Source organism: Panicum virgatum, chromosome 4N (assembly GCF_016808335.1).
Source record: "Panicum virgatum strain AP13 chromosome 4N, P.virgatum_v5, whole genome shotgun sequence".
NCBI classification, from domain to species: Eukaryota; Viridiplantae; Streptophyta; class Magnoliopsida; order Poales; family Poaceae; genus Panicum; species Panicum virgatum.
In genome coordinates, this window is record NC_053148.1 from 15,800,231 (window position 1) to 15,872,319 (window position 72,089).

The 72,089-nt window shown below is 45.1% G+C and overlaps 2 protein-coding genes across 2 annotated transcripts; both read left to right on the plus strand.

The window, feature by feature from the left end:
• Positions 1–23,722: 23,722 nt before the first annotated feature.
• On the plus strand, positions 23,723–24,734 carry LOC120671191. Its single transcript, XM_039951476.1, has one exon. It carries the CDS (start codon positions 24,000–24,002, stop codon positions 24,489–24,491), a length of 492 nt encoding a protein of 163 aa, XP_039807410.1. The 5' UTR covers positions 23,723–23,999; the 3' UTR covers positions 24,492–24,734.
• A 19,352-nt stretch (positions 24,735–44,086) lies between these two features.
• On the plus strand, positions 44,087–48,612 carry LOC120670424 (thioredoxin reductase NTRA-like). Its single transcript, XM_039950521.1, has 2 exons — positions 44,087–45,254; positions 48,222–48,612. Exons 1-2 carry the CDS (start codon positions 44,225–44,227, stop codon positions 48,290–48,292), a joined length of 1,101 nt encoding a protein of 366 aa, XP_039806455.1. The 5' UTR covers positions 44,087–44,224; the 3' UTR covers positions 48,293–48,612.
• The last annotated feature ends 23,477 nt before the right edge of the window (positions 48,613–72,089 follow it).

The following is a 72,089-nucleotide window of genomic DNA, read 5'->3' on the forward strand; positions in this document are numbered from 1 at the left end:
TGCCAAATTCCAAAACTCCTGGAAATGATTGCAAATCTGAGGCAAAAGGGAATAAGTGGAGAGTTTGTGGCTTTTGACTGGATGAAACGTAGAATCCAGCCTCTCCATGCTCGAATTACTTTTGGTTTCGAGTATCAAGGGAGAGGTGATCCCTCGCGTTGTTCGGAAGAAGAGATCACAAACGGAGAAGCTCTTCGTCGAGTACAAAGATTATTCGACAAAGTGGAGCATGTTCCTCAACTCCTTAACACTTTTTCAATGCAGAATCCTCCCAAAGAGGTAATTGCTAAGTAGTCGATTTGCAAAATCGAGTACTTTATTCGGACTTCTCACAATATTTCCTTTTGCAGGATAATGTGAATGTTTATAGGAGTAGTCCTCCTTTGCCAGGCATATTTCACCCATCTCATCTCCTTCTGAGTGCTTATAACCCATTTGTACCTGATTCTGAAGATTCTTTAGAATTTGAAAGCTTTAGTTCTGATAATGAAGCTGCTAGTGCAGAAGCTGCAGAGTTGGCTAGAGATGAAGACAGGGTGGATAGTCCTAGTCGAAGCGAGGGTACTTGCGTGGATCACCCGACGAGTACTCGCTCAGTTGTGAGAAAGCGAAGTAGTTCCTCACAAACTGCTGACAACAGGTATGTTGCTAGTCGACTTTAATCAGGGACTTCCATTGTCGATTCACTGATTTTGTATTTTGATTTCTAAGTCCGGCGGCTAAGATGCCACGGACTTCACCATCTGGGGATGATACTGCGGTGGGACAAACTGTCCCCTCCACCATAGTGGACCCATCAGGTGGGATCGGGGCTACTCATTCATCGAGTAGTTCCGATATAAATAAAACTGTCGATGCGGGTAAGCTGACCATGATCGCAAAGCCTGCCCGCAGATTTGGCATCAAGGAGTTTACCCTAATAAGAGCTCCTGCGTAAGTTCTTTAGAACTTGTATGTGTAGGATCTATTTTTGAATCTAGTAGTTTGTAACTACTTTGTTTTTGCAGAGATGCGGTCCTAGGAGAGGACGTGGGGGCTGAGGGCCACTCGGATTCTCAGCCGGGACTGGAGAAGCTCCTGAGTACTCCTGAGATGAGTACTCGTGATGCGAAGGCGATGGCCAACGCTATGCTTCTGGATTCTCCATTACCAAACTTGGAGAGGGCCAATGAGGAAATCAAAGAGGATGGAGAAAGCGGCAGGCTTCCAGGAGAAAGATAAGGCGAGAAGCTTCCTGAGGGAGGCGATGATAAACAGCCTACGGAGACCCCTGCAGGTAAGCTTGTAGTGCCTTGTAGAAAGGTATCCTTTTGTTTGCTCTTAATGTAATTAAGTAGCATGTTTTTCCTTTAGATTCCCAAAACACGGGAAATACTGTAGGAAGGATTGACGGAGTGCCCAAGGAGGCTGTTGTTGTGGCGAGTACTTCCCAAGTTATATCGGGAAGTGACTTGTCGCGAGAGAAGGTAGAGCATGCTTTTAAGCTGATGGAGGGAAGTAGTCGAATGCTTCGAGTATCTTTTATAGTAGATCGAGTAGTATGCTGATCTTTTTGTTTTGCAGGAGGCACTGGGATGAAAGGGTGTCTAGATGCCAGATGAGACAGAGCTAAATGCTCTCAAAGAGAGGGTTAAGACGCTCTCAACTGAGAAGACTGCTCTTGAGGGGAAGCTGAAAAAGCTTTCCCAATCTAAGAAAGGTTAGTCTTTAGCATTTGATATGCACTCGACTAGTAGATCTGCTTAGTGTTTATAAGATTTTCTTTCTATCGAGTACGCAGCTTGTGCCAAATCTTTAGAGATTCAGGAAATCTTGGTACTGGATTTAAAGATTCCTATGTACTGAAACGCAGATGAAACAGAGAAGCTCAAGAAGATCAAGGAGGACTCTGACAGTGAGGCAGCATCGATGCTGCGACAAGTCAAGACATTGTCAGAGTCTCGAGACTCGATGCAGCGTGAGCTCGTGGAGCTGAAAGAAGTCAGAGATGCCGCCCTGGAGGTAGCCGAGGCCATGGATATCCCAGTTAGAGATGGAGATGAACCACTCACGCTGGCCGGGAGGCTTTGCAGGGTGCCTGGGACCTTCGAGTGGTTTGTTTCCCACATTACCCACCAGTACGTAGGTCACGTACTTAGGCTGGTGAAATCTTATTGGCCAACCACTCGTCTGGATGCTCTTGGTCGAGGAGCCAAGGCTGATTGTACTGATGATCAGTTTCGTCAGTACTTGGCGGAAACTTCCGGGGTGGCTGATCAGATTGTAGAAGCCTTGAGCAGAGCAGAGTCTCCTTAAGCTTTTCTTGTATTGGAGTTGGCGTGTGGGCCAGAAGTACTTTGAACAAATGCTAGATGTTTGTGTAGTGTCAAGTGCTTGTTAGGATTGTGGAATCCCTTAATGTGTCGAGTAGTCGTACTCGTGGGTTCTGAGTGTAGGCAGCATCGGGCCTACTCAGTCATAATAGTAGATACGATGAATTGTATCTGTGGGTGCCTTAGGAGGCAATATATTCTCGAATCAAATCGAGTTTGTATGTTTCTGAATCGTAACCATAGTGCTGACCGGTTAGGATTGAATCCCGCAGGATTAACCAAGTGGGAATAGCACTTAGAGGTGTGAGAAGCCGTAGCTTAGTATCAATTTCCTTTTTGGAGGAAATATTTTCAATTAGCACGCGGCTAATATGAACTTTGTTGTTCAAATGGGGGAAGAACTCTTATTGAGTATTTAGGAGTTTTAAGAAGTTTCTCGATAGATAAGAAGACAGGAAGCTCTTGACAAATACTTAGATTATTAAGGGAAAATAGGATTTCTTTTTGTATCTCAAGCAAGCAAGTAATACCCGACAAGTACTCGAGGCAAAAAGATTCTGTAACAGAGATTCCCATAGCAAACTAAGCAAGCGGGAAACTTGTGTCAACTTATTTTAGAGTATCAAGAACTTATCTATACTCCTTGAGGGGTTTCCGCAGTTGACCATTTAGGATAGACCTTGTCTGGTTACCCAGATAGTATGCAACTATTTGCGAGAATATCCCAAACTACACGATCGTATCGAGTAGTATGTCCTGTTAATTTCTAGAATAGGACTGTTAGGATTGAACTCCGTCGAGTTAACCAAGATGTGAATATTCTAGAAACATCCCAAACTTATTGGAGCAAGGCAAGTAAGGTGTCCTACTTGAGGACTGGAGTAACTCTAAGGCCAGTCTGTTAGGTACCAACCCCGTCGAGTTGTCCAAGATGAAGGTGCCGAAAGAGTATCCAAGACCTACTCGAGTCAGCGAGTAGGGTGTCCTTTTAACCAAGGACTGGAGTAATCCGTAAGACAAAACTATTAGGTACGAACCCCGTCGGGTTGCCCAAGACGTAAATGTTGAAGGGATATCCAAAACAAACTCGAGCGAGGCGAGTAAGGTGTCCTTTTAACCAAGGACTGGAGTAATCCTTAAGACAGAACTGTTAGGTACGAACTCCGTCGGGTTGCCCAAGACGTAAATGTCAAAAAGATATCCAAAACTTACTCGAGCGAGGCGAGTAAGGTGTCCTTTTAACCAAAGACTGGAGTAATCTATAAGACAGAACTGTTAGATATGAACCCCGTCGGGTTGCCCAAGACGTAAATGTCGAAAGGATATCCAAAAACTTACTCGAGTAAAGCGAGTAAGGTGTCCTTTTAACCAAGGACTGGAGTAACTCTTAGGGCAAGTCTGTTAGGTACTAACCCCGTCGGGTTGCCCAAGATGAAGGTGCCGAAAGAGTATCCAAGATCTACTCGAGCGGGGCGAGTAGGGTGTCCTACCGGAGGACAAGAGTGTCTTTTAGGACAGAACTGTTAGATACGAACCCCGTCGGGTTGCCCAAGACGTAAATGTCAAAAAAGCACTCGAATGAGAACCATAAAAACTACTCGATAGATGCTCTAATGCTGAGCAGGACTTTCGAGGTGGGGTATTGGTCGTGTGAGCGAGACCCAAGTAGTCGATATACATGAGAAATCAACTTTATTTGGATTTGTCGAAATTACAATAAGTGTAAAGTGATAGACTCTGACTCTTAAGACCTACCCCTTACTCGTTGGACGTGAGCAATGGTTTACATGACTGAATAAGGCTTTATTTGAAAAAGGAACTTTGTCGATATGATGGTCAACTAGTACCACTAGTCGACACAGAGGTCAACTAGATTTATTGGTGGTGTCTCCTTTAGGAGAGGTTTCCCAAGGGCCTTGCGGAGTGAGTCACACTGGAAGATCGTGTGAGAGCTCTTTGGGTGGATAAAACACTTGCGTAGCAATACTTTGTTGATCCTATTTCCGCTCTGAGATGTTTCAGCTTGATGCTGGGTGCGTGGTTTACCCTGAGGACGGGTACTGGTGGTTGCCGGCTTGTACTTCTTGAAAGATGCGGAAGCCTTTAGCGGGATGCGGTAGTTGGAAGAAGAGTTGTATGCCTCGACTTCCTCCTGTTCCTTTCTTCTTGAGATGATGACGTTGCGCACATCGCGCCCAACGTTGATCACACTGCGGAGATCGCAGTTGGAGTAGTCGTAGTTGTCGCCTTGCTGTTCCTGAAGGCTGTTAGAAAGGCGCTGATGCCTGAACGCCCTCTTTTGGTTGAGCTGGCGACGATGTTCATAGAAATCTTCTGCTGGATGTTGCTCGTCCAGTTGGACGGTGACGGTCACCGCTGGAGGAGGAGGAGCAGGTAGATTATCCTTGGTAGCGACTTGGACTTCTGTGATTGTAGGAGGAGTAGTTTCCATGTTGTCGGAAAGGTACTCGTTGAAATCATCAGAATTGTAGACGTCAAGGTTGAGACGCTCCGTGGGATCGTCCTCAGGTTCGTCGGCAATACAAACCATGAGGATTTCACGGTAGAGGTCTTGAATCTCTTGGTCTTGTTTGCTTGAGGACGGGTATAAAGGAGTGCTCTGTTGGTAGGGCAGATCTGCTAGCTGTGAGGCAGAAGCATTGGGATCTTGTGGCTTCCTGAGGTGCACTGTCCGTCCTTGCGGCGTTACATATATAATCAGGTTAGGGAGGGAGTCCTGATCGGACTTGAGGTTCTTAGCCGAGTTGGACTCGACTTGTTTACTGTACTGGATTAGGTCGTCCAGTTGTTCCTCCAGATCGGAGGAGTACTCGGATTCGGAATCTGTTAGCTCACCGATTTTTGAGTATGTATGCTTTGGGTGAGCGAGAAGCGGTATGCCCATCTCTATATGGAGGGTGTTCTCGTTCATCCAGTGTAGCCATGATTGAGTAGGAGTTAGCCCCTCAGGCTCCTTAATCCAGGGTTTGTCATAGATTGAGTCGCTGGATTGTTCTGGGGCCTTGGCTTTTCCTTTTTTAAAGCTTGTCCAGTTCCCAAAGAGCGTCGGCATGCTCGTTTGGTTTGGCCATGGCGTTCATGAACAGCTCGACATTATCTGACCATTCTTCGAGATCGTCAAATGGTTCAAAGTTCTCAAGACCGTTCATGAAGCGATCAAAGTCCTGATCGAACTTGGACTCGACTGGTTTCAGAGTCTGAGTGTGAGCAAGTTTCGGTGAAGGGCTCTGAGGTATCCTGGAGATAGACGGTCCCATCCGAACAAGCCGGGGGTTTGTCTCACCAGCTCCCTCGCAGATTCCTCCTCCCAATTTCTGCTCTTTGTTTTGCAGAGTGCTTTCAGCCACCTTATAGCGGTTAGCAAGCTTTGAATTTACCCGATCGACCCCTGAGGGCATGTCACCCGACCTCTTCTGCGGTGGGTTTAGTGCTTTCGGGTTCCCCTGTAGCGCAGATGGGCTGAGAGCGATTTATGCAAGTTTGATGCAGCCCTGTATCGATCGTGAAACTTGATCCACTCCGGTGAGTAGTTCTGAGTTCTTGATCTTGGGGCGTTTGATTGTCTTCAGATGAGCCAAGTATTTTCCAAGAGTTTTGGAAATGTAAGGCTTTTCGGAATCAGAATTTGTGTCGAACTCACCAAACCAAGAGTTCGGTTTTGAGTTGTCACGCTTCTTGGGTTGTCCAAGTCGAGTTCGGGTGGAACTTTTTTCTCGTCGAGATCCGCGGGATCGTGGATGTCGGCGGGTTGGGAGCGGGTTTTCGATTTAGGCGAGTTAGGCGTGACAAGGTGGCTGGAAAAGCCTCCCGTTCCATCAGCCGTGCAAGCCCAGGAACCAAAAACGAAAGTCGTGCCTTCTGGCAAGCTGTTGGCGTTGTTTGATCCAGCCATCGAGTTCGTTGGTGAACTCGCCGAATCCCCTACCTGGCGCGCTAGCTGTCGGTGTTTACCGCCAAGCCTGTTCAGGGATACCCTTAGCAGTAGGGTTTGTAGGTAGGGATCGACTGCTCTAGAACTCGATGGTACAAGGAACACAAAGATTTAGACAAGTTCGGGCCGCGAGTTTGCGTAAGATCCTACATCCTGTGTGGTTTGTATTGCCTTAGGCGTTGATATTTGTTTGGATGGGGTCCCTGCCCGCCCTTATATATCCGGGGAGACAGGGTTACATGGAAAGTCCTAGCCGAGTACAGTTGGAGTCCTACTACAACACAATCGGGTAGTTTCCTTTGTACTGCAGCTAGTTCTATGCCTATTCGGTTAGTTACAAGAGAAGTAAGGTACATCCATGAGCTATCCCTTACTCTAGAACATTCTATGTCTTTAAGCAGTCCCGCTGTCCCGGGTCTGACAGGAACAAAAGGAAGAGGAATGGTGCAGCGAATAGTATTGCAGAGGCACCAGATACTACTTTAGGCATCTCTAAGAAACAGAGGCGAATTCCGGCGATGGTTATGTGGTACCTCCCGGTTGCCGACCACCTAAGACATTTCTTCTCCAACCCAAAGGAAGCTGAGCTGATGCGCTGGTGGGATTCAGATAAGCGCAAGAAGGGCGATGGAAAGCTTCGACATCCAGCTGATGCTCGGCAGTGGAAGAAATTCGATGAGCAGTATTATCTGGAATTTGGAAAGGACCCAAGGAACGTTAGGTTTGCGTTGAGTACGGATGGAATGAATCCGTTTAGTGACAGGACTAGCACTCACAGCACTTGGTCGGTGATCTTGACGATGTACAACCTGCCTACATGGTTGTGCCAAAAGAGGAAATATCATCTATTGTCCATTCTAATACAAGGACCCAAGCATCCTGGCATCGATATTGATGTTTTCCTTGAGCCTGTGATGCAAGAGATGGAAACTCTTTGGAAGGAGGGTATCGATATGTTTGACGGCTTCACAGGACAGACCTTTAATCTAAGAGCTATTATCTTCACCACCATCCAAGATTACCAGGCTCTATTTGTCCTTTTGGGATAGGTCAAAGGTAGGACGGGATGCACGGTCTGCGTGGATGAGACCGTATCATCTTTCCTGGAAGGTTCTAGAAAGTTAGTTTACCTTTGCCACGGACACTTCTTGGTGGAAGGACATCGATACCGAAGTAAGAAGTTCTACACCTTTTTTGATGGCAAGGCTGAATTACATTCTGCTCCAACAAAAAGAGACATGCACTATATTTTCAGAATGGTGAGGACCATCCAGGTTAGCTATGGGAAGGTGACAAAAGATGGAAAGAAGAAAAAAAGAGATAAGGCGCCAATCGAAGGCGTACCATTCAAGAAATAGTCCATCTTCTACAAGTACTTGCCTTATTTGGGTGATCTTGAAGTCCGCCATGCAATCGATGGTATGCACCTGAAGAAGAATGTGTTTTGTAACACGATTGGGCTCCTTCTGGACACATCATCAAAGACAAAGGATACCTTAAAGTCACGTCAAGACCTAGTAGCCATGAAGATAAGGGAGGATCTTCACCCTATAGATAAAGGAAATGGAAGATATGAACTTCCCCCGGCTTCCTACAACTTGACGCATGATGAGAAGAAGGCAATGTGCGAGAGCTTACGAGGGGTCAGAGTCCCAAGTCGTTTTTTCATCCAACATAAAGAAACTAGTCTCCATAAAAGATCTATCGCTATGCGTCTATAACTGTCACGATTGTCATGTTTTGCTGACGGTGTTCCTCCCTATTGCAATAAGAGCGATCAAGCCAGTATTCGTGAAAATGGTAATCAATCGGATGTGTTATTTCTTCAACAAAATTTCTCAAAAGGTGATCAACGAAAATGAATTGAATGATCTCCAAGAATTTATTGGGGAGACTATGGCACAACTCGAGATGTGTTTCCCTCCCAGTTTTTTTGATATAACGGAGCACTTAATGATTCACATGGTCGACCAGATACATGCACTTGGCCCACTTTACCTTCACGAAATGTGGACGTATGAGCGTTTCATGTCCATTCTAAACCGGTACGTACTAAATCGTGCTTACCCTGAAGGTTCCATGATCGAGGGATGCAGTACTGAGAAAGTAATCGAGTGTTGCCTTGGTTACCTAAATGATAAAATATCCATTGGTTTGCCCGTTCCACGCTTTTTTGGGAGGTTGGAAGGGGTTGGGATAGTTGGGAGAAAAATATCCATTGATTTTAAAGGAGTGCAACAAGCACATTATAGCATCTTGCAGCATCTCGCGATAATGACACCTTTACTTAATGAACACTTGAGCATAATTCGTGCCGAATCTAATGGCCGCTCGAATGATTGGATCATGAGAGAGCACAAGCGTCGATTGACTGCATGGTTGAAGGACCTGGATCTACCAGATGGGGGAGACCGTGGAAGAACAACGATTAAAAGATTAGCAGCAGGCCCATCAAGCCAGGTCACATCATGACAAGGGTACGATATTAATAGATATTTATTTTATACTACCGCAAAGGATAAGAAGACTGTATCCCAGAACAGTGGTGTCCGCATTGAAGCCTTGGACGAGAGAACAGACCAAAGTATAACTTACTATGGCGTCATAGATGGTATATGGGAAGTGCACTATGGTTTCAATATACAAATTCCGGTTTTTCGGTGTCGTTGGGTCAAACACCCTAGAGGTGTTGAGGTGGATGGCTATGGACTCACGATTGTTGACCTCAATAATGTTGATTACAAAGATGACCCATGGGTACTTGCTTCACAGGTCACACATATTCTATATGTAGCTGACCCCGCAAAGAAAGGAAAGCATGTTGTTGTCCCAGGGAAACAAGATATCATCGGGGTTGATGGTATCAACGATGTGGAAGATTATAATTAGTTCAATGAAATGAACCTCTTCACAGACCTACCCGAAAAGATGAAGATTATAGAAGCAAGTTTAAAAAAAGATGACAAGCCATGGGCACGCAAGGATGGCAAATCGAGAATTGTAACCGGTTAAATCAGTAGTTATTTAAAATCGGATGGCATGTAATCGTATTTTTCTCTTATATTCTGAATACCAGACCTGTTAATGAACTACTTGTTGATGTATTTTTCTCCCTGATTTTTGAAAAAGTTTCGTTATTTTTTTCAAATTTAATACAACCTAGAACAAGGAAAATATCAATCTCAGAAACTCACACTTAGAGATAGTAGACTTAACAAATTCATAGCCTACATTACCTAGCGACAGAATACATGCATGAAAACTCATAGCGAATATATGTTGCAAAAGTTCAATTGGATGCCTACTACATCATCTAAGGAATATTATTCCGAAGCAACAGATACTGAACATAGTTAAGATCACCAATCTTGTACCCTAGGGCATCGTCAATGAAAATCAATGCACGGATAAGACAGATGTCCTTTGCTTTGCTTCTACGAGGAAGTGCTTTGCCGTAGACGGTGAACATTGGTTCCGCGGTAGGATCTGGCGTAGTTCGAAACTCATAAGAACTCTGGTAGAGCCCTTCCCTTGTATATGCTGGTCCGGACTCAGTCGAATAATAACCCAACTGCTCAACGGCTTGACATAAAATTTCTTCTAAGCTCAATGCCGTAAAAGTCTTACCAAATATATCCTGCAATGGAGATGGAATGCAAATATAATTAACTGCTTTGCGCAATCAAAGAAACTATCATAATTTTTGAAAATAACAAAATTCACTTACTATGTCATATAAATTTTCTCGTGAAAGAGTCTCACAGAGAGAAACAATATCTTGGTGATTCTGTTGAAGTGCTTTGATTTTGAACCATGACAAATCTAGAATCAGATAACTATAATTCTGAAGTTCCAAAAGGCAGGCTTGTATGGCTCTTCTTTTATAAGTCATCTGAACTGTTGATTCTTTCCCACTGGCCACTATTTGAATCATGGTACCTACATCTTGTCTTGATGGTATCTCGAATGAGATTGTCATTTTCTTGAATTGTTGGCGTTCTGTGGTTACCACCTGAAGAGGTGAACCACCAAGGTATTGTAGAACCTCAGTACGCCATTTAAACAAATCGATACGCTGCATTAGAGGCAATGTAAATAAATATTAATAATTATTTTTTTACTGAGATAAAAAATTATGGATTATAGACAAAGAAATGATTCTTACTATGCCTGGATTGTTCTGTTGAGAACATAGCCTTGGTCTGGCCCTGTTGACTCTGCTGAAAGTGATGCCAGGATTATGAGCCTGGAGCGGGTTGTAATCCTGACGCGGCATACCATGACCAAAGCCACCACTTGCCATATCGATATGCTGCTCAAACATGTGTATTTATTTACTAAATCACTCACTAAATTATATGTGCATCAATATATTTACATCAAAATATAAATCACTAACTAAATTATATGCATCAATATAACTCGTACCTGGATCAATATATATGCATCAATATATACATATCAATATATAAATTACTAACTAAATTAATAAATCGCTAACTAAGTATACTTTTCATTTATAAAAGGAAAGAATGAAAAAAAACAAAATATAACACGTACCTGCAAGATGGCGGCTAGGGGCGCGCGCGGGGGGAGGTGGTGGCGCGGCGCGCGCGGGGGGAGGTGGCAACGACGGTGGCGGCGACGACGCACGGGGAGGTGGCGGCTTCGAGATCTATCCTGGATGTGGCTAAGTACGCCATTTTCGTGTATATAATATACTGACAATTTTCAGGGGCGGGTGGAGGAGTCACCCGCCCCTAGAAATACATTACTAGGGGCGGGTGACCCCACCACCCGCCCTTGCTAAGGCATTTCTAGGGGCATGTGACACCACCACCCGCCCCCAGTAATAATTCTCAATTTTTTAAAAAAAAATCAATTATTTACATAAAAATAGCAAAATAGATAAAAAAAACTTGAAAATTTAACCCTATCATTGTTATGACCAGAAGAACACGAAAAAAATATGAAAGTGTTATTTCAGTGTATATTTTCCATGAGGATGTGAAAATCTCAAAGATTGGCTTGATGTTATAGTAGTGAGAGGCCTACAATGTGATTTATACACTACAAACTATAATATATTGTCAAAAGACTGTTCACATATTTTTCTTTTGTATTATTTGTGTCAATAATGCTAGGGTTAAATTTTCATATTTTTTGGATGAGATTTGCTACTCATTTGGACATAAAACTATTTTTAGAAAAAACTGAAAAAGATTTCCAGGGCGGGTTTTAAAGAAAACCGCCCCTAGAAATATATTACTAGGAGCGGGTGACCCCACCACCCGCCCTTGATAAGGCGTTTCTAGTGGCGGGTGACACCACCACCCACCCCTAGTAATAATTCTCAATTTTCTTCAAAAAAATTCAATTATTTACTTAAACATAGCAAAACAGATCAAAAAAACTTGAAAAATTTAATCCTATCATTGTTATGACCAGTAGAACACGAAAAAAATATGAAAGTGTTATTTCAGTGTATATTTTCCATGAGGATGTGAAAATCTCAAAGATTGGCTTGATGTTATAGTAGTGAGAGGCCTACAATGTGATTTATACACTATAAACTATAATATATTGTCAAAAGACTATTCACATATTTTTCTTTTGTATTATTTGTGTCAACAATTCTAGGGTTAAATTTTAATATTTTTTGGATGAGATTTGCTACTGATTTGGACATAAAACTATTTTCAGAGAAAATTGAAAGAGATTTCCAGGGGCGGGTGACGCCACCACCCGCCCCTGGAAATGCTCTGTAGGGGCGGGTGATACCACCACCCGCCCCTGGAAATCGAAACCCTATTTAATACCGTGGCGTCCAGGACTGAGCCACTTTCGCGGATGGAGCAAACGGACGCCGCCAGGCTGCCAAAATTTGGACCCGAGCCCGCGTCGCCGCCGTCCTCCTCCTCCGCGCGCCGCCGCCGTGCCCTCGAGCTCTCCGCGCGCCCTCCCCCATCCGCCGCGTCCTCGAGCTCTCCGCGCGCCGGATCTACACCGCCACAGCCGCCCTGTCCGGTCCGCCGCACCGCCGCCCTCTCCCACGACCCCGCCGCCGCCGCTCCGCGCTGTCCTCTCCGCCGCCGAGCCCTCCTCCGCTACCTAGATCTACGCCTTCGCCGTCGAGCCACGCCGTCCTCTCCGCAGCCGAGCCGAGCTGAGCCGTCCTCCTGCGCCGAGACCGCGCCGCCGAGCCCCCCCCCCCCCCCCCCCCCCCCCCGCCGCGCCGACCTCTCCGCCGCCGAGCCGCTCTGCCGAGCCCACGCCGCCGCCTAGGTTTGTTTTTTACATTTTAGCTAATGTATTATTTAGTAGTCTTATAAATAATTTCTATATATATATGTTAGCTAATGTATTTATATAGTTATTTATTACTCTAAGAAATAATTTCTATATATATATATATATGTTTATAAATGTATCCTAGAATTTTAAGAAATAATTCCTAGAGTGTGTCCCATGTGGCCATGTCCATTGTTTCATGATTTTGAGCAATACAATCTTTTTTAACTCAATCCCATGAGAAACATATATATGGGATTTAAAACATTGACATGATATGCTATCGGTGGTCAAAGGTCAACAAAGCTAACTTTGGACTAACATATATTTTTACTTGTTATGTGTGAAGTGGACTTTCTTTATTTCTCTCTCGTGGTTATAAAATTATTTTATGGGTATTACCCAAACAATAAATCCCATGTATTATTTGTTTTAGTTTATTGGCTTATTGTACGGGTGACATACTTTGACCTCTAATGCTATCTAGCTTCCCTCCGTCCTAGTTCATACATCTTCTGTCACTTCATACATTTATCGGGTAGGACGTAGGAGCATCCTTGTACCTTGATGAATGGAAAATATGAATTTTCACTAGTCTTTCTCCTCATATATTTTTTCTGTAGAAAGAAGAAAAAGAATCTCAGACGGATTCTGTTAGATTACTCTTCCTAACAAAAGAAACTCTAATTTTCTTTACTGCACTTAATTAACTAAGCTCTTAAATAAAAAATTGTTATCAGGGTAGAAAAATGGAAAGATCACGAGCACACACACATTTGGAATTGGAAGTGCTTAGCTTTTGAAGTCCATGTTCTTTTGCCTATGTCATATTACCCCGTTTCCATTTAGTTTGTCTGATTATAAGCACAATATCGAAGAATATAGTGCTTCAACCGAAAGGGAGGCATAAAGAGGCAACTCATTGTTTCATCCACTACACTTCGAAACTAAACTGAAATTTGGGAGACTCTTGGCACGCTTGCTATATCAACGGTTTACATTTTGCATCATAATACTAGGTACGATTTTATGTGCACCAGTCAGCTTAATTTTCTCCGAATTCTGTGTACGGGTCAAACTTGTGCTTTCACATGTAAAAGAAGCCGGTCTTCCATGTCCAGCCGGAATGACGCAGATGTTTTTTTACCAAGTTTATTTAACAGCTGGGTTACCATTTTTGTCCCTTTTATTTTGACATGAAGCGAGATAATTTGTCCTTAATATACGTTTAACATACGGTTGCGGCTCCTTCTCATGAATGTGGCCGTGATTGTGGGAGCATACAATCAGCACGCGAACTAAGCCGTGAACTTTCAAGTAAACATTTGGCAGCATACGTGAGAGCAAACCAGTGTCTCAACAAACTCGTTTTCTGTTAGCAGAGTGAATCTCTGCATACTAGTACGACACATGTGCCCATGCCAAAGTGTGTCCAGATACAATGGATCGACCTTACCGAACTCCCTTCCTGGTTCTGACTTCTTGTGAAACAATGGACATGGCCACATGGGACACACTATAGATTTCCCTGATGCAAAGTTTTTCTTAGAAAAAATTCTGCATAGCCTGTGAAGATATCAATTTGTACCTAGTTTTCACGCTGGGTAACATATGTTGACCTTGAGCTTATGTCATATAGTTGGACTTGTTATGGTTGCCATCGAACCGTGAGACACATCCATGCTCAAGCAACAACTCAGTTGTGATGATAAGATGATTGGGCTGGGTGTGTCTCACGGTTTCATGACTGCCATAAGCACCTTTTTGCCACTATCTGTGTTGTTTCTGTACTTCAAGCTCAAGGTCATATGAAATGCAAAATATCTGAGGCAAAATAAATGTTTGTGATTTTATTTCTTTGTAGACGTGTCAAATGATTTTATATCAATGCCTGTGAAGATATTAATTTGTACTCAGTTTTTTGCTGGGTAACATATGATGACCTTGAGCTTCTTTTGTATACATAAATTTGTTATGGTCATCATCAAACCATGTGAGACATCCATGCCCAAACAACAACTCAGTTGTGATCATAAGATGATTGGGCTGGGTGTCTCACATGATTTCATGATTGCTATAAACCATCTTTTCCTTCAAGCTCAAGGTCTAATGAAATGCAACATATCTGAGGCAAAATTCAAATTTATTATATTTGTAGTGATTATTATTAGTCTTACAAATAATTTCTATATATGTTGATCCTAGAATTTCTATAAATAATTTCTATAGCTATTTCTTAGTCTAAGAAATAATTTCTGTATGACACGTCTCCATTGTATGACACGACTAAATTCGTTTGGCCATCCTCGTTTAATGTAGAAGTTGTAAATGTCTGATCCGTCGCCATCTTCCCCGCCAAAGGGCGCCAATGACACAAAAGGAGGAAATGAAACAACTCGCCTCTCAGATGGACTGGGGCGACGACGCTGGAGTTCAGAGTGGGGATGATGAAGTTGACCGGGATGGACAAGGGGCGTTCGTAGATGAAGTGTGGTTGGATGCTATAGATCCACATCCGTGCCCTCCAAGACAAAGGTTTTCATTGGAATATTTTGATCCAGATTATGTTTCGAGTCCAGCTCGGGTAAGGTCTTACAATCGAGCATTTATTGTACATTTTCAAGAAATACACGTAATAAGTTGATGAATTCGGGTACGTTCCATGTAGGATGCTGCGACAGAAAGAAGTAGACGTCGAGGCCAACGTGCAAACGCAACAGAGGAAGAACTTGAAGGCAATGAAAGCTCTGATCCGGAACCTCAAACAACTTCCTCTGGCAGCCGGAATAAAAGGAAACGGGGTCAACGTGGAAGAAATAAATACCCCGAAGGCCAATGGGTGGTCAACGTAATTAGTGTTGTAGGCGAGTCCATAGAGCCTCCAGAGGTCTGCGCAAAGTTTAGGAACGCAATCGGTTCAATAATAAGGACAAAGATGGTTCTGGATCCAACGATCCCAGATTGGCCAACAGTTCCTAAGGGAAGGAAGGAGGCAATGTGGCAGATGTTGAGGCAAACATTTATTTTGGCAAGAGGAACTCAAGATAGGGTGAGGCATTATGCTAGGAAGATGCTGAGTGAGAGTTTCCACCGGTGGAAGAGCAAACTTAACACTAAGTATGTCAAAACTGGCCGAACACCATTTGCGGATTACGAGGAAATCACTCAAGCACAATAGGAAGAGTTTGTTCGGCAAAAGAGCACCGAACAATCTCTAGCGCTAAGCAAGAAAAATACTGAGCAGGCAACGAGAAATGTGCATAAAGTCCATCTTGGCCCGGGTGGATACCAAAGGAAGGCCGATTAATGGCGCCGTGAAAGAGAGGCTGCAATAGCCGTAGGGCAACCAGACCCTTTTGAAGGCCTTACTGAGCATGTAGCATTCTGGCTTCAAGCCAGGAAGCCTAAGATAGTGGAAGGCAAGCCACATTTTGACAAACTCGAGACTGAAGCAGTCGCACAAAAAATATACAAACTTACCGAGCTTCATAAACAAGGAAAGTTCAGCGTCAAGAGGGACAAGGACGTGCTTAGTACAGCCATTGGGACCAAAGAGCATGGAGGCCGCATCAGAGGCGTGTCCTCAAAGTTGACCTTTAGGGATGGAATCGAGGAGGACCGCTCTACCTACAAGAGGTATGACCGCTACAAGGAAGAGATGATACAAGCGGCCGAGAAAGCAGCGGAATCAAAGTTTAAGGAAATATTTGCACAATTAGCAGAGCAGCAATCAGGGCAAATATGGATGAATTCGTTGCAATTGGGGTAGCAGCAATCCGGCCAGATGGTGATGATGCCCCATCCGGTAGTGGCCCCAGTGAATACGGCCTGTGCTCAGAGCAGTGTTGCCTCAACCACAGCACAACCATATCCGGTTGATTGCATCAGAAATACTACTCCATGCATACTGCTCTATCCAATAGGCAGAGCTAGAAAGACGAGGGAAGTTGCCAAGGCGCATGTGGATCCTGTGGCGGGTTTATTTGATGGAAAACCAATCCCGCCCCTATATGCATGCGTGCGAGTCTAGGAGCTACTGAAAACAAGCTACGAGGACAACGAGATGGACATCCCTACTTCGGATGGGTGGACCACGCTTGGAGAGTGCATTGGCATCACCATTCTGTGGCACAAATGTGATATCGTACTGCTTGTTTCACCAGAAGGGCCGGCACATCAGACTCGACCGGCTCTAGATTATGTAGCGGCGGCCCCGTCACCACGAGCTACAGCCTTGACGCCGCTGGCTGCAGCCTCGCCGCCGCCGGCTCCAGCCTCGCCACCGCTGGCTCCAGCTTCACCGCCCCCAGCAGCTCAAGCTTCACCGCCACCAGCAGCTCCACCTTCACCGGCCCCTGCAGCTCAATCATCACCACCACGAGCGCACACGGCACCGGCTCACCAACCACAACAACAACAACAAATACTTGGGTTCCCCGTAAATCGAGTTATACGGTCATACCAGAAGGAGGACTCAGATATTGTAAATAAATGGCACGCCGCAAATACCAAGCAGAGGTTAAAGGAAAAGTCAACGGATAAGGCACGAGAAAAGTCAAAAAATGTTTCAGATTCTAGTGCCACCAGACGACCGGGCATTTCCGAGCCCCGCACTGACCACGACTTCATTAGGAAAATTGGGGTCGATGACATAGCAGATTTACCGGATTGCCCTAAAAAATTCGAGTATGGTAAAGATTTTCTACCCCACTCTTTGTTGCAAGACTGTCCAGGTTTTATGAAAAGGATGCACACTTGGTATAGAAGGGCATGTAGACTTCACCTCACAAGCCTTTGGGCCAGGTACCCTCCGGAAGTTTTCGGATTACGAACTATGGGTATCACTGATATCGTGTTCGATTTTGAAGACATCCAAGAAATGTTCCGCCTCAAAGTAATAACATAGAAATGATCAGACTCTGGTGCATGTAAGTGTCGCATCTAAATTCATATCTTATATGCAATGGTCTATACTTATATATGCATACATATCTAATTAGTTGTAATATTTCATTCTACAGTATAATGCAACGACAAGCGGATAAGGCAAGTAGGAAGGTCGCGTTCCTTGACCCATTAGCTATTGCTGAGAAGCGCCATAAAGGGCTAATGTTTTGGGACGACGACCACGATGATTTCAAAAACTGTAAATCGTGCAAGGAAATTAATGAAGTGCGGAAGCAGGAACATAGAAAAATCATTTCGATAGTTGCTACGTACATATCGCATCAGTTTCAAGAGTGGCAAGACAGGGATGTCATATGGGCACCATATAACTTTCGGTAAGTGTAGTCTCAATGATTTGGTATAACATGCACTTCCTTCAAATATCTAACTAAGAAATCATATATGTTATTTTTGCAGAAATCATTGGATTGTATTTATGATCAAGCCAAAGCAAGGACGTATTCTAGTATTAGACTCCGTTGATTTCGATCCGGATACTTATAAGGAATTCGAGGGCATCCTCAACATGTTAGCAAAATCGTTATCCTATACTTCGACTTCATGCTGAATCTTGCATACATAAATAACTACTTATTTCTTTTCTTTTTCTTTAAAAACAGGTCTTACAGGCACTATGTGTCCAAAGGAGGAGAACACCCCCCCCCCCGATAGGGAAAAAAATATGGTGATGTGCACACACTATCTATGCCACAAGCAACCTGCAGGTTCTGTGTACTGTGGATACTACGTGTGCGAGCACGTGAGAGAGTTCGGGAGGTACACAAAAGATCCCGAACTGGTAAGCATCTACTCTTTGCTAGGATAGATGCATACCTGCATATTGTAAGTGTTTGCATATTGTAATTTTGGAATGGATTTCTTATTTTCAGGATCAACGGCCACTCCACAATGGTCCACTCCTTGAGCAACAACTTTTTTTTATAGTCGACGATTTATGTCGCTTCATTTTGCATGAAGTGGCCCATATAGGTGAAGAATTTGTTCACCCTGAGCATGAATTATCACTCGACCCAAAATATGCAAGCCTCCGTCAGTGGGAAAATCAAGAACTTCGGGCCGGCTCTACTAGCGTTTCTCAATGTAAATGATGTCTGTACTCTACGCACTGTTATGATGGATGTAATCTAATGATGCATGTAATGGTACTTTTATATGATTTTATGTTGGATTCGTAATTAGTAATGTTTACCAAATATATTCATCATCGATAAAAAAATCCGGAATCAAAATAGAATCGGCGGGAAACACAAATTTAAATAAAACAGAAATAGAATTTTGAAAACCTGAATCGAATGGTGCAATTGCTTTACAGGTGAAAATGGGCAGAAAATAAAAAATAAAATAATTAAATACAGAGGGAAATGTATTACAATAAATTGGTGGAAAACATAAATTTGAATGGAATTCCAAATTTTGGCTTGGCAGGAATTGAATTTTAGGGGCGGCTCATGCTTTGAGCCGCCCCTGTAAAAGGATTTACAGGGGCGGGTGATGGCGTCAACCGCCCCTGGAAAAATCATTTTCAGGGGCGGCTCACGGGGTGGGTCGCCCCTAAAAAAGGCTTTCCAGGGCGGTTGGTGCCATGGCCCGCCCCTAGAAATTGATTTTCAGGGCCGGGCCCTCTACCCGCCCCTGTAAAACTCGATTTCTAGCTGCGGGAGATAGGGACGGGTCGCGCGCCCGCCCCCGAAGATGCCATTCTACCCGCCCCTATAAACGTTTTCTGCAGTAGTTCACTGAATAGAGTGACCATTTTGTATTATCTAGCTATTGTTAAGCATGCGAATAGATGCATTAGTGAGACAAATAGAGTGACAAACCTATGGTTTGATCCCTGATGGGTATGGCCGTATGGGCAACCACGTGACCTAATAGATCGGATTTGTATGGAGTCAGATTCATATTTTACCATATTTTGACTTGAATATGAACACGAATTCGGATGTTCTCGAATGCGAATGAAAAACATATAGCTCGGATACATATTTGTATTTGGATATTTACTTGACTTAGAAGATAACTAAAAAGAAGATAGCATTTAGCCATTTTATTTATTGTTGGTTTTAGAGCGAACAAATCATTAAACAATTAAAAAAAGTAAACTATGATAATATAACAAACGTAAATAAAGACGGCTCATTGATAATAACATATTTATCAATAAATATTTCAATAATTATGTATACTAAATAAAAATATAAATAAAAACATATTTTAATAAGTATATTAACATTCAGCAATATATAAATAAAAAATTGTATAAAAAGTAATCTCATCTACAAAAATAATAAATGAGATTATTTAAAATTAAACTTAATCGTCGCATACCTTTATTACTAAGATTAATAATATTGGTGAAAAATAGAGACAACTTTTAAATAGTTTCAGTGTGTGCATCATTAGTAATATTAAAGTTAATATCACTTGTCACCCGTTATAAAGATAAATTTTGATAATTTCACATGGTAGTTTATTGCTCACAGATACGGATAGTGCAAAATATCATCAAATATAAAAATAGAACCCGATAGAGAAAATCATTAAAATTAGGACTCAAATATAGTTATATTCACTTTAGTACCATATTAAATTTGGATATATAGGTCATCATCTAAAAGAACAACATTTCAAGGAGCAGCACATTGTGAAATCAAGGGCTCATTCTGTCAAAAAAAACCGAAGTCCATTAATCTTATAATAATACTTAAACAAAAAGACATGTAGTAATTTGGTTTGACCTTAGCACATTTTCCACAAGTAGATGCATATGCAATATGCCATGGCCCCTTAGGGAAGGATACTGCAGAGTACAGATCAGTAGACATGAAACGACACAACATAGTAAATATAATCCGGGGATCGAAGGTGATCCATGGGGATTGATTTTGAGAGTCGACTTTCATCGCCTCTAATGTAGAATCATTGTAGGATTTCTCTTGCAATGCTGATCAAAGATGAGGCAGTGCAGAACATAGTCGATCGATTCGAGCAGTCGCACAATTGTGCTGCTAGAAATCGTATTAACATTCCTAGTGCAAGCTTCACGACAGCAACAGCTCAAAGATAGGACTAACCTCCTCCTAAGTGCACGTCAAGGAAAGAAGAATCAACGAGATTTGGCAGCTCACTACTGCAATACAAAACACCGGATGAATTAGTCTATATACACAAGCAAAACGGCTAAACTGGTGAGCAAATGATTTTACATGAAGAATAAACATGCCGATATGCCAATAAATTGATTTAGTTCCCGAACCAAATGTGTAGAACAAGTTGTAAAGCTAAATAAAAAGAAACAAATAAAAAATAAGGAAAATAAAATAAAAGGAATAATGGTACCTAGGAAGTTGTCAAGCGTCTTATGGGTGCAAACATGTAGGATGTAAGTGGGTGTTCAAGAAAAAGCTGAACTTAAATGGAAAGAGAAGACTTTTTCGATACTTATTCACCTGTGGCCCGACTGACTACACGAGTGCACATTTTTCTAGCAGCCTCTCATGGTATTCTCGTTCATTAGATGGACATTAAGATAGTTTTACCAAATGGAGAGTTGGATGTGGATGCGAGGGAAGAACTTCTGATAGCAAACAAGTGTACTCTGTCACAATGGAACATTTTCAGTTCGACTTCCATTTTCCCTTGAATGCATGTACTCGCCATGGACATCCATCATTCACACACTTCACCTCATATTCTTTAATGCCAGACTTTACGACTCTGAATTCTCATTTCAATGATATTGCCCATAGTCTCACAGCATCTTTTACGGCTTCAATGTTTGGATATGTTGCACCTTGCACTACCTCATTCCCTCTGTACTCCCACTCTTGATTTCGTACGTCTTCTGCGACATGACTGCCAAAACCATGCTCCTTCCACTCTTTTGGCAATGAGTACTGCTCGTCATCAGATGAGCCCTCATATTCTTTCATCTCTATTGCGGTTTGGTCTTCTGCCTCCATCTCGTCCACAATGCTATGTATCCTCTCTCCCTCATCAGCAAGCCCTGTGGTCCCATGTTTTGGTTCTCTATCTCTTCTGACTCATCTTGATCAACATAATTGGTCTCTCTTAGAATACTCGGAGTTGCTTGATCTGCACCATGTTGGATTTCATTTTGTGTCTTCTCCCGGATTTGAACAAGAATGGCCAGAGGCCACCCACGCTCTAGAGCTGCTTGCATGTACTTCTGCCAGTCATCAGTGCTGTGTATCATCATCAATTCCCATAAATCACTTTCTACCTCCCAATTAATAAGAGACTGGACGGTCATCACATGTGTCAACGAATCAACACGGAACCCACGCTGCAGCCACTTACATATGGAACCAAAACTCCTTTTCAGAGGTTTATCTATGGCGCTAGATGTGCACTTAAAGACAGAAAGGTCTACTCCATTTGGCCCATACAAAACATTGTAATCATCATAAAATACTTGAAACTGCATCTTGCTCGACATATCTGTATATCACAGAATACTTATCGAGTTATACTCTTTACTTCACTACCTTATTCAATAATCCGTAAAAACTAAGTATGGAATTCAACTACAACGTATAAGTATTCATAACTGCGTGATGACACTCAAATTCTATATTGCATATGCCAAATTCTATTCTAAATCGTAATTAATTTATAAACACATCTCTAATAGTACTGCAATTGTAATAATAAATACGTAGTACTAATTTTCTAAACTAATTTACTACTACGTAACTAAAGTATCATTAAACTCCTACTTAAATGGTTCTACTATAGCACTAATTAAATTAAATTACTCTACAATACCAATGGAAAAATACATAAACTAAATGTACTAACCTGCAGATCACAAGTGCGGAATCCGGCAGGGCTTCGCCGCTTTCCTTCTCCTCACCACTCTCTTTTTTTCTGGATTTTTGGTGGAATTTTCGGACTCAAATGAGGAGGAAACGAGGTCGGATGCTTATATAGGGGGGCATGGCCCGGTCGCCCGAGGGGGGCCTGTCACCCGCGGGGGGGGCGATAGACCCCCCTGTTGCGCCTGTGGGCGGGGGCCACCGGTCGCCCGAGGGGGGGGGCGACAGGCCCCTTTCATTTTTTTTTCGGCCATGGATCTCATTGCAAATTTGAAGAAAAAAAATTACATCTAGGACCTGTCGCCCCCCATAGGGCGACCGGGGGTAGTTTTGAAATTTTTCAAAACGGACATATATTTTTGAAATTTTGATTTTTTTTAAAATATAAAAAAGAAAAGAACGCTATATATCATGGCGGAGTCCAAGGCCCCCGGGCCCCAAATCTGAAGCCCATCCCCTGAACCCCATACGTGAGTATGTTAAGCCCAGGGCCTATTCCGCTTCTAGCCTTCTACAAATGAAGCCCAAGTGATACAACTGACTTCACGTTTAAGAAATTATTAGAAAGAACAATCCATAGTAGTTTGGGGCTCCCCTCAGTCCGGAATATAGCTAGCTTTAGCATTTTTCAGACAGATTATGGGCCGGTGAAAAGACATAATTGTCCTCGGTTAAATACCAAAGCTGTAGTAGCAACAATTATGCGCTAATTTACACAGGTGTATGTTCGCGTATTGCATGGCTCCACCGCCAAATATGCAATGCATGATGAGGGGGTATTTTGGTCAGTTTATATTATATGTACATGGTGGGTTGGAAACTCAAAAGATAGTTATATTTGTGACAAATTTTGAACATTTATGATAGCTATATTCCGGGATGGAGAGAGTATATCACTGTTTTTACCAATAGTTGAGTATTGTATCTTTAGTTCTCTGTTTCCTTCTTTTTTGCGGGTAAATTGTTCTCTGTTTCCTCGTTTGATTTGTTATTTCTGTTCTCGTTTGACTACCTGCATGTGTGCGTGGGACGGATTATTCATGTCTTTCCTAAAACACTAGTAGAAAAGTGTACTTATTCAGTAATCGTCGAGATTATACTTGGATCTATCATGTGGAATCTACACTCGCTGAATCGAGCTGCACTGCTAGAGTACGTACAGACAGTTTTCAGAGACCAATTACGCTTAAACAGATGGCGCGCCCCTTTCACATTTTACACGACCACATTAAACAAACCAGAAAAAAAAAACATTTTGCTTGCACGATCATTAGCACGCACTGGCCTAGTGATGCTTTTCGCTTTTGTCCATACTCGATGACGATCATACGCTCCATTAGGCTAATTAATCAATCCCGCACTGTCCCCGAATCTGCCGTCACACTCCATTGCTCTCGATCGTTCGTCAAAGGGGCACCAACCTTCCTGCCGTCTTCTTCTTCCACCTCCAGCCTCCAGCTCCCCCCTATAAATCCAGCCACTTGACTCGACGACCACACCCAACGCGATCGAGCTCGCTCGCAGGTTAATTAGATAGAGGTGATGTTAATCATATCAGGGCTAGCTAGCTAGATTGTGACAGGTGTGGTGTTAGCTACTTGCCAGGGCAATCCAGAAAGAGAGAGAAGTGAGCCAATCATGGGTGATCAGACCAAGTGCTCGTCGTCGTACACGAGGCTGGGCCTGCGGCGGTGGCCGCGGCCGGCGAGGGGGTTCCGGCTGAGCCCGACGCGCATCTCCGTGCGCCGGCTGCGTGCCAGGCTGTCGACGCTGCTGGGGCTCCTGGGCCGCTACGTGCGCAACCTGCGGCTGCTCACGAGGGGCCGCGTCGCGGCGGGCAGCAGCTCGCCCCCCGCCGGCGCCACCGGCGGCAGCAGGAGGTTTCTGGTGGGCGGCCAGAAACCAAGCGCCGCCGTCGCCGGAAAGGGAGCCCATCACCAGGTCGGCGTCATGGACGGCGGCAACGGCGGCAAGGCGCCGCGGCGGCCGCCGTGCACGCGCTCCAACTCGTTCTACGCGCGCGCCGTCGCCGAGTGCCTCGAGTTCATCAAGGGCAGCAACGTCGTCCCGCCGGCCTCGCCGTCGCCGCTGCCGCCGCACGGCACGCCGCGGCGCGGCAGCAGGTGCTGAGAGAAGGCGACGACGATCGACGCCACTAGTTTAATTAATTACCAGCAGGTCGTGCAGATGAGTCCACATCAGCTTGTATATACGCAAGGACCATCGGGTTTCATGGTTGGATGTTTTGTTCTTGTTCTTCGTTTGGAATCCTGGATGTTTTTTGTTTCTTTTAAATTTCCTTCTGTAAGAGTTTTCTGTGCTTCAGTTAGACTTTTTTTAGTGAGAAAAAAGGGTAAAAATATGATGAAGGTCTATGAGAAGAGGGTTGACGATTGATGCAAAAACATGTGAGTGCCACATAATTTGTCGAGGGTGAGAATATTTCAGTTCGTACCAGACTACTTGCCAGAGCATGCATAACGGCTCACTGCAGTGGTAGTTTAACACCCAACAATTTAGAAATAATAAGCTAGCTGATACTACTAACTTTGGTTGCGAGTAAGAGTTTATTTTGACTTGCGAGCACTCATGTGCTGCCAGAGCAAAGGCATTCAGCTTGTTCGGCTGAAATTAAGCAAAGGCTTGTTGGGCTAAAATTAAGCTGCTGGGCTGGAGTAGCCAGCAAAGGAGCTCCTGCTAGCCCCAACCAGCTCCAGCCGCGGCTCCTCCCGCCAGCCGAACAGGGCGCTTATTGCTTTTTGTTCGTAACACAGTTAAGCGTGCAAAGCCATGTTTACTGAAAAAAAATGAAGTGAAATTTTAAATATCCAAAAAATCAACAATTTTAGTAATATCATGGTTTTGGAACAACATAATTAGTTTTCCAAAACCAAAGAAACTATAAAACAGCAGTATACCCCTAAATAAAACTAAAAATATTATTATTGTATCCAAACAGGCCTAAGTTGTTGGCTTGTTTACTTCGTTAACAATTAAATAGGGACAAAACAATAACTAAAGGTTAAAAGTATGTACATATTAGAGTTGTTGATAGACTTTATACTTCGAGCCAGAGTATCAGTCACTAAACATCACGGAGATGATCTCTTTTATTTTTGAAATGCAGAGATTATCTCTAGTATATATATTGTCAGCTTCAGATTTGTTTGATCTATTCATGAAAGCGCTGTCTGACTCACCTGCAATCTGTTGCTGCTTGAGCATGGTCGATCGTTCACCTGATGCTATCAGGACAAATATCTAATCCCAAACAATGTCATCTAGTAGGATCTGAAACATTACTAAATGCAGCTACACGATCTGTACGCAGCTACACCTTACCTATTGCAGATTGAGAAGATCAGCCTTGCCCGATGTGAAAAACGTCTCTTATTATGCCTCAAAAAACGTCTAAAAATAGGAAGGGAATAAAGCTAACACTAAATCAGGTGTTTTATCCTTTCCATGCATTTGATTTTGGGTTGTCCAGTTTTTTTCATCACATTCTGCGTTGACAAAATTTACCAGCGGTCAGAAAATTTCTCGGAGCGTTGGACATAGTCAAGGACTTGTTCTCTATTTGAGAAACAGAAATGGACCATACGTAGGTACATGCAAGCCCTCAAGGAATTGAAAAAAAAAACATGCAACCTTTGCAATTTCTAATAGGTACCATGGGCTCGCACGCACAAATCTACAATGGGCCAGCGCAATCATCTGCACATACCGCACATACCTTTGATCATTAGAATAAGATGCCCTACACGATCCCAAATCCACTAGAAAATTGCATCATCCTTAAGAACAAAAGTAGGCTGCTTGCAGAAACCAAGAAATAAAGTAAAGAAAGTAGATGAGGAAATTCAGAGGCTGACCCATCTGCTGCACTGCCCTTTGTGGCTCCCTGTTTCCTGGCCTCTCTCCCAACTCGAGACAGAAAAACCGGCGATGGCGACGTGCCAAGGGCAGGACCCGTTGAATGGTCTGCAAAGAATACGAAAGAAAATGCATGTTAAAAGGGGGAAGATCCGAATCAGCTGGGCACTATGACACTATCACAACGACACGAGCCTGGTAAACAAAGACACGTACAAACGGCCGGCCGGGCACCTGTCGTGGTCAGGGTTCAATTTCCCGACCGGACCGGCCTAACCGCCGGGCTCCGGTACCGGTTTACCGGTCCGGTTAGGCCGGTTACCGGTCGGAACCGGTCAAATGTGAATTTGAATTCAAATTTCACCGTGGTGGCGGTTCCGACCGGTATACCGGCCGGGTATACCGGTATACCGGCCGGTTTGGCCGGTATACCGGCCGGTTTTGTGTTGCGGCTCACTGCGGTATACCGACCGGTTACACCGGTATACCGGCCGGTTTGGCCGGTATACCGGTTGTTTAGAGTATTTTTTCGCCGCTTGAAAAATTGATTCCCGGTGTGAAATAAAAGGAAATTTCGACATGAGCTATGCACATTTTAATGTAAATGACCCTACCAAAGCAATGAGTTATAATTATGCATACAAATACAATAGTAATAGGGTGCATACAAATACGGAGTCATACACTTATACACATGAAATGAAAAGTTCAACGTAGGAATGGGAAGACCCCCATTTGAGATGCGGTTTGGTATTCGGCGGTGGACATCAAAGCGATACCTCGCACTCTAAGCAGCTCAGCCTTGTAGTGTTGCCAAGTTTGGCCCGTCCACGCCGATGTTGTCTGCCATTCCTGAACTAACATAGTGTAAAAATGGGGGTCTTCCCATTCGTACACCCATCTCGTCGGTGGCTGCATGCTGATGTCAGGAATGGGATAGTGAAAAGAGTGCCTCGAATCGCTGTAGGAGGAAGAAGAGTTCTGTGGACTGTCATAGTCCGTCGGTCCACCTGTTCTCCTCTGCGATTGCGGTGCTCCATGGTCGGTGTCCTGAGTAGCATGTGTGAACTGAGTTTCCCCTGCAATCAACCATATTTCATAATTAGTAGTCAATAGTCAGAAATATGTGTGTATTTATATGTGCAATATATACCTGTGAAACGAACACCACGAGCATGACTACTACCACCAGCAGCATCATCAGCACCACTACCTCCACCACCAGCATTAGGCTGAGCACCGTCACCATCATCACCATCATCGGCCGAGCTGCTATCCTCGGACTCCTGATACGGAGGACTACGCTCACCTTCGCCATCATCAGTCTCGGTGTCGCTGCTCACTGGTTTTGCTGTTCCTTTGCCTTTTCGACGCTTCGAGTCACCCTTCTTAGGCCCCTTGTGCAACTTTCTCTTCCCTAGGTGAGTGTCACCTATATTTTGACGTGCCCAATCGCTGATGGAATCATTCCCCGTAGCCTCACGTAGATCTGACACGTTTATTTGATCTCTGACAATATGGGACGGGAGAGGGATGTCGCCGTCATCATCATCCTCGTCCAGAACTGGAGCCCGGTTAGATCTACCATATTCCATCCATTCCCGCACCGGATTTTTCTCATCATAGAATGAAAGATGGGCTAGCTGGTCAATGAAATCACCTTCTTCACGCATCAGTGGGCCAGAGACCTCCTCGAGTCGGAGACGAAGATTGTAGTTGACATAGACAAGCTTATTAAGTTTCTTGTGCGACAACCGATTGCGAACCTTTGTATGCAGCAAGGCAAAAGTACTCCAGTTCCGCTCGCATCCACTGGATGAACAACATTGTGAAACAAGCCTCATGGCAAGGTACTGCAGTTTTGGAGTACTTGATCCGAACATCATCCACCAGGACGCTGCATGTGCAACCGAGTATGTAAGCAATATTTTCGAAGAGAGAAAATAACAATTTTATACGGAACAACTCTTACATGGGGATGTCTTTGGGTCCATCGCCATCCGCATTGCCATATCACTGCTATACTCGCCAATTTTCTGCCGAAACACGTCAAGCTCCTGCAATGCCTGGACGGCGCTCTGGAGATCCGTCATGCGCTGAAATGTATCCTTAAGTCCACGAAACATTTGTTGAGTTGGTTCCATCGTATAGGCATACCTCGGATTTAGGACAGCAGCTGCAAAATATAAATCACTTCAAATAAACATTATTTCAATAGAGTTTAAAAATAGACGACTGATGTGTGCTTACCTGGACCCACATACGTGCCTATGAACACATCATCCAACCTCTCGTCCACCACCTCAACATACTCTTTCAGTGTGGAAACATTTGTTCCAAAGAAAGACTTCAGCTCATGTTTCATAGTCTGGTAGGCCATCACGACTTCGCACATGTTCGGCTTCTTGTCCTGATCAGCGAAGCGGAGGAACTTGTATATTGGTTGAACTGTGTTGATGATATATTTCAATGCATCCCACCACTCCATACTTGAAAAACTTGCATGAGTAAATCTACCATCTTCGGTATTCGCCCATTTGCTGTGTTGGAACTCAGTAGATGCCATCCACTGCATGAAACGATCACGTTTCCGATAGATGCTCTCTAGGAACATGTAGTTGGTTCCAAATCGAGTGGCATTCCACTTGACCAACTCACCACCGATTGCGTTCCTCATCATTGTATTCAACTGACCATGATTGTGTAACCAATTTGAAATTCGCTTGCACTGCTTGATGATAACACCATGTTCAGGCCTTCGAGCTATATCCTTCAACATCAAATTGACGGTGTGTGCTAGACAAGGTGTCCAAGCTATGTGGTCATACACATCACTTAGTAGTTCATTGCATGCTTTTTTGTAATTCGAGCCGTTGTCGGTGACTACGTGCACGACATTCTCCGGTCCAATCTCTTCCACCACCTTTCGAATCTCCTGCAATGGAAGACGGATTTTTTAGTAACATGACAAAACATACACAATGTGAATGGAACAGGTTGAGGGACTACCTTGAACAAATATGCAGCATTTTGAATTCTTCCAGTCGCATCAATAGACTTATGGAACCACATGACCCCATTGCAATATATCAAAAAGTTGATGACACTCATCCTCGTCGGACCAGTCCATGAATCACACATTAACGTGATGCCAAATAAGGGTCAGTCTTTCTGAAACTTTACGTACCTCGTCTTCAAGTCTTGCTCATTCTGATCAAGGTACTTGCCATCAATATCCCGTCCAGTGGGTGATGCGATACCTTCACCTGCAACCATATGAAAATCATAAGATACAAAAATGTAAGTTTATAGGTATCATTGCAATGAAAGAAAACTTACCCCACTTCTGTGTCTCCCTAACCGCGCTGATAAAGTATGGACTGTCAGCCTGTCTTCCAGGTACTCCTGCAATATGGAAAAACTTTGACCAAGCTTTACCAATAGCTTCCTTTGCGTTCTTACCCTTCTGCGTCCAGGAGCCTGTATCAATCCTTGTTTGTGTCATTCCTCTTCTCCCACCAGCTGCCAAGTTATAGTCCTCCACCACAGGACTCTCCCTCTGCGAAGTGGACTTTCGAAACATTCTCTGCATAACATTCCCCCTCGTCGAACCACTACCCCCTCCACGCTCATATGCACCTCCTCTCTGTTCCACCCCCCGTCGGAACTCTGCTTCCGCTCTCGATAGATCCATGGCACGCTGCACCTGAGCCTCCTCATCTTCTTCATCACCGGGATAGTTTCCCTCTGCTGCAGCCTTCTCCCGTCTCAACCTCTCTCGGGCCCGGTCAGCAGTTGCCTTCTTTGCCCTATCCAACTCACGCTGAAAGAAGTCCCGCACATCAGGTGGCACATTCCTGCAATGGATCACCTCTGCCCCGCGCCCAGCCAAATGTTGTTTCAATCTAGTCGCACCACCTCCTCCTTTCTGCGTACGACAATAGTTACATCGCCATCCGGGATAAAGATTTTCACCGTGTTCCCACACAACATCTCTGCTTGCCATTGTCTATCTGCATACATGCACAACAAAAATATATCATCTAATATTCTTACTCCTACCTAAGTTATAGTGTCAAAAATCATCTAATACACCTAAATTAAATCTAGCTAAAACCTACTACATAGTGCAAAAAATCATGTAATATAAATAAATCTTCCCTAAATTCTAAATATACCTAAGTCATACACCTAAATCCTAAAACAAAACATCTAAATACACCTAAATCCTAGGGAAAAAAAAAACTAACCTGACCGCGGCTTACCAACGCTAATCGGCGGTTTACCGCCTCCCCATACCGGTAAACCGGCCTCCCCGGGCGAAAAACCGGACGGGACCGGTAGATCTGCTACCGGTCCGGCTTACCGGTGAGGGAGACCGGTTAGCCGGGATCTGAGAGCGGCTAACCGGCCTCGAGCGGCGGGCGGCGACTTCTGGCGGCGGACAGGAGTCAGTGAGGGGGGAGCGGGTGAGGGAGGCGCTGGTGAGGCTTCGGCTGAGGGACACGCGACGTTAAATGACCTCTGCCGCGCGATGGGCCTTAATGGGCCGCGGTTTTTTTCTTTTTCTTTTTTTATTTAACTTATAAATTCCGAAAACCATACTAAATGAACGAATTTTGGAGAAAATTTGACACCATTAGATTCATTGCACCTTGAAGTATTTTTAGGAATTTTTTGGGAATTTTTCATTTTTTTGAATTCAAATTTAAATTTTGAATTTGGACCGGTTTCATACCGGACCGAACCGGTACCGGTCCGGACCGGTTTGACCGGTAACCGGTCAAACCGGACCGGTTACCGACGGTTCGGTTAACCCTCGTGGTCCGGCCGCCGACGACGACGCTCATACCTGGCAACGACGACTGTGACGGCGACGGGCCGGGGACGGATATGTGCCAAACCTTATTCTCCACACGTTTACAGCGAGAAGAAAGGCATGACTCCCATTACATCCTAGCTAGTCTATGCAAAGTCCATCCACCATGTTCATCGCCTCACAAGCAAGGTATTGATTTCATTAGTTGCGATGGGGACAAAATTTCACAAGCAATGTCGGAATAATTAAGTGGCGTTTTAAGCAGCAAAACAATTGCCATGACACTACTTTGACCAATAGTTACTACTTTTATCAAACTTATGAAAAGATAGCAAAGATTAATTTTCAGAACTACTTCTGAAGACAAAATATATACCATTCTAATCCCAAAAGTTCAATTGAAACATTCCAAGAGACGTAGATGGTCAAAGTTTGGACTTGCACTTTTGATAAACTATTTTTTCTAATGCACGTACATGGAAAAATAATAACAAAATTGAAGTAGAAATAAGAGTACTACGGATTTAAACACCTAAAATGAAAAGAAGTGCCGGTTTTCTCATTCATGTCACATATTTTTCGTGCGTAATAACAATAGTGCCCAAATGTTGATGTTTGAGTGTGCGTGTCCTACATCTGAGATTCAGAAATGTGATCAGCAGTGGCTCGGCTGGACAGCTGACCATGCTGTCAATGCACGTGGTCAAGAATGGTACAATTGGGAATGGGATCGGTCGTGTGGACTGCGAAGCTAAGGGTGTTCTAGATGAAGTCTCTCTTAAACTTCCACTTTTAGTCCTCACCAGAGGCCAAACAAGATAATAGACCTAAAACTTAAAAACTTCCAATTCCAAGTTAATTCTCTCCGCCAACTCCTACCAACAACTCCCATGCCCCCTTCTCCTCAATTGGCAAACGCACGACATATTGTTTCTCCTGGCTTTTCTTAAGCTCTTACTGGACTGAGAAATTAGAAAAACAGATAGTCTGAAAACAGCTTATTTCAAAAAAGTAATTGTTCCCTGTTTCATCTCTTTTTTTATTCTAATAGGGATGAAGTGCCGAATTAATGTTTAAAATAACTCTAAAAATATCATTCTACTAAAGTATTAATCCAAACAACCACTTGTGGACTGTTTTAGTGGTAGTAGAGATCGCTTTTGATTCTCAATATATAGAATCAAGCCATTTATTTTAGCCTTGAGATTGGGGTGCGGAACCCATAATCTGAAGCTAAATTAGCCGAATTGGTCACCAAAAAAATTGAATAAGATGATGAATACAATTGCATTGCCAAGCATCAAGTCGCATGGCCTAGCATTGCACACCAAAGAATCCAAACTACTCCCTTTGATTCAAATTGTAAATAGTTTTGATAACTTTAAAATTCTAGATAGATACACAATAAATTATATGTCCCAACATAAAGTATACCTAGATGCATATAAAAATTATACATCTAGATTTGCTAAAAACATCTACAATTTGAAACGGATGGAGCAGTAGTTAGCTGCCTGGTAGGAATATAAGAGCATCTCCAATTGTATCCAGACTTGATTACCCAAAAATAGTAAAAACAGGATAAAACCTCCATCCAACAGCATCGCCATCGTCCTCCACTCACTATCCTGCTCGCCATCTGCCTGCCTCCACTCTGATTGCCTCGCCATCTCGCTAGTAGCTCCCTACCGTGTCGTTTCCGCCACCAGGCAAAGCTCGGCACCTACCCCTCCCCCGCGCTCCCCGCCCCTTTCCCTTGCCGCTCGCTGGAGCTCGCCCCTTTCCCCCTCCAGCAGCTCATGGAGGCCATGTCAAAGCAGCAACACTTGACCATGACGTGCTTACTGCTCAAGTTGTTTGCGTGATTATTCTAAGACGATGGCACGGACCCCGGCTCGCGGCGACCTCGGCATAGAGGTGGGCAGCGAACAGAAGGCACATAGGGATGGCACTGACAGCCGGTGTCAGACCCGGGACAGTGGGACTGTTTATAGGCATACAATGTTCTAGAGTAAAGGATAGCTCATAGATGTACATTACCTCTCTTGTAAACTACCCGAATAGGCGTAGAACTAGCTGCAGTACAAAGGAAATTACCCGATCGTGCTGTAGTAGGACTCCAACTGTACTCGACTAGGACTTTCCATGTAACCCTGTCCCCCGGATATATAAGGGCGGACAGGGACCCCCTCGAAACACATCCACACCTAAGGTAACACAAACCACCACACAGGACGTAGGGTATTACGCAACTCGCGGCCCGAACCTTTCTAAATCTTTGTGTTCCTTGTACCATCGAGTTCCAGAGCCGTCGATCCTTACCTACAAACCCTACTGCTAAGGGTATCCCTGAGTAGGCTTGGCGGTAAACACCGACAACTGGCGCACCAGGTAGGGGACTCGGCGAGTTCATCGGCGAGTTCAATGGCCACCTTCGCTTTCAGCACCATGGCGTCTCCTCTAGGCGCCACCTTCATCTTCGGCTCCTGGGTCTGCATCGCCAATGGTTCGGACGGCTTCGACAGCCACCTAACCAACTCTCCTGCACTGAAGATCACCATGTCGGAAGATTCCAACAAACTCGCCGGATCAAATGATCACGGCATCATATTGCTTCCCGACCTCGCCAAGGAGATCGAGGCGAAACTCGAAGACAACTCGAGTTCTACTCGGACTCAGATTGATCTCAAACCGAAATCTACTCGGATTGGGACAACTTTTGCTCAACCCATTTTCGGATTGCGCAATTCATCATCTGTTTACAGATGATTAGATCCATCTATGAAAATAGTTTGGATCGCCTACTCCACGTCAAAAATCAATCAGTCACCGCTAGCCGGGAGGCACCCGTTTTCGACGTATACCCAGATCCAGTCGAGTCACCTCAAGACAACCTAGATTTCATCACCAATGCGCTAGCAAAGATTCAACTCAAATCTTGCCAAAGCCATACTCTTGCAGAACTACTCGACAATCTACGGGAAGTTGCCAGCATTGATGATCTTCCGTTCCAACACGGTACTCCCCTCGCAACCGAAAGGGAAACTAGGTCTAGAGGAACTGTCCTAGCTAATTACGAATCAGACCTAGAAAGCTTCTCTCCCGAACGTTTGGTTCCGGTGATCATCCAACAACCCGGAGGTGCTCTTAGCCAGCACGATCCAAACAAAGCCTTGGATCAGATTTTAGCAGACAACCTGACCGAAGATGCTCCACCAGACGAAGATGAAGCCACTAGCACAGCCCGCAGGGCAAGGAATCAACGTAAAGAGGAGCGCAGGATTCATGCGGCTGAACGTGCTCGTATTCCACCGCGCAACCTCAACCACGAATTCAACAATGTCGCTGACCCTGTCTTCAGAACACCAATTTCTGCGATGACAGAAGCGACCCTGCGACTCATGCAGATGCCTCAAAACCCGGAGATGGAGCGTGTCATACACCTTGCCAAGAACGCTGTTGAACAACTCGAGAGACAAAACCTGTTGTCCTCACTTCATGGCACCCGGTCAAGGGCCACTGCAACAGTCATACCTCAAGCAAGTCGCACTCCTGGAGGCCATCACCGACAACAACAGTTGGAGGAGCAAAATCAAAGAAACCAGGAGGATCAAGAAGTTGCAAGTAACCATTGACCCAGGGCAAACCAAGCCCCTGGGTCTCAGCTAAATCGCAACAACAACAACCGCGGGCGCAACAGGGAGGAAGTAGCCGATTCCATTGTGGACGCACGGGACATCATCAACGCAAGATGCAGATTGCAGCTCGTAGAAAACTCCGACCGCTTCCAAGCCCTTAGTAGAGTCTTTGACAACGCCGAGTACCCGAAGGATTTCAAGCCCACGAACATCCAAAAGTACGATGGTAAGCAAAACCCTGCCCAATGGTTATGTTTATATTTGACCATTGTTAGTGTTGCAGGGGGAGACACCAACACCAAGGTCCTCTACTTCCCGATGGCCCTGGAGCCTGCACCCCTCATGTGGCTCGAAAGCTTGGTGCGCGAGTCGATACACTCATGGGATGACCTCAAGAAGGCCTTCATCGACAACTTCCAGGGGTCGCTACATCGAGTAGCCACTCGACACGCTCTGTCCATGTGCAAGCCGGAGCAAGGCGAATCGATTAGATCCTATGTCAAGCGCTTCTTCGACACAAGAGCCACCATCCCCAACATCGCCGCCGCCGACGTCATCGACTACTTCCATAGCGGCATCACCGTTCAGTCTCTATACCGTGACTTTGGGCGTAATCGCCCCAAAACGTGTAGTGGAGCTACGAGACATGATGCAATGCTGGGCCGACAAAGAAGAGCAGGAACGCAGCCGCTTCCCACGCCGTAACAATGACAACAACGGGAAGTGTCACAACGACCATGGAGGGCCCAGCAACCAGCAGGATCCTGCGCGTAAACGCAAGCCAGATGACACTATCGGCACTATGGATCGCACCCCGCGTGGTAAAAAGGGCGACAAGCCGCAGGACCAGTTCAACAAGATTCGCCACAACAAGAGATGTCCAATCCACCCCAAGAGCAACCACTCGATGCGGGAGTGTACGATCCTACGCAAATCCTTCTAGTCGGCACCTGCGGTCGCTCCTAAGAAAGAACTAGACAAAGACGACGAAGATGACAAGAAAGACCATGACGGTTTCCAGCAGCAACAAAACGTCATCAACATCATATTTGGAGGAGATCCTAGCTTCTCCAAGCGAGCTCATAAGCTCCTACTCAGAGAGATCCTCTCAATCGAGCCAGCAGTTCAGAGGCCACTGAAATACAGCGAGGTCCCCATTAACTTCTCTAGGGAAGATCAATGGACCAGCTTCTCTGAATCTGGAAAGTTCCCGCTAGTACTCGATCTAGTCATCCAGGGCTCCAAGCTTACTCGAGTACTCATCGACGGCGGAAGTGGGCTCAATCTGATCTTTGCAAGCACATTGGCAAAGATGGGCCTCAACTACATGAGTTGCTTACTCCAAGCAAGGCCCCGTTCTACGGCATCGTCCCCGGGAATTTCTCTACACCAATCGGCTCGGTTACTCTCCCAGTCACATTTGGTACAGAACAAAACTTTCGGACAAAGTACATCAAATTCGAAGTAGCCGACTTCGACTCTTCCTACCATGCTATCTTAGGAAGACCTGCACTAGCCAAGTTCATGGCAGTACCGCACTATGTCTACCTGCTCCTCAAGATGCCAGGCAACACAGGAGTACTTTCATTACGTGGAGACCTCCTCAAGTCCTTCGAGTGTGACAAGGAAACAATAGATCATGCTGCCACAATCTGGGTCCCTAACTCTATCAGCGAAATACTTACTGCTGCTAAGGAACTCTCACTCAAGGAGTCGATGCCTTCCAAGAAGCCAAGCCAATAATCAGTTAAACCAACTGGTGATGTGGGCACCAAGAATATCCAGCTACAAGAGGGAGACGACTCCAAAAAAGCCATCATCGGAGCAGGACTGGGCGACAAATAGGAACTCGAGCTCGTCAACTTCCTTAGGGCCAACCGAGACGTGTTCGCGTGGAAACCAGCGGATATGCCAGGAGTGCCCAAGGAGTTGATCGAGCATGCCTTGAAGGTCGACCCTAAAGCCACACCAAAAAAGCAACGGTTGCGGCATTTCTCACCGCACAAGCAGAGACCATTAAGAAAGAACTGGCGAAACTACTCACAGCAGGGTTTATCAAAGAAGTCTACCATCCGGAATGGCTGGCTAACCCTGTGCTCGTTCAGAAGAAAAACAACAATGAGTGGAGGATGTGCGTCGACTACACCGATCTAAACAAGCACTGCCCAAAGAATCCTTTCGGGCTACCACGTATCGATCAAGTAATCAACTCGACAGCATGATGTGTCCTATTATCCTTCCTCGACTGCTACTCAGGGTATCATCAGATCGCCCTGAAAGATGAAGACCAAATCAAGACGGCCTTCATCATACCCTACGGGGTATACGCCTACAAGACCATGTCCTTCGAGTTGAAGAATGCTGGTGCCACCTACCAGCGTGCGATACAGATGTGCTTCGCTGATCAGCTACATCGCAATGTTGAAGCCTATGTTGATGATGTTGTTGTCAAAACCAAGACCCAGGATCAATTCATTACTGACCTGGAAGCGACCTTCAACAGCCTCCGAAAATTCCGTTGGAAGCTCAACCCAACCAAGTGCATCTTTGGCGTACCCTCCGGAAAACCACTCGGATTCATCGTCAGTAACCGAGGAATTGAGGCTAATCCAGAGAAGATCAATGCCATCATGGCCATGGATGCTCCAGCTACCATCAAGGACGTTCAAAAGCTTACAGGCTGCATGGAAGCTTTGAATCGATTCTTGTCCAGCCTTGGTGAACGGGGTCTACCCTTCTTCAAGCTCCTAAAGTGACAAGATAAATTTGAGTGGACTACAGAAGCCCCGGAAGCACTCGAGAACCTTAAACATCATCTCCAGTCACCGCCGATTCTAACAGCTCCACTACCCGGCGAGGAATTACTCCTCTATATCGCTGCGACTACTCATGTAGTCAGTACGGCGATAATAGTCGAACGCCCGGAGGAAGACCACGCCTACGACGTTCAGAGACCAGTCTATTTCATCAGTGAAGTACTCTCTGAATCAAAGGTTAGATATCCATCAATTCAGAAACTTCTGTATGGAATTCTAATCACCTCCAGTAAGCTCCGGCATTACTTCGATGAGTACAAGATCTCAGTCATAACTGACTTCCCATTGGGGGATATACTCCACAATCGGGATGCCACTGGACAAATTTCAAAATGGGCAGTTGAACTGGGAGCCTTGGAAATAAACTTCAAGCCAAGAAACAGCAATCAAGTCATAGGCACTAGTCGACTTCTTAACTGAATAGCGAGAAAATCAAATTCCAGCACCCCAGAACGTTCCAGAGCATTAGGTGATGTATTTCGATGGCTCACTTAAGCTCGACGGAGGAGGCACGGGAGTTCTATTTATCTTCCCCAAGGGAGAGCAATTGAAGTATGTGTTCCAAATCTTGTTCAAGGTCTCCAACAATGAAGCTGAATACGAGGCACTACTACATGGTCTTCGACTAGCAGGTTCTCTTGGCATCAAGCGACTACTTGTCTACGGCGATTCACTACTCGTCGTCCAGCAAGTCAATAAAGAATGGGACATCAACAAGGATACAATGGATGCATATGTGAAGAAATCAGAAAGCTCGAAAACAAGTTCTCAGGATTGGAAATCCACCACGTGGACCGCGAAAACAATGTGGGAGCTGATGTCCTTTCCAAACTTGGATCTACTCGAGCAACTGTTCCAGCAGAAGTTTTCGTCCATGAACTTCATCATCCATAAGTGAAGGTACAAAACCAACAAACCACTGACACGGAGGCCCCGGCCCCACTCAGAGAAGTGCTGATGATTGAAGAAGATTGGCGGATTCAGTTTGTTGACTTCATCAAGGAATTCAAGCTTCCACCACATGTTGATCCTAAAAGTGTTGAAGCTGCACGCATCATCAGGCGTAGAAAGGGTTTCGTCCTAGCTGGCGACAACCTATATAAGCGCTCTACTTCTGGCATCCTCATGAAGTGTGTTACCCTTGAAGAAGGCAAAGACATCCTCAGAGAAATACACGAAGGAGTTTGCGGCAATCACGCCGCATCAAGGACACTAGTCGGAAAGGCTTATAGGTAAGGTTTCTTCTGTCCAACAGCTGTTTCAGACGTAGAAGACCTTGTCAGACGATGCCCTGGCTGCCAATTCTTCGGCAAAAAGACTCACGTCCCAGCACACAACTTGATAACAATCCCTCCATCATGGCCGTTCACTTGTTGGGGTCTGGACATGATCAGACCATTAACCGTAGCTCCATGAGGATTCAATCATGTGCTGGTAGCAGTCGATAAGTTTACCAAGTGGATCGAGTACAAGCCCATTGTCAAGATCTCATCTGACAGAGCCGTGGATTTCATCTCTGACATCATCCACTGGTTTGGTTTTCCCAACACCATCATCACAGATCTCGACTCCAACTTTACGTCTCAATTTTTTTGGGATTTCTGCGACAACTCTTGTATAGAGGTCAAGTATGCTTCAGTGGCGCACCCTCGAGCAAATGGTCAAGTGGAGCGTATCAATGGCTTAGTACTCAACGGCTTGAAGAAAAGACTCTACGACGCTAACACCAAGAAAGGTGGCAAGTGGATTCAAGAACTACCCCATGTAGTCTCGGGGCTGCGAACGCAGCCTAGCAAAGCAACTGGACAATCTCCCTTCTTCCTCACTTATGGGTCAGAAGCTATTCTACCCGCAGATATCATGTGGAAATCTCCAAGAGTAGAAGCCTATCAAGAAGGAGAAGCAGATGAAGCTCGACAACTTGAGTTAGACTTAGTCGAAGAAGCCAGAATCAACGTTTTAACACAATCGGCTAGATATCTTCAAGGAGTCAGACGCTATCATGACCGCGATGTCCAGCAAAGATCTTTCAACGTTGGAGATCTAGTATTACGAAGAATCCAAGATGAGACGGGACTGCACAAGTTAAATTCCAGATGGGAAGGGCCTTTCATCGTAACCAAGGTTACAAGACCAGGATCATACAGAATCACTGATGCAGACGGTAATGAGCATCACCAATCCAGGATAGCTTACACAGTTCTCCATCAGGATAACTACACAAGCCACATCCTTGTCCTTAATATAAGGGCGCAACCTACTCGCCTAGCTCGAGAGGGTGTATGGATACCTTTACTAGTTGTCCATCTTGAGTAACTCGATGGAGTTCATCCTAATAGGTCAACTATAAGGAACTCCAGCCTTGCTGTAAAGACAAAACTACTCGCTTGCTCGAGTATGTTATGGATATTACTATATTTTGTCCATTTTGGGCAACCCGACGGGGTTCGTCCTAACAGGTCAATCTTAGTAGTTACTCCAGTCTACAAGTTAGACACCTTCCTCGCCTCGCTCGAGTAATTTTTGGATATCCCTTCGACATTTACGTCTTGGGCAACTCGACGGGGTTCGTACCTAACAGTTCTGTCTTACAGATTACTCCAGTTCTTGGTTAGGACACACTACTCGCTTGCTCGAGTAGTTTATGGATATCTTTACAAGTTTTTTCTATTTGGATAGTCCAACGGGATTCATCCTAACTGATTAACTTTAAGAATTATTCCATGTGAGTATTCTACTCGATTGATCGATTAGTTCATACTTGTCCTACTGTATCAGATCATGCTTCTGAAGACACAAAAATAGGATACAAGCTATGAACAACGATAAGAACTCACTGAAGATTTCAAGAGTTGTTACAAGCTGTCTACTCTGCCATGTTCTTCAAAATTTCCTCAGCAATCACCTCTGATTCTTTACAATAGTCCCGGAATTTCTCATCAGAGCAATTGGGAGCTATTCCTTTAGCTATGAGAGCTAAATTAAACTGAGGCAAGTAAGACTTGACAACTCCTATCATATGGGTCAGATAATTCTTGAAGGTAGCCGTCATGACATCAAAAATCTTCTTGGAAGCCTCTTCTAAATGCTCCACTAAGGACTTGCTATTTGACGACCCCTCTTCAGAATCAATCGTCTTCACAAGGACTTGAGCTGCTGCTACCAATCGAGCATGGTCACCTGGAGAACCTGATGGAAGGATGTTTCAGTAATTATTATCGACAAAGCAATATCAAGACAACAGATCAATTACTCACAAGTTTGAGCAGTATGCAATTGTTCTTGAAGCCTGGAATTTTCTTCTTGAAGCTTTGATCTTTCTTTTTCAAGGCTCTTAATCTGCCGCTTCATATCACAAAGTTCTAGATGATGCTTTCGGTTCGCTTCATATAGCTTATTCCGAGCAGCAAGGGATTCATCTAGTTGTTTGGCAATCAGGGCTTTCTATTGTTCCAAGGTTCTCCGATTGTCAATAGTCTTATACAAAGCTTGAGATTTCAGGAAAGACCGATTGGCAACGTCCTAATTCATACAAGGCAAGATTAACCAGTCATCATTAACTACTCGAGGAAGATAAATAGCAGCAGAAGACTCACCTTGGTATATTTGAAGCTTCACTGCATGAAGTCAGCAAGCTTCTTCACGTTGTCTATGGACAACAATAGATCATCAAACAGTTCCTTCCCCAATTCCTCCTGAGTTGACTGAGGCATAGATTGGAAGGGCACTACTCGAATAGCAGGACTTCTCAATCCTTGAGCGCCATTATTGCCAGTTCCATCAGCATTGGAGCCACCCTCAGCAGCTGTTGGAGTACGTTCGGGGGCTTGAGGATTTGGTTCAGACGATATTCCAGCCGTGTCTGCACTCGGCAAGCCAGCAGATGGGTCCTCGATCAATCCAATTATTAGCGACTCGGGGGGCAGATTGATTAGTTCCCTCTAAACTACTCGACACCTAGTTGCGGAAATCTTGAATTTGTTCCTTCTCATGCGCCGGGAGATATTGGGTCCTAGCCAAGCAAGATTCTTAACAAGAAAGCTGAGGCAAATAGGATAAAATCAATAGAATATCAGATCCTTACTGGCCAGCATCGAGACGAGGAATTTTTCTCTGTAACAAAGATCCAGGAGTTGTCTTCCGTTTCTTGCTGTCATCAGAAGCAGCATCTAAAGAAGTCGGGGGCATACAGTACCATGACTTATAATTCTTCTACAAAATCAGTAAAGAATTCATCAGGGAATCAGTAACTTCAATTTCAAGTATTCGGCATGTTTCCCATAACATATACCCATGAATTCTCGGGAGGATTTCTTGCCCAGAAAAGCGTTGGGAGCTTCAGAGCCTTGTCGAAGTTGTCGAGTACTTTGCAGCATCTTTTGACTACTTCAGATTGAGACATTAGCTCTGGAGACATTCTGGTAGGGTCTTGTGTGCCTTCATATCTGAAGGCAGGATGTTTTCGATGCTGGACCCGACGGCTTACAAATGAAAAGACTACATGATCGCCAGTAACTCCTTTATTTTTCAAGTGAGCAATGGCTTTCAGGAAGCAGTTAACTTTCTCGCCACTAGGTCCAAAACTCGACCAGTTTTCTTGGACCAGGGGAGCACTTGGAATTCTTTCTGGAAGCGGAGATTCGAAGTTCCCAACATAAAACCAGAATTTTTTCCATTCGGCTCCTTTACCCGATGGATCATAAGCCAAGTACTCGTCTCGGGTCTCAGGATGGAGTACTAATTCACAACCCCCGACAACGGCGGGTTTGGCAGAGTTTGGAACAGGAACAAGAGTGAAAAAATATTGGAAAAGGTGAAAGTGGGGAAGAATGCCAAGGGGTAAAAATGGGTAAAAATGGAAAGATGCAAAATGAAATGAGGAGTCAGATGATGCAGTTGGATTCCCCAAAACTGCAGAAGGGCATAGAAAAATTCAGATACGGGAAGGGCAAGACCACGTTCCAAGAAGTCACGGAATACAACGGTCTCGAGGGTACCTTCCATGGGGTAATCTTCTCCATCCCCTGCACGCATTGGATCACACCTTGATTCTGGAGGAGACCCAAATTTTCCAATTCCTGGACTGCTGCTTCAGACATTTTGCTCTTATGCCAACCAGTTGACATATTGGCGACGACTTCATCTTCAACCTTGGATTTGTTCTTCTTGGGAGCCATCTCAAAGTCACGAGTTTTGACTCGGAGGCTACGAGATGGGCTACAGATCTCACCGAGAAGGGACAAGTGTGAATTTGAGTTTGACGGCGGCCAGGAGTTCAAGGGGTAAAACCCTCAGAAGTTTTCAGGCGGCTTTATATGGATTTTGGTGGCAATTTCGTGAATATTTGGGATGTCAACGGATTCTTTCTTTTTCAAGGAAGTTTTCATTTTGCCACGAGCTTACTTTGATTTTTAAATCTAAATGGAGAGATTTAAATTCAAGACTCGGGGGCTACGGGATATACGTATCTGAGATTTATTTTTCAAATTTTTTGGAAAATAAAGAAGAAAAAGACTGAAGTGACCTTCAGTCCGATTCTACGATTCAACCTAAAGCTCGGGCGCTACTCCATATGGAGCGCGAGTACTTCGCGCACCATATATAATCAAGATTTCGGGGTTTGATCACCTCACAGCCTCGAAGCAATCAGAAGTACTTGGAGGACTACTCGACGTATCTGAAGGAAGGCCCAGAAGCCATTAGAAGGATGTTCTGATTACATGAAGTACTTGAAGATGCCCAGCCAAGTACTCGACGCCTGCAGGACTCGGCTACGAAGAGCTCGGGGGCTTGTCAGACCTGGGACAGCGGGACTACTTATAAGCATAGAATGTTCTAGAGTAAGGGATAGCTCATGGATGTACCTTACCTCTCTTGTAAACTACCCGAATAGCCGTAGAACTAGCTGCAGTACAAAGGAAACTACCCGATCGTGTTGTAGTAGGACTCCGACTGTACTCAGCTAGGACTTTCCATATAATCATGTCCCCCTGGATATATAAGGGCGGACATGGACCCCCTCGAAACACATCAACACCTAAGGCAATACAAACCACCACACAGGACGTAGTGTATTACGCAACTTGCGGCCTGAACCTGTCTAAATCTTTGTGTTCTTTGTACCATCGAGTTCCAGAGCCGTCGATCCTTACCTACAAACTCTACTGCTAAGGGTATCCCTGAGCAGGTTTGGTGGTAAACACCGACAGCTGGGACCCACAGATTGGAGAGTATATGAAGAGCCGGATGTAGCTAGGGATGGGACACTGACAGCCTGTTGGTTTTATAATCTTTTATCTAGCTTCTTATTTTTTTATTTACCTAATCTTTTATCTAGTTATTTAGCTAGAAATTTCACCAAATCTCCGGAAGTTGCTCTAAGATGCACAATGTATCCTCATTAATGCTGATGTTGCGCAATATCATCGTGCCCGTCGCATGTCTCACATGTGGTCGTGTGGACAACACAACCGTGTCTAACATTTGCTCTGCCTCGGCGGCTGGTCGCCTGTCCACCACGCGACCACACCACACGTTCACACCGTGCATAAGATCCACCGAGCCGGATGCCGCACACAACACCCACGCGCGCGCCGGCCCGCTCGACCCCATTCCCCGGCCCAGACCGGCCCACCGAGCCGAACTGCCCCAACCCCGCCGCCGGCTCCGCCCTTAGGTTCGGCGTCCTCCGCCGCCGCCGCGCCGCCGGGCTTGATGACCCTCTGCTCCAAGCTCCTCGCGCTGCTCCGCAAGTCCCGCGCGCTCACCACCACGGCCGCCGCCGCCGCCGCCGCGACGGCCTCCGCGACGGCCAACGGGATGGAGGAGGCGGCGGCGGGCCCGCTGCGCACGCGCGTCTGCATCATCGGCAGCGGCCCCGCCGCGCACACGGCGGCCGTCTACGCGGCGCGCGCCGAGCTCAGGCCCGTGCTCTTCGAGGGCTGGCTCGCCAACGACATAGCGGCGGGGGGCCAGCTCACCACCACCACCGACGTCGAGAACTTCCCGGGGTTCCCCGAGGGCATCCTCGGCGCCGAGCTCATGGACCGCTGCCGCGCGCAGTCGGCCAGGTTCGGGACCAAGATCCTCACCGAGACCGTCACCTCCGTCGACTTCTCCGCCCGCCCCTTCCGCGTCGCCTCCCACGACACCGTCGTGCACGCCGACGCCGTCGTCGTCGCCACCGGCGCCGTCGCGCGCAGGCTGCACTTCGCCGGCTCCGACGCGTTCTGGAACAAGGGCATCTCCGCCTGCGCCGTCTGCGACGGGGCCGCGCCCATCTTCCGGAACAAGCCCATCGCCGTCGTCGGAGGCGGGGACTCCGCCATGGAGGAGGCCAACTTCCTCACCAAGTACGGCTCAAGGGTCTACATCATCCACCGCCGCAACGCCTTCCGCGCGTCCAAGATCATGCAGGCCCGCGCGCTCTCCAACCCCAAGATCCAGGTCGTCTGGGACTCCGAGGTCGTCGAGGCCTACGGCGGCGCAGAAGGCAGCCCGTTGGCAGGCGTCAAGGTCAAGAACGTCGTCAGCGGCGAGGTCTCCAACCTCCAGGTTGCCGGGCTCTTCTTCGCCATCGGGCACGAGCCGGCGACCAAGTTTCTTGGAGGGCAGCTCGATCTCGATTCCGATGGGTATGTGGTGACAAAGCCCGGCTCCACGCACACCAGTGTCAAAGGGGTCTTCGCCGCCGGGGACGTCCAGGACAAGAAGTACCGTCAGGCCATTACTGCCGCTGGATCAGGTATAGTGTCTTCAAGCCTCACTGTGGTTTTATTGCTGCTGTTTTTCATAATCGCCAGTGCCAATAGCTGATTTGCACAATTCCGGGGCATCAGTCTTGTCTTTTTGGTGCTGCATCCAAGTTACATTATGAAATGGCATTGGTGGATCCAGAAATGGAGCATGCCCAGTGCTAGTTAGCGAGACGCTAACGACATTCCTTGTTTGCACATCAAATAAATTGTAGTAAAGTACATCCCTGACTAATCAAATATCATTAGAAACACTTGATTCTTTTCTTTGCTAGGAATATATAAATGGCTCAAATATACAAATATGACAATAAACAGAGAGCCAATGTTATGCCATAATTATGCTGTTTACACAAATGATCACATCAGCTTTGTCAATTTTTAAATAACTTCACAATACGATCACATCAACTGATTCCATGCGATTAGTTGATGTTCACAGTGTACTTTTTGATAAGGACTGCTGCTTGCTAAGATGGTGTTTGTGCCTAGATGAAATAGTTTAAAGTAATGCATTTTATTACATCTAATATCATCACATGAAGCGGGTGTTGTCATTGGTTTTGTTCCTGCACATTGTTTAGGTGATCTACATCATGTTCTCTGGGATTCCTGAAGCTCTGCATGGTTACTTGCAATTTTGGGAAGCCCTGCATGTTCAAAATGGTTAGGGAAGGGTGGTACATTCATGCAACATTAGATTACTTTTCGGTATTTAGGATCGGTGCTACAAAAGGATGGCGACATTGATGAAGATGTTAGGCATAGAATTTCAGCTGGCTGGTTGAAATGGCGGCAAGCTTCTGGCATCCTTTGTGACAAGAGGGTGCCACAAAAGCTAAAAGGCAAATTCTATAGGACAATAATTCGTCCGGCGATGTTATACGGTGCTGAATGTTGGCCTACAAAAAGGCGACATGTGCAGCAACTGAGTGTAGCAGAGATGCGGATGTTGCGGTGGTTTTGCGGGCACACAAGGAGGGATAGAGTCCGGAACGAAGTTATTCGGGATAGGGTCGGGGTGGCACCAATTGAGGAGAAACTTATTCAGCATCGGCTGAGATGGTTTGGACATGTCCAACGAAGGCCTCCTGAGGCGCCGGTGCGTAATGGGGTTCTTGAGCGGGTCGATAATGTAAAGAGGGGTAGAGGTAGACCTAAACTGACGTGGGATGAGTTGGTTAAGAGAGACCTTAAGGATTGGAATATCTCTAAAGAGATAGCTTTGGATAGGAGTGCTTGGAGACTAGCTATCAATGTGCCTGAACCTTGAACTTATTTCTTTCGGGTTTCATCTCTAGCCTACCCCAACTTGCTTGGGAAAAAAGGCTATGTTGTTGTTGTTGTTGTTGTATAAGTTATAACATTAAGATTCAACTCCCCTCCCCAAGTTTTATCTTTAGAAGCTTTCCATAAGTTTTCTCTCTTAAGAGGCTTGAGGTTTCCACATTATTTTTGCTCAAAGCGTACGTTTATAAATGTTGTAGGCATTCAAAGCATATTCTTGATCGTTCCAGTATTGAGGTTCCTTTTTAGAGTTTTAGGAGCCACAGCTGCCCGTCTTAGCCATATGAAAAGACAGGATAATGTTTTACAGCATTCAGTGGAAGGGTGGACCAGACACCCACACCAAAGTTTCCAGGCACAAAGGTCTGACCAAGCTAAACAGAAACAAACACACTTCCTACACTACAGGACAGCTTCTCTTCTGCCTGAGGAAACAGCATCTCTGGTTCGCAGATTTCCTTCAGATCCTGCGGCATGAGCTTCAGATCCCAGCTGTAGTTGGTCAGCTTCCATGCAGCTAGCGACTCAGCAGAAACACCTCTTTTCAGCCAGTAATTCTCCCAGGTCTGGAGGTGATTCTCTTTATATGGCCTACCAAAGTTGACAGCTTGTCCTCCGAGTCGCCAGGACATAGAATTATCCAACTCTGTACTGTCCTAGCAATCCTCATCAGTAAAGTCCCCAGATCTTTCCACCTTGTATTCTGAAAACAAAGGTCATTCCTCATTTTCCAAATACACCATAAGCCGAGGAAAACATATTATGCACGAGGAGACACTTATCACTCAGCCATCTACTACCAACTGATTCAAAACCAGAGCCAATTTCTATTTTTAAGTAATTCAGAGATCATGGACCAAACTTGCTTAGCTACCACACACTCAAAGAAGAGGTGTTGGGAAGTCTCTCTATTACTACAAAAAAAGACAAGTATTATCATCAAGAGTTTTACACTTTTACCTCTACTTTCTATCACATCTTTAGTCAGATTTCTCTTCTTGGACAGGAGCCATAAGAACTACTATACTCTAGGGGGAATTTTCAAACTCCATATAGCTGGCACATGTATTGAGGTTCTTTCTCTATGGTATTTGAAAAATAACCAAGATTTTGGGATTAACTGAATCGAGCTACTGTTGCATTGATTTTGAGTATCCCCTTGCCAAAATAGTTCGGTAAATGATTGCCTTGCATTTACTATTTAAGAGGCATGCCAGGAGTTAATCCGTAGTCACATATAGTTGATTCTTTTCATTTTTATTTATGAATTGATATAAATGATCTAGTTGGACAATTAAGACAGAGATCTAGCACCAAGGGCAATTATCATATGCTGGGAGCAGCACAACAGTTAAACAGTTTCTTTTGTTCTGAATATTGTGTCTTTTTTTATTATCCTTTTTCATTTATGAACTGTGCGAGAACTATTTTGTTTTGACATGATCTTTTAATGAAAAATCCATGTTAAAACATAATCTATGACTTTAAGCTGTGTGAATGTTTGACGGACTGGATGCTTTGTTTCACTCTGTTACTTGTTTCTGAAATATTTATCAGTTTCAGAAAACGGCCACCCGTGTACAAACGTTCATTACATTAGCTTATTCCAGGAACATTATTGGTTCTCTGAACAATTTTCTAATTCTGTGGGAACCGCTTGGATGGCGCAGGTTGCATGGCTGCTTTGGATGCAGAGCACTACCTGCAGGAGGTTGGAGCACAGGAAGGGAAGACCGATTGACTATATCTGGGCCAAGCAGCTTGCAGCCCTACGAAAACTCCTCCATTGATGCCAAAAGCTGCTATCTAATGTGATGTGGTATAAGCAGTAGATATTGTTGGTCTTAGGCCTCAAATTACGATACATTGGGAATTGATTTCAAATTACGGTAAATTGGGAATTGATTCATTTGAGCGTGCACAAGCTTGCATCGATTATTTCAAATCAGTTTCTAGTTAATTACACTTTACAAGTTTGTGCTTCCGGTTGTGGAAGAAGGCACCGGTGTTGCTGATGCTATCAGTATTACGCTTAAGATTGGCAAATGAGCTTCGAAGGCAGATTCTTCTAGCCATGGCAATGGGCAGCTGCCATTGGGTGCTTGGTAGGGTTTTCTGCATTGGCGATTGATGTATTGCAACCAATTCTACTGCTTGGGAATGTTTGACGGTGTGTGTCCGTTAAAAGCATTCTTAGAAAAGTATTAGAAATGTGTTCATATTTCGAGGTTTAATTTATATTCCATTCAACGTATGCCTTATTTGCATCAGTTACGCCTTATTTCACAATACTGTTACTACACTACAAGTCAGCAAATCAGCTGTTATATGAACTAATGAGCAACTTAGACTTCATCTAGCTCAAATAGTTGATGCACAGGGTAAACCATACCACTGCTGTTGAGTTTCCACAAGGTGCTTTACGTAAACTGTCACGCCACCGCGGTCCTCTAGTTTTACTCAAGTTCGGCGAGATTCCTTTCATCGCTCCAGCCCTTTCACGTAGGGATGCAAATAGGTATCTAATGGTATTTTTTGGGTTAGTTAATTAATTATGATGACATACCACTCTAGTTCATTTCTCCTCCCAAATTATTTACACATAATGTCATTTAGTTCATTTTATCAATTTTTTGGGTCGATCTAATGATCCAAAAATTATCTAATTTGCATCCCTACTTTCAGGCCATCCAGAAGGAGGTGACACGCCTTTCTAAGGTACTTCCTTCGTTGCAAATTATATATCTTTTTAGTTTTTCTAAATATATAATTTTTTCTATGTACATACGTGTAGTGTATATCTAGATACATAATAAAGTTATAAAGGATATATAACAAATAATATGTATCTAGAAATATTAAAACAATCTATAATTTGAAATGGTGTACGCAATAATCTCCTGAGACCCGGAGCATCGGGAGTCTGGGACGAGGCAGAAACATTGAAACCAGAGGGGTTTGAGGTAACAAAAATGTTGGAGTAATGGGCTTGGCCCGAATATTCTAAAGCATTAAAAGAATTTAAAGTCCACTATTAATGCTAGGGAATCAATGCTTAATTCCGTACCAGGAATTGAGGAGGATCTCAATCGACTTAAAAGGTGGACTTGGTGTACACCACTTGTGAAGCCGGTAAGAAGAGGACGGTGAACCACGCGCTCGCTCGCCTCGCCGAGCCGTGGCCGAGGCGCGGCGCGACGCGGTGCGGCCGGCCGGACAGGCGGTGCGGGTGCGGGTGCGCGGCCGGACATGACGTGCTGGTGCGGTGCGGTGCGGTGCGACGTGATGTGCTGAGATGAGAAGGATGTTTTGTAGTAAAGAGTATTAAAACAGAGGGTTAATGTCGTCACTAATGACCGGACATTGAAGGCTCTTTACGACATCCAGGTTCGTTGAACCTGAGGCACATTAACTGCCGCTCATCAAAGCCATTCATGACGTCCAGGTTCGTTGAACCTGAGGCATCTCGTGCCTATATAAACCAGCACCCTCTCCTCTCATCCTCACTCATCTCAAGCACTCATCCAGGTACTCCTCTTCAGGAGACCTCTCCCTTCTCCCTCAGCTGCTTTCTGCCTTCCCCACCGCTCTGAAGGTCCTGCACGGGACGCGGGCAATTAGGTTTTTGGGGAGTGTCTTGACGCGACTGATCGCTCCCTGAACGACTCCTTCGTCTACTTCTCGGCGTAACCGCTCGTGCGAACGACTACTTCGTCTACTTCCCGGCGTGACTGTTCGTGGGACGACTACTTCGACTACTTCCCGGCGTAACCGTTCGTGGGACTGCACTGCGAACATCTTCCTGCGTCGACATAGTTCGGCTACTTCGAGCAAGGCCAGTCGAATACCATGTCTATTCCAGCTGGTAACGGCGCAACCAGTGCCTCCGGCACTGCTCCCGCCTTGGGGTACTTACTAAATCTACTCTGGTTTAATTCTTTGTTCATGCTTATTAGTGAGAATAACTTGAACACATGCACATATCTTGTACACACATTATCACTCATCTATATCATGAAATTGATATTAATATTTGGAATTAAAATATACCGAAAATTGCCTAGATATCTAACAATCCAAAAACCTAATTGTGTTAATAGGCTTGCGGTATCTAGCTTTGCTGCATCAATCAAACCACCACCTTTTGATGGTTCAAATTACAAACGTTGGCAAGAGCGGCTTATACTGTGGTTAACACTATCGAGAGTGATCCATTTGAAAGAGAGTAAGCCTGAACAATTCTCTCCAGAGGAAGGGAGTGCGTTCGATGAGGCTGATATCCTCTTTCGAGGCTTGATCATTAGTGTTCTCGGTGATAACCTGGTGGATTCTTATATCCGGCTGCCAACTGGCAAAGCATTGTGGGATGCTCTTGAGGCTCAATATGGAGTATCTGACGCCGGGAGTGAGTTGTATATCATGGAGCAGTTCCTTGAGTACAGGATGGTCGAAGACCGTTCTGTAGTGGAACAGGCTCATGAAATACATACTCTGGCAAAAGATCTCAAAAATTGCAGCAAAGAGTCCCCATGTGTGTTACCCAATAAGTTTGTGGCCGGAGGTATAATCTCTAAGCTGCCACCTTCTTGGAGGGACTTTGCTACTTCTCTAAAACATAAGAGGCAGGAGTTCACAATAGATGGACTCATAGGGACTCTTGATGTTGAGGAGAAGGCGAGAGCAAAGGACATACGTGAGAAAGGAGTTGTTGGTGCTTCAAGTGCCAATCTTGTTCAGAAGAACAACTCCCACAAGAACAAGAAAAAGCCACCGCAGAACCAACCAAAGACTAAGAAGACAACCACTTTTAAGAAGAAGAAGAAGAAGACGGGAGCTTGCTATGTGTGCGCTAGTACGGATCACTTTGCTGCAAAGTGTCCGAACCGCAAAGGCAACGACTCCGCCAACATGGTTATTAGCGAGTCTGGAGGAACATCGGGGTACAGTAATTTATTACCTACCGTTCTTTCAGTCTTTGGTTCACCCGAGTGGTGGGTTGACACTGGTGCTAATATTCATGTTTGTGCTGATGCTTCTTTGTTCTCTTCTTACCAGACCGGCAGGACTTCCTCCTTGCTGATGGGGAACGGATCACATGCACGTGTTCTTGGTGTTGGTACGGTAAATCTGAAGTTTACTTCGGGGAAGACCGTGCAGCTGAAGAACGTGCAGCATGTCCCCACCATCAAGAAGAATTTAGTCAGCGGCTCTCTACTGTGTAGAGATGGTTTCAAATTAGTCTTTGAGTCCAATAAATGTATCTTGTCTAAGTTTGGTACTTTTGTTGGAAAAGGTTATGAAAGCGGAGGCTTGTTCCGTCTTTCTTTGTCAGATGTTTGTAATAAAATTGCATACAATGTTATTAACGTTGATGAAACAAATGTTTGGCATTCGAGACTTTGTCACGTTAATTTTGGTTGTATGATGCGCTTAGCTAATTTGAGCTTAATTCCAAAGTTCACTTTTGTCAAAAATTCTAAGTGTCATGTATGTGTTGAATCAAAACAAACTCGTAAGCCTCATAAGACCGCGGAGGCAAGGAGCTTGGCACCCTTAGAATTAATTCATTCCTGTAACACCCCGGGTGTTTACGCAGTATTTTAATTAGGTGCCTGCACAGTAATGGTGTAGGTTTGCTATGCATCTTGTGCTTGTTTTACTTAAAAAGGATCTTTTTGTAATTATGAAAGGTTATATGTGTAATTATGATTTTATGCAAGGTCCTTTATATAGTTATTTCTGAATATAGCTTTTGTGGAGGGTGTTTGTGCAAAATTTCAGTGCATTTATTGCATGGCATCAATTTTTGCTTGAAGGTCTACATTTGAAATGAAATTGCTTTGAAAAAGACAAATTTCCTGGAATTCAAAATCCCTTCAACAGTTTTAATTTTAGCTCTTGAAGCTTTGGCCAAATAAATTTTTGCACAACATCAAAGTTGTAGATCTTGAAATTTTGAACAACTTTCATGTTGGGCACTTTTCCATTTGAGCTTTGATTTTAAAAGTTATTGCTTGTTTACAGAAAGGTCCCTGGAACTTTTGGAAATTGCAAAATCGCCCTTATGACCATCTCCCCCTCTCTGCTCTGCTTCTCGCCGCCGGCCACCGACAGCGCCGCCCGCCGACGATTTCCCGGCCTTCCCGGCCATCAATTCGCCGTGCGCTGGCGCCCACGCGTCGCGGACGAGCTCCTCCCCCGCCTGTTGCCTCGCGCTGGCGCCTCCACCCCTCGCCACGCCGCCCCGCCGCGCCCAGAACCTCCCCGGCGGCCGCCACCGCGACGCCGCCGTGGAGAGCCCAAACCCGAGGCCCAGCTCTCGATCTTTCGCGCGCCTGAGCACTACAAGAAGCCCGCGCTCTATTCCCCTCCTCTTTTCGCCAGTTCCCTAACCCCACGCCCCAGAACGCCGCCGCCGCTCACCCCGAACGCCGGCGAGCTTCACCCCGCCGCGGAGCCGCCACCCCAGACCCGCTTCACCCCTACAGCCCCCACCTTTAGCACCGCCTCGACCTCGCGCAGCTCCCAGGCCACTTCCCCTCGCCTGAACCTCACCGGAGCACCCTCGCCGTCGCTTGCCTCCGCCGCCGACCCGCCCTGCTCCGCCGAGCCGCCGATTCCGAGCCCCTCCGCGCAACCCTAGGCCACCCAGAGGTGCGCCTTGCACCCGTGAAGCTCACGCACCCCTCCCCTCTCGCCGCCGGTGAGCCCCTCGCCGGGAAACGACCGGTCAACCGCCGCCTCCCCTCTCTGACCCGGCCCAGGGACCTCGGGTTGAAAGGAAAGAAAACCCAGGGGGTTATTTGCATAGGCCTAGACTCAGATGAATAGTGCCAGTAGGGGCTGCTTTGTAATATTTTCAGTGAACTTTGAAATTCTAGATCAATTCGTAGAAAATTCGTAAATTAGAAAATCTTGATGTTTTGGAATCCTCTTGAAGAGCTCTATGCAGTAGAACCATAATATGTTAGGCTTTAGTTGCAAGTTTTTGCCGTATAAATGGTTTTGTGTCACTAGGTAAATAAATACTAGATGTTTAGTCTTTTTCTTATCTAATGCTTGAAAGCTGGTCTTGCTCTGAAATTTTTGTGGTAGTTTACTCATGTTACACTAGCTTTGCTATAAAAATTTCATGATCAGTTCTCTTGTGTAGCTATTTATTTGATTTAATCCTTGCTTAGTATACTTTATTTATGATAAATAGTTTCTGTTCTTGTTAAATCCTGAAAATATTCCTGAGTGTTCTTCTGGAGTATATTAGCTTGTCCAGGAAGTTTGAGCCTTAGTTCATGGCTATATTAGGGGCTAAAAATAAATCTTGCTAATCTGTTGTTTGTTTTAGTTATTTTCTCAGAGTTATTTCTGTGTAGATAAAATCATGAAAAATTCACTGTAGCTAGATCTTACCTTTGTAAACCTCCTGTTAAATTTTGAGCTTCTATTTTGCAATATTTTAGTCTGTATAATTCAAGCTTGTACTAGGTGTTGCCTGCATAAATGTTTTATTGTGATTAAATGATTACATGTCTTGATATGATTTTTGAAGGGTAGATTACTTTGTTCATGTTCTGTTTAGTGTAATTTTGGTATAATTTATTACTTTTTGTACTGTGATTTGATGATTTATTTACAAACCATGACTTAGTGGTATGATAAATCACCACCACTCATTTTATGAAGTTAGTTAACTTCTTTTGTGCTGTTAATCATGATGCCTTGTGTAGTTAAATTTGTCATTTAACTACTTTATAAACGATTGCCCATGTTTGTTTATAATGTTGTTCTTGCATTACATATAGATACGACTACTTTGTCAGACGGGACGTACGAGTTGATTCCGGAGTCTGACGGAGGTGATCTCGAAGCTCAAGTGAACACTGCGGAACTAACTGAAGCCCCGAACCAAAGTTCGGAAGAGCCTAGCGCTGAAATAGTTAGCAATTACCGAGAAGGCAAGCCCCGGACATAACCTATACTTCAAAATTAATTTCATTTACTGTATTATTTTACTTGTGCATTTACAGTTCATAGGAGTTGAATTGAAACTCTAGATGCATGATCCTAGGAACCTATGTACTGAACACTAGACTTGAGTTCGAATAATTGCTAAGCTTATAGGACCGGTAAAAGTCGAGTGATTGCCTGTCACTCGCGAGCTTTAGAGGAATTGCTTGTTTACTTTCTGTTATCAATATAAGGACGACGGACGGGGTTGTGTTCGATATTATGTCCTATGTGAGACCCCGTCTGTGTTGATGAACTTGCTAAGGTCGCGGTGTGTGGTAGTGCTGGTTAAGTTTTTGAAAGTACTAGTCACATGCCGTAAATATGGTACGCGGCAAGCCTAGTAGCCGATTGGACCGGGGAGTGGATATACCTCCCACTCTCTCAGTAGGGATAGGTTTTATTTTATGTTGCGCAACACTACGACTTCTAGGGACAAGGTTCGGCCTTGGAGCCCTGTAGTCGGGGAGAGTGGCACTATCCACAAGCCGGAAAGAAATGTTAACGGTTGTTTGGGAATGACCCGACGGTATTCCAGACGTGTGTGCTAGGTTACCCTTGCAAGGTTGAATTTCGATTCAGAATCGTCCGCCTCTCACGATGAAATGAGACTGCTTGATCTCTTTGCCACACAGAGTAATAAGAGCAACAATATTCTTATTAATCTTGATGCTTGCTTAGAAGTTCCACCATGTTTGGTTAGTAGATGCTTACATAGAATGGTTAATCAACTAGAATCTTGAAGCTAAAACTTGAAAGTAAGGACCTACTCTTTATTGCTTTTCAGCAAAGGAAAACCAGAGCCTTACAAATGCCTTGCATAGTCTAGCTAAGGTGGGCTACTTATACCCGTTGTCGGTTAAGTCTTGCTGAGTATTAGAATACTCAGCCTTGCTGTTGAAATCCTTTTTCAGGTATGAGTTTTGAGGATCAGATCGCTAGCTTGACCTATCCTTGCGCTTTGCCTCCTGGCTGGTCCGTAGAATGGGATACGTCTTCGGCCGGCAATGACTATGACGAGTGATACCCGGCTTGGGCTAGCTTGGTATACTTTTGGCGACGTGTTGTAGAAATCGTGTTTCATCTTCCGCTGTTTAGACTCTGAACTTATAATTATGTTTTGTAGAACTGTTTTACTTAAGTTGGTTTTGTAATAATGGTTTGAACTATTTTGTAATCACTACTGAACTTGCCTGTGTTGTAAAATTTGTGGTTGTAATATCTCTGGACTCGCCTTCGTGCGAGGTATGCTTGTTCGATCCGAGAATCGGTGGTTGTATCGGGACGTTACCCGACAGACCAAAAATTGTTCCGTTTGAAGTGCGTTTAAGCTAATGTTGCCTTTATGGTGATGGTTTACGCACTTGAGCCGGGATAATTTAGGCGGTTCTGCCACAATTCCGATTTGTGCGAAATGAATGGAGTGTTGACAAAAGGTGGTAAAAAATATTTCATGACTTTGATTGATGATAGTACTAGATTTTGTTACATCTATTTGTTGAAGTCAAAAGATGAAGCTTTACACTACTTTAAAATCTGTAAAGCTGAAGTAGAAAACCAACTTGAGAGAAAGATCAAAAGAGTTAGGTCAGATCGTGGTGGCGAGTATTTCTCAAATTTATTTACTTTATTCTGCGAGGAACATGGTACTATTTATGAGAGGACGCCTCCCTATTCACCTCAGTCAAATGGGGTTGCCGAAAGAAAGAACCGCACTCTAACGGATTTGGTTAACGCCATGTTAGATACAGCGGGACTTTCCAAGGAATGGTGGGGTGAGGCTATATTGACTGCATGTCATGTCCTAAACCGTGTTCCTACAAAGAATAAAGAGATAACTCCATTCGAGGAATGGGAGAAGAAAAGGCCAACACTGTCATACTTACGTACATGGGGTTGTTTGGCAAAAGTGAGTGTGCCAATAACCAAGAAACGTAAGCTTGGACCTAAAACTGTGGATTGTATCTTTCTAGGTTATGCTATTCACATCGTTGGATATAGATTTTTAATAGTGAAATTTGGAGTACCTGACATGCATGTTGGTACTATAATGGAGTCCAGAGATGCTACATTTTTTGAAAACATTTTTCCCATGAGAGATGAAACAAGTTCATCTAGGCAAGAGTTCATCGAGGATGATGGCTCTGCTGAGCCGATAGAACACAATGAACATACACTTGTAGAAAATCCAAAGGAGGATAACAATGATGCTCCGAGAAAGAGCAAGAGACAAAGGACTGTAAAGTCTTTTGGTGATGATTTCATTGTATACCTCATAGATGATACACCCAGAACCATTGAAGAGGCATATTCATCTCCTGATGCTGACTATTGGAAGGAAGCAGTAAGGAGTGAGATGGATTCTATTATGTCTAATGGAACCTGGGAGGTCGTTGAACGTCCTTATGGATGTAAACCGGTTGGATGCAAGTGGGTGTTCAAGAAAAAGCTTAGGCCAGATGGTACTATTGAAAAGTACAAGGCTAGGCTTGTGGCCAAGGGTTATACCCAAAAAGAAGGAGAAGATTTCTTTGACACTTATTCACCAGTTGCCCGATTGACCACAATTCGAGTGTTACTTTCCCTGGCAGCCTCTTATGGTCTTCTCGTTCATCAGATGGACGTTAAGACGGCTTTCCTCAATGGAGAGTTAGAAGAGGAGATCTATATGGATCAGCCGGATGGGTTTGTATCAAAGGGTCAAGAAGGAATGGTTTGTAAGTTGTTAAAATCTTTATATGGTCTCAAGCAAGCGCCTAAGCGGTGGCATGAAAAGTTTGATAGAACTTTGACCTCTGCCGGCTTTGTTGTGAACGAAGCTGACAGATGTGTGTACTATCGCTATGGTGGGGCTGAAGGAGTGATTTTGTGCTTGTATGTGGATGACATACTGATCTTTGGCACTAGCCTTAATGTGATTAAGGAAGTCAAAGAGTTTTTATCTCAAAATTTTGAGATGAAGGATCTGGGAGAAGCTGATGTTATCCTTAATATAAAACTGGTAAAAGAGATCAATGGTGGGGTGATTCTTACACAGTCTCACTATGTGGAGAAGGTGTTAAGTCGCTTTGGTTATAGCGACTATAAACCTGTCTCAACACCATATGATGCCAGTTTAATTCTTAGAAAGAACAAAAGGATAATGCGAGATCAGCTGAGATATTCTCAGATCATTGGTTCATTAATGTATTTAGCGAGCGCTACAAGACCTGACATCTCGTTTGCTGTAAGCAAACTGAGCCGGTTTGTTTCAAACCCGGGAGATGATCATTGGAAGGCTCTTGAAAGAGTAATGCGCTATCTGAAGGGGACAATGAACTATGGAATTCACTACACCGGGTACCCAAGGGTACTAGAAGGGTATAGTGATTCAAATTGGATTTCTGATGCTGATGAGATAAAGGCCACAAGTGGATATGTGTTTACACTTGGTGGTGGAGCTGTTTCCTGGAAGTCTTGCAAGCAGACCATCTTAACGAGGTCAACTATGGAAGCAGAACTCACAGCATTAGATACCGCCACTGTTGAGGCTGAGTGGCTTCGTGAGCTCCTTATGGACTTGCCGATAGTTGAAAAAACCGTTACCGGCAATCCTAATGAACTGTGACAATCAAACGGTAATTGTCAAGGTGAATAGTTCAAAGGATAACATGAAGTCATCTAGACATGTGAAAAGGCGGTTGAAATCTGTCAGAAAATTGAGAAACTCCGGAGTTATAGCCCTGGACTATGTTCAGACGGCTAAAAATCTGGCAGATCAGTTTACAAAGGGTCTTTCACGAAATGTGATAAACAATGCATCTATGGATCAGTTTACAAAGGGTCTTTCACGAAATGTGATAAACAAACTAAAGTCTGACTGTGAGAAGAGAACCTTTGTGAAAAGGGCTCATTCCGTGTATAAGATGCATTTCTCTTCTAATCTGTATGCCAGGTTGGTCTATACCTTAATGTGTGCCAGGTGGTTTCTTTTAAACAAATGAGTTGTTTTCTTGAAACAAAGATGTTGTCCTACAGAACATCTGAAAGGAACATAGCTATATGAGTTTGACCACTGGTCATGGTCTATGAGAATTGGGTATTCTCTAGAAACTCATGAAGAGCCTGGAGTATGACTTATAAGCTCCAAACCGCGGGAATGCTTTTGCAGCCTAGTACCAGTGTAGGGCTCTGGTCAAACTTGTTTGCACAAAACTGGCAATTCAAGGCATAGTCCATTGCACAGTTGTGAATAAGTGTAGCCTTTGTCCTAGATGGAAGTTCAACTTAACAGTCTCTGTCGAATACTGGTATATCAATGAGGGAATGAGGGCATTTCTAGTGTGGCTTGAATTTCTTGGTGGGGATTGTTGGAGTAATGGGCTTGCCCCATTCATTCTAAAGCATTAAAAGAATTTAAAGCCCACTATTAATGCTAGGGAATCAATGCTTAATTCCGTACCGGGAATTGAGGAGGATCTCAATCAACTTAAAAGGTGGACTTCGTGTACACCACTTGTGAAGCCGGTAAGAGGAGGACGGTGAACCACACGCGCGCGCGCTCGCTCGCCTCGCCGAGCCGGGCCGTGGCCGTGGCCGAGGCCGAGGCGAGGCGAGGCGCGGCGCGGCGCGGCCGGCCGGGCGGTACGGTGCGAGTGCGCATGCGCATGCGCGGCCGGACGTGACGTGCAGGTGCCGGTGCGGTGCGGTGCGACGTGATGTGCTGAGATGAGAAGGATGTTTTGCAGTAAAGAGTGTTAAAACAGAGGGTTAATGTCGTCACTAATGACCGGACATTGAAGGCTCTTTACGACGTCCAGGTTTGTTGAACCTGAGGCACATTAACTGCCGCTCATCAAAGCCATTCATGACGTCCAGGTTCGTTGAACCTGAGGCATTTCGTGCCTATATAAACCAACACCCTCTCCTCTCATCCTCACTCATCTCAAGCACTCATCCAGGTACTCCTCTTCAGGAGACCTCTCCCTTCTCCCTCAGCTGCTTTCTGCCTTCCCCACCGCTAGCACTGCGCGCACAGGTCTAGCGAGAGCAGGGCCTCCGGAACCTCTGCTCGCTGAAGGTCCTGCACGGGACGCGGGCAATTAGGTTTTTGGGGAGCGTCTTGACGCGACTGCTCGCTCCCTGAATGACTCCTTCGTCTACTTCCCGGCGTAACCGCTCGTGCGAACGACTACTTCGTCTACTTCCCGGCGTGACCGTTCGTGGGACGACTACTTCGACTACTTCCCGGCGTAACCGTTCGTGGGACTGCACTGCGAACATCTTCCTGCATCGACATAGTTCGGCTACTTCGAGTAAGGCCAGTCAAATAGCATGTCTATTCCAGCTGGTAACGGCGCAACCGGTGCCTCCGGCACTGGTCCCGCCTTGGGGTACTTACTAAACCTACTCTGGTTTAATTCTTTGTTCATGCTTATTATTGAGAATAACATGAACACATGCACATATCTTGTACATACATTATCACTCATCTATATCATGAAATTGATATTAATATTTGAAATTAAAATATACCGAAAATTGCCTAGATATCTAACAAAAAAAAAGGACTTCAAAGGCCATGACCCAAGACTTCGATGAATAGTTTTGCCCTGGGATCTCATTTGGCCTTAGCTTGCTTCTATCGAGCTGGGTCTTGCAAACATTTTGTTCTATTTTTTTTACTGGAATCACCCGCGATGCAAATGAACTAGACATGCATGAAACTATGGGGTTCGCTGCTAAGAAACGGAGCTTTGGCTCAATCAAGCTACTGTTACAAATGAACTAGACGGTGATTGTGTCTTTGATGTCGTTTTCTTCTTGAAACGTAGTTGTGGAGGTCCTTTGGTCAGACTTTGTTATTTCAGCAACATTAGACGATTTATACATCAAGTTTTTAAGAACACGAATGTGAAGGTTTGCTGCTGCGTAAAGACTTTGAAGAATAAAGTAGGAGCGAAGAAGAAATTTGAACGTCATCTTTTAGTTTTGGTTCTTTGTTTTAGAGTTTTTCTTTCTTATGTTTGAGATTTTCTTTTGAAGTTTAGAGTCAACTCTTGTAATCTTTGGCTATATATATCCAACAGATAAATATAGAGGCCGGTTTATCCTTTATTAAAAAAAACTAGGCTGCAGCTCGAAAATGTTGTGAGGCCTATAAAGTCTCGTTATTGTTTGATCTCCTCTTTGTATCCTAGTAAAGTAGTAATGGTAGAATCAGTTATTTTTTCTTATCACGATCTCATCTTCAAACACGCGAGACACATAGGTAGTTATTGGTTGGGTTGTTTACCAAACACAAGCTTATGAAAAATAATTTTGAATGGTTAGCTAGACATCCCCCTAACCCTTAAGTCTAGCCCAACTAGTGCAAAAGAAGGCCTTAAGCCAGCCCATGCTAGATTCCCACGGGGCGAGAGTGCTAGCAAGCGGGGCTCTGCGCTTCCAGGCTGATGAGTATAAACTTTATTTATAAAGTACTTATGGACAAATTGATCTCTGGAATGCCATTTAGATTCATGGAGTTAATTACCACCCAATGGAGCTCATGGCAGCCGGGTCTCGTTGCTCCGGTCGTGGCGGGGCCTCCATGCCGCGGGCCGCACCGGTGGACGCGAGGTGCGCCTCGGTGGGGCTGGACACGCGCTTGTGCCGGTGACGCGGACGGCACGGGCTCGGTGGAGGCCGCATGCTGGTGCCGCGGTAGAGGACGGGCTCAGCGGTGGCCGTGCGCAGGCGCCGTGGAAGCGTGGGCCGCATGCGGGTGGAGATACTGTGCTCGAGGACGGCTGTGACCGTATCCAACCCTCCTATATAGCGCGGAGCGATTTGGAGGCTGCATATAGGTAGGGCTGGAAACGAGCCGAGCCGAGCTGGCTCGGTTCGGCTCGGCAAGTGAACGAGCCGAGCTCGGCTCGGCTCGCTATTTTTGCGAGCCAGAAAATCAGGCTCGGCTCGGCTCGGTGGAGGCTCGCGAGCCGGCTCGAGCCGGCTCGCGAGCCACACTAAACAATGTGAACTAAATTCAAAATAAATTAATTTACTTTTTTTTAATGATAACAATAATTATGTGGCATATATTTCTTATGTACATACAAATTACTATGTTATGTGTATAAATATTAATTTATACCACTAATGATGAAGAATTAATTCATCAATCATCGTGAAATTATTCTTAAACTGTATTGGGTCAAGCTCGCGAGCCTGAACGAGCCGGCTCGGCTTGGCTCGCTATTTTTGCGAGCCAAAAAATCTGGCTCGGCTCGGCTCGTTTGAGGCTCGCGAGCTGTTCCGAGCCGAGCCGAGCCGTTCCGAGCCCGAGCCGAGCTACGAGCCACGAGCTATTTTTCCGGCCCTACATATAGGAGTTGGCCGCGGCTCAAGGTGGTTCTGCGGCGGCGCTGCGTCCTGCGAGGCTTCCCTGGCTGCGGATCCAGAATGCTGGGCTGGGTGCCTGTCGGACTCTCCGAGCGAAAGCCTCGTCGGCATTCCTAATGGCGGCAATGGTGGCGGCGTCCGCGGGCGTCGCTTCTCCCTGTGGAAGCATCATCTTAGAGCCCATCTTCACTACACGGGTTCTCTAGGTGAAAGACCTGTATGTCTTTGGGCAAGCGTGTTGGAATTTGGTCCATCTATGGCCCATTCAAGAGAATTCCAAAGCAACATGTGGATGGTTGGTATTATCTCATACTACTAATACAAGCAAGTGGACACCAATTTAAATATTGAAGCTCTTTCCATGCGTTCAATGGAGCATCCAAGAGATGTGGTGTGTAAAGCTTTGCTAAACACACACCAACGCACGCACGCGTCCGTATCCACGCCTTTTCACTTGTATATCCCCGTGACTTATGACTTACGTGCGGTTGTGTGGTTGTAATTCAGCCAATATTTTGCCACTTGTGTCTCCCACATTTGAACCGCTGTGCACTGATTAGGTGCTAATCAATACCCGGTTAATGCCATAATTTCCAGTAAATTGTCATGATCATCCTGAATGAGTTTTAATGTTTTTATGGGTGTCATCAAAGTGATAACGGCTCCTTGAGGGCAGCCATGCCTATATTAGTGGACTGAAAACATTCAGGAATATCTCTCTGAATTCACAGCCATTCTTCCACCTCTTGATGTGCTGTGACATCAAGCTGCTGGATCTCGTCGGCCCTTCCTTGGCGTGCACTGAGGAGAAGGGTGAGCGGTATCTCCGAACCCTTACCGTCGTGAAGCCTGCACGAGGGACGGCAATAAGGTTTCTGGGCAACGCAACTGCGCGACTGCTCGAGACTGTTCGACTACGTTCTGCGCTGCTACAATCTGCATTGCATCGTCTCTTCACGAGGACGGAGCGCTGATTGGTAAGAGTAATCGAATTTAACATGAGTATGTTTCGATTCGTTTTACTCTGTCAGTTTTCAATTATGTTTGAGATAGCAGCAGCGTTGCTGTTTTTATTTTTGCCTCAAATTGAAATCTGGTATCTTTAAACGCATATTTCCAACAGTCCAGAAACCTTATGTATGCGTTTATTGTAATTTAACAATGGCTGGTCCTTCGGATGCAATGAAACCTGAGAAGTTTGCCGGTGGTAACTTCCGGAGATGGCAGACTAGAGTCAAATTTTGGCTCATGTCTATGGAACTGTGGTGGGTTATCCATCCATTTATGCCATTCACGGTTGAGCAGACCGTGGCGTTTGTGGGTGATAGTGACAAGGCACTTGGATGTATCCTATCCCTACTGTCAGATCAGTTGAACAATCTGTACATGGATTACACAAACCCCACAGAGTTGTGGAATGCACTTGAGCGCAAATTTGCAGTCTCAAAAGGTGGTCGCTTACTCTATACCTGTGAGCAGTTCTACGACTTCAGCGTTGATGCTGCAAAGTCGAAAGTTGCACAGGCACATGAGATGCTGCTACTGGTTGGAGAGATTGCAAGTCTGGGCTGTCTTTTGCCGGACAGATTTGTGGCAGCGGGCACTATTGCCAAACTCCTTGCATTTTGAAGGGATTTTGCCACAATCCTAAAACACAAATGAGAGGATATCTCTACTGAGAATCTGATTATAGCTCTCGATGTGGAAGAGAAGGCAAGGGAAAAGGATGCTCCAGGAACATCCGCTCAAGGTGCAAGTGCAAACATCATAGTCAACAAGCCCACCTACAAGGGTAAGGGAAAAAGCAAAATGAACTATGGTGGAAAGGCTAAGAAAACCACTAACTTCAAGAAGAAACCTGAGAAGGATGAAAAGATCAGAGCATGTTTTGTGTGTGGCAAAGAAGGGCATCTTGCGAAGAACTGCCGCTACCGCAAGGACCGAGATGATGGCAAGCCTAACAAGAAGGTGAACATCACCATAGACAATGGCGATGAGGTCGGAGGATCTCGGTATGGTAATTTTCTAGTTGTATTTTTGGTAATTCAATCCACAGATTGGTGGGTTGATACTAGTGCAAATATATATGTATGCTCTGACATATCCTTGTTTACTTCTTACCAGGGAGAGCGGACTTCCTCTGTCTTGATGTCTTGATGAGAAACGGATCTGTTGCGCCTGTTCTTGGTGTTGGTACGGTCGAACTGAAGCTGAGTTCAGGAAAGATTGTCCACTTGAAGAACGTGCAGCATGCTCTGTCCATAAATAGGAACCTAGTTAGTGGATCCTTATTATGTCGATATGGTTTTAAGTTAGTGTTTGAATCCAATAAAGTTGTAATATCTAAATTCGGGAACTTTGTTGGTAAAGGCTATGAGAGCGGAGGCTTGTTCCGCTTAAATGCTGTTGATCCAAATTTCCATTTGAATATTGCATCCATGAATAAAATTTGTGAGTCCAATGTGTGGCACTCTCGTTTCTGTTATATCAATTTTGACACCGTTGCTAGAATGTCCATATTAGAGTTAATTCCGAAATTGGAAGTAGTCAAAGGATCAAAGTGTCAATCATGTGTGCAAGCAAAACAACCTTGAAAACCTTTTAAGGGTTTAGAGGAGAAGAGAGACTTGGCACCATTAGATCTTATTCATTCAGATCTATGCGAGATGAATGGATTGTTGACTAGAGGAGGCAAGAGATATTTCATGACCTTAATAGATGATGCTACACGTTATTGCTATATTTACTTGCTGAAAACAAAAGATAAAGCTTTTCACTACTTTAAGATTTTTAAGGCTGAGGTTGAGAACCAAATTGAGAGAAAGATCAAGCGTTTATGTGATGACCGTGGAGGAGAATACATCTCCAATGAGTTCTCTTAATTCTGTGCTGAACATGGTATAATCCATGAGGTCACACCACCATACTCACCTCAATCAAATGGGGTGGCTGAGAGGAAAAATCGGACACTTACAGACTTGGTAAATGCCATGTTAGAGAGTTCCAGTATGTCCTATGAATGGTGGGGGGAAACTATTTTGACAACAAACTTTGTCCTTAATCGAGTTGTGATAAAGAACAAAGATATCACTCCTTATGAGGGATGGAAAGGGCGAAAGCCAAATGTCAATTTTCTGCGCACGTGGGGTTGTTTGGCGAAAGTCAATATACCAGCGCAAAAAAAGAGAAAACTTGGACCCAAGACGGTTGATTGTGTGTTTTTTGGTTACGCACAAAACAGCATGGCTTACAGATTTCTAGTTGTGAAATCAGATTCTCCTGATGTGAGCGTTTACACAATCATGGAGTCGCGTGATGCTTCATTCTTTGAGGATATTTATTCTATGAGAACAGCGAGTAATAGTGAAACTCAGATTTACAATCAATCTGAAATAGTTGCTTCATCTGAACCAAATAGTGAACCAGTTACATCCGACGAAGATAATGATAAAGTCGATGATGCTCCACGTAGAAGTAAGAGACAAAGGGTTGCGAAATCCTTTGGTGATGACTTTATTGTTTATCTTGTGGATGATGTGCCAAAAACTCTTCCAGTGGCTTATGCATCTCCTGATGCAGAGTATTGGAAAGAGGAAGTCCATAGCGATATGGACTCCATCATGTCCAATGTAACTTGAGAGATCACTGACTGTCCAAGCGGGTGCAAACCAGTTGGATGCAAGTGGATCTTTAAAGAAAATGAGGCCTAATGGTACTATTGAAAAGTACAAGACAAGGCTTGTGGCCAATGGTTATACACAAAAGGAAGGAGAGGATTTCTTTGATACTTACTCTCCAGTAGCCCGGATTGCAACAATTAGAGTACTGCTTGCATTAGCATCTTTCTATGGCTTACATGTCCATCAAATGGATGTAAAAACAGCTTTTCTTTATGGAGAGTTGGAGGAAAAAATATATATGGAGCAACCGGATGGCTTTGTTGTCCCAGGAAAGGAGAACAAAGTGTGAAGATTAATAAAATCCTTATATGGCCTAAAACAAGCACGAAAAATTCGACACCACTTTAACATCTGCAGGATTCAGCGTGAACGAGGCAGATAAGTGTGTTTACTACCGTTATGGTGGGAGTGAAGGTGTTATATTGTGCTTGTATGTCGATGACATACACATATTTGGGACTAGCACTGCTGTGATTGATGAGATCAAATCTTTCCTATCTTGGTGTTTTGATATGAAAGACTTAGGTCCAGCAGATGTAATTTTGAATATTAAGTTGATTAAAAAGGAGAATGGTATTACACTGAGTCAATTCCATTATACGGAGAAGGTTCATTGTTGTTTTGGCTTTGCAGACTGTAAAGTCGCTCCAACTCCCTATGACGCAGGTGTGAAACTTCGAAAATTCGAAGGACAGGGAAGAGATCAATTGAGATATTCTCAAATAATTGGATCCCCTATGTACTTAGCTGGTGCGACTAGACCAGACATCTCCTATACTGTGAGTAAAATGAGTCGGTTCACATCAAATCCAGGAGATGATCATTGGAAAGCACTCGAGCGAGTGTGTCGTTATCTGAGAGGTACTTCAGATTATGGAATTCACTACCCAGGATACCCACCTGTGTTAGAGGGGTATAGTGATTCCAATTGGATCTCTGATGCGAATGAGATCAAAGCTACCAGTGGCTATGTATTCACTCTAGCGGGTGCTGCAGTTGCGTGGAGGTCCTGCAAAAAATAGTCTTGACAAAATCAACGGCTGAAGCAGAACTTGTACCACTAGAGACTGCCACTAATGAGGCTGAATGGCTTAGAGAGCTGCTTATGGACTTGCCTTTGCTTGAGAAGCCGATACCACCCATCCTAATGTATTGCGATAACCAATCAATGCTAGCTCAGGTTATGAATACAAAGAATAATTCCAAGTCTAACAAGCATATTAAGCGGAGGCTTAAAACTGTCAGAAAAATAAGAAGCTCCAGAGTAATAGCTTTGAGCTATGTGAAAAGTGAAAATAATCTGGCAGACCCTTTCCCAAAGGGATTATCACGAAATGTGATTTCTGTGATGCCTAAGGACATGAGTATGTCAGACCCGGGGCAGTGGGACTGCTGTAGCGAAAATGGCCTCTCATGCCATATTTCAATATAATGTTTTGGCGATTGATGACACACACAACACTTGGACTAATGTGATTGTTAAGATGACTATTCTCAGGCTTTTAGGTTCAAGTGATGACAAAGAGAAGAGAGGTGTAGCAAGGCCCGAAGGGCCACCCCTACGGGGGTTCCGCTACCCGGTTAGCGGACGGGGGTCGAGGGGGAGCCGCCCCTCTTCGGTCCAAGGGACAAGGATTGAGGCATTTTGCTATCATCGATTAAACTGACGTAGGGCAAAATGAACTCACCGGTGCAATCACAGAAAAGGTCTGCGGGCTAGGGTTTTACACTGGATTAACCGACGTTGAAGAAAATGCATACGTCGGTGCATTGCCAAACGAAGACCGAGGAAAATAACTACACCGGTTGAACCGACGATGCATCGGTCAATTGCATCGGTTCAGTTGTCCAGAGAGGTGGTTTTTGGAGGAACGTGAAGAAGTTACAATCACCGGTTAAACCGATGTTAATTTTACAAACACCGGTTGATTGCATCGGTTAAACCGGCGATACACCGGTTAATTGCTAACGGCTAGTTTTTCAAGTGGCAGTTTACATACACCGGTTAAACCGATGATGGCTTTTGGTGTACGTTGGATTAACCGGTGTTAAGCACTTTTCTGGCAGCTTTTCTCCAACGGCTATATTTGCTTGTGCTGTCTATATATACCCCCAAGGCCGGGTCATTTGAGTGTGCTGGAGTTCGAGGAAGTATACAAGAGCTAGAGATCATCTCCAACCACCATAGAGCTTCATTGTACATCATATAGGCTTAAGCACACTTGTGAGAGTGCTTAGTGCTTGTTTAGGCTTAGTTCTTGAGAGAACTAGCTTGAGAGAAAGCCTTGCTGCGGCAAGCACCTTGTGTACTCGTCGTGTGACCCTCCGACTTGGTGTGGAGTGGCAACGACACTTTGTGCGGGGAAGGAGGCCCCTACTTGGTGTTAAAACTCCAAGATAGTGAAGACAGTGCCGTGGTGACGCTTCGAGATAGACGGTGGCGGTGACCTCGTCTTTGTGACTTGGCGTCACTTAGCCTTTGCTTGTCGGGAGCCTTGGAGGCGTGGAAAGACGGTGATCAAGCGAAGAGACTCGGCATCACACTTGTTCGTGTTGGACAAGTGGCCGTGGACGTAGGGAGGGACTTTGGTGTCCTAACCGAACCACGTTAAATCGTGTGTCTTGGTGTCTTCACGGGAGTTTGCATATCCTCTCACTTACCGCTTTACTTACCGCATTACGTTTCCGCATTTACTCTTTCTTGCTTATCTTCACTTTCCTAGTTAGTTTGATTAGGATTGGCTATAGGTTGCAAGTCTTTTGGGGTAAGTAGAGAATAGTATAGATAAACCTTAGAAATAACTAGCATGTATAGGACGTGTTAGGTTTATCTTATGCAAGTAGTTTGAGCCCTAGGTTAAAAAGCGATTAGCGACCCTATTCACCCCCTCCCCCTCTAGGGTCGGACACCCCGGTGATCCTTACAACTGCTTACAGACATAGAATGTTCTAGAGTAAGGGATAGCTCATGGATGTACCTTACCTCTTTTGTAACTATCTGAATAGGCGTAGAACTAGCTGCAGTATAAGGAAACTATCCGATCATGTTGTACAAGGACTCCAACTGTACTCAATTAGGACTTTCCATGTAACCCTGTCCCCCCGGATATATAAGGGTGGGTAGGGACCCCCCTCGAAACACATCTACACCTAAGGCAATACAAACCACCACACAGGACGTAGGGTATTACACAACTCGCGGCCCGAACCTGTCTAAACCTTTGTGTTCCTTGCACCATTGAGTTCCAGAGCCGTTGATCCCTAACTACAAACCCTACAGCTAAGGGTATCCCTGAGCAGGCTTGGCGGTAAACACCAACAGCTGGAGCGCCAGGTAGGGGACTCGGCGAGTTCGATGGCCATTTTCGGTTTCAGCACCATGACGCCTCCCAGAGGCGCCACCTTCATCTTCGGTTCATGGGTCTGCGTCACCAATGGTTTAGGCAGCTTCGATAGCCACTTAACCAACTCTCCCACGCCGAAGAGCTCCACGTCGAAAGACTCCAATAAGCTCGCCAGATATCATGATCGCGGCATTTTGTTGCTTCCCGACCTTGCCAAGGAGATCGAGTCGAAACTCGAAAACAACTCGAGTTCCACTCGGACTCAGATTGATATCAAATCGAAATCCACTCGGATTGGAACTCTTATTGCGCAACCCATTCTTGGTTTGCGCAATTCATCGTCTATTTACAAATAGATGATTAGATCCTCTTATGAAAATAGCTTGTATCGCCTACTTCACGTCGAAAACCAATCAGCCACCGCTAGCCGGGAGGCACCCGTTTTTTACGTTTACCCAGATCCAGTCGCGTCACCTCAAGACAGCCTAGATTTCATCACTAATGCGCTGGCTAAGATGCAACTCAAGTCTTGCCGAGGTCATACCCTCGCAGAATTACTCGACAACCTGTGAGAAGTCGCCAGCATTGATGATCTCCCGTTTCAACACGGCACTCCCCTCGAAACCGAGAGGGAAATTGGCTCCGGTGGAACTGTCCTAGCTGATTACGAATCAGACCTGGAAAGTTTCTCTCACGAGCATTTTGTTCCGGTAATCATCCAGCCCGGAGGTGCTCCAAGCCACCATGATCCAAACAAAGCCTTGGATCAGATCTCAGCAGACAACCTGACCCAAGATGCTCCAGCTGATGAAGATGAAGTCACTCGTACAGCCCGTAGGTTAAGGAATTAACGCAAAGAAGTGCGCAGGACTCATGCGGCCGAACGTGATCATCTCCCGCCATGCAACCTTGACAACGAATTCAACAATGCTGTGGATCCCATCTTCAGAACATCGATCGCCGCAATGACAGAAGCAGCCTGCGACTCATGACGATGCCCTAGAATCCCGAGTTGGAACGAGTCATAAATCTGACCAAAAACGTTGTTGAACAACTCAAGAAACAGAACCCCCTGTCCTCGCTTCACGGTACGCGATCAAGGGCTACCGCAACAGCAATACCTCAGGCAAGCCGTACCCCCGGAGGCTACCAGCGTCAACAACAGCAGGAACAGCAGAACCGAAGAAACCAAGAGGATCAGGAACCTGCGAGTAGTCATCACCCCAGAGGTGTCCAACCACAAGCAAATCAAGCTCCTGGCCCTCAGCCAAACCACAACCACAACAACCGTGGGAACAACAGGGAAGAGGTAGCCGATTCCATTATGGACGCACGGGACATCATCAACGCAAGACGCAGAGTGCAACCTGCGGACAACTCCGACCGCTTCCAAGCCCTGAGCAAGGCTTTCGACAACATCGAGTACCCGAAGGAATTCAAGCCTACGAACATCCAAAAGTACGACCGTAAGCAAGACCCTGCTCAATGGTTATGTTTATACTCGACCGCTATTAGTGTTACAGGGGGAGACACAAACACCAAGGTCCTCTACCTCCCGATGGCCCTGGAGCCCGCACCCCTCACGTGGCTCGAAAGCTTGGCGCGCAAGTCAATCCACTCGTGCGAGGACCTCAAGAAGGCGTTCGTCGACAACTTCCAAGGGTTGTTACATCGAGTAGCTACTCGTCACGCCCTATCCATGAACAAGCAGGAGCAAGGCGAGTCGATCAGATCCTACGTCAAGCGCTTCTTCGACACAAGAGCCACCATCCCCAACATCGCCGACGACTACGTCATCGACTACTTCTAGAGCGGCCTCACCGTTCAGTCACTATACCACGACTTTGGGCATAATCGGCCCAAAACAGTGGTAGATTTACGTGACATGATGCAGCGCTGGGCAGATGAAGAGGAGCGAGAACACAATCGCTTTCCCCGTCGCAACAACGACAACAACGGGAAGTGCCACATCGACCGTGGAGGGCTCAGCAACCAGCGGGATCCTACGCGTAAGCGTAAGCCTGACGACACTGTCGGCACTATGGAAAATCAAATTCCAACACCCCAGAGCATTCCAAAGCATTGGGTGATGTACTTCGATGGCTCACTCAAGACCGATGGAGGCAGCGCAGGAGTTTTGTTCATCTCCCCCAAGGGAGAACAATTGAGGTATGTATTCCAAATCTTGTTCAAGGTCTCCAACAATGAAGCTGAATATGAGGCATTGCTACACGGCCTCCGACTAGCAGTATCTCTCGGTATCAAGCGACTACTTGTCTACAGGGATTCTCTACTCGATGTTCAACAAGTTAATAAAGAATGGGACGTCAACAAGGATACAATGGACGCATACGTTGCAGAAATCAGAAAGCTCAAAAACAAGTTCTCAGGATTGGAAATCCACCACGTCGATCGCAACAACAACGTGGGAGCTGATGTCCTCTCCAAACTTGGGTCCACTCGAACAGCTGTTCCACCAGGAGTTTTTGTCCATGAACTTCACCACCCATCAGTCAAGGAACAAAGCCAACAAACCACTGACACGGAGGCTCCGGCCACAGTCAGAGAAGTGCTGATGATTGATGAAGATTGGCGAACTCAGTTTATTGATTTCATCAAGGAATTCAAGCTTCCACCACATGTTGATCCTAAAAGTGCTGAAGCTGCCCGCATCACCAGGCGCAGCAAGGGTTTCGTCCTCGTTGGCGACAACCTATACAAGTGATCTACTTCAGGCATCCTCATGAAGTGCGTTACCCTTGAAGACGGTAAAGACATCCTCCGAGATATACACGAAGGAGTTTGCGGCAACCACGCTGCATCAAGGACACTAGTCGGCAAGGCGTATAGGTCAGGATTCTTCTGGCCAATAGCTGTCTCAGACGCAGAAGACCTGGTCAGACGGTGTGCTAGCTGCCAATTCTTTGGCAAGAAGACTCACGTCCCAGCACACAACTTGATAACAATCCCTCCATCATGGCCGTTCGCCTGTTGGAGTTTGGACATGATCGGACCATTAACCGTCGCTCCAGGAGGATTCAATCATGTGCTGGTAGCAGTCGACAAGTTTACCAAGTGGATTGAGTACAAGCCCACTATCAAGATCTCATCAGATAGAGCAGTGGACTTTATCTCCGACATTATCCAT

Excerpts from the sequence above, each read along its gene's own strand:
- LOC120671191 (XM_039951476.1), top strand. The coding sequence starts at position 24,000 with ATGGGTGATCAGACCAAGTGCTCGTCGTCGTACACGAGGCTGGGCCTG.
- LOC120670424 (XM_039950521.1), top strand. The coding sequence starts at position 44,225 with ATGACCCTCTGCTCCAAGCTCCTCGCGCTGCTCCGCAAGTCCCGCGCG. Across the intron at positions 45,255-48,221 it reads CATTACTGCCGCTGGATCAG|GTTGCATGGCTGCTTTGGAT; the intron begins GTATAGTGTCTT and ends TGGATGGCGCAG.